The sequence below is a fragment of the Arachis hypogaea genome, chromosome 13, assembly GCF_003086295.3.
Source record: "Arachis hypogaea cultivar Tifrunner chromosome 13, arahy.Tifrunner.gnm2.J5K5, whole genome shotgun sequence".
NCBI classification, from domain to species: Eukaryota; Viridiplantae; Streptophyta; class Magnoliopsida; order Fabales; family Fabaceae; genus Arachis; species Arachis hypogaea.
In genome coordinates, this window is record NC_092048.1 from 46,804,839 (window position 1) to 46,876,927 (window position 72,089).

Here is a 72,089-nt window from a genome sequence, read left to right on the forward strand (position 1 = left end):
GCTAAATTGTTCTTAACTGCTACTTGAACTATTTGCTGTAACTGCTTCCTATTTGTGCTTTCCTTGTCTGTCTTGCCTGTGTTTGTCCTGGCGTGTTACATTTGAGAATGGACTTTCGTGCTGAATTAATAATTGTGCTGTTTGATTGCGTGGTTGGTTTCTGATTGAGATTTGCTTATGAGAAAAGAAATACTTTGGATTTCTGAAAATATTAAACATTGTTTCTTTGAAAAGGTTTTGAACGATTAGCTATTGGATTTTAAAAGGATTCATAAGGCAATGATAATCACTGAATTTGAAAACAGTTTTCTTATTTGAATATCTTCTTATGACAACTTTGAAACTCCGTGGTGAGACCGTGTGGTTAGGTTCTCACCCCCTACAGCTTTACATTTTCAGGAACCAGATGGAGAAGCATTAAGAAGAGTTATACTACGTTTGGTTTATATGTTGTTGTATTAATTAGATTATTTTCTCCCCTCGTCTTTGTTATTACAAGTTTGTAAGAGGGATAGAAATTGTATATTTTATACGTATATTATATTGAGTTATTATGTAAGGAGTCTTGTATATAAATCTATGCCTGCTTGTATTTTTCTTAAAATAAAGTATTTATTTCCGATTTTCAAAGAAATCAGCAATACAGTATCGAGTCACAGGCTCCTATTCTAGTATTTAGTATGTAAAGTAGTCGTAATACTTCTTGCTATCAGAGTAGCGCAACTGGAAGCATGACTTCTGATAGTGAGGGTGTTACATTATGGTATCAGAGCGGTCTTTCCTGTAGAGCCTTGGGAATGGACTGATTATGCTTCAATTGCATACTCTGAAAGTCTGTCATGTAGTAGGTCTTGTTTGAATAACGAGAACTAGAGCTTATGCACATTATGGTCAATTGATTAATGCCATTAATCTTGCATTGCATAATTCCTGGTATTAACTATTAAGTTTGGCCGGCTTAGCACTGGTGAATTATGTACATGGAAGCACAAATGGGTTATCATAGACAATATGCGAGTCATAGGTAATGCAAATCGCGGGTTTTGGGAACATTAGGAGTTAATTCTTGAGGTTACTCAATTAGGTGTCTTGAACTCTGCGAATATCACGTATCTTATTTCTGCTTGGTATGCTCTAAGGTTCTTGTCTGCGATACTTTTCTTGGAAGTGATCAAATTATCTTTCAATCCTACTCTCTTGTTCACGTACGCTCTTGTTTAATCCTAATTGCATATGCCTGTTTAAAACCCTTGGTGTATTTACCTTCTTTATTTAGGCACTTTCCTCTTGAATCATGTACTTTTTGATATACATTTGAATCTGTTTTGATGCAGTACACCTTTTTAAGTTCATATTTTGAGTCGTTTGTAAACAAATTGTAATTTAGTTTTCCTCTTATTTAACGATAATTACAGTCATTCTTTAAATCTTAACAAAACCACTTTTGATTTGAAATATACAACCGCTTTTAATTTGATATATACTTTTTTATATAAGCGTTGAAAGTTTCTTATACAGTTTAAAATTAATTATTTTCAATACCTGGCCTATTTCTTCACTGATTTATGGAAATGTATATATATATTTTTTAAATACAATTTGATTTTCTAACAATTTTGTTACAGTTTTTACGAATATCCTTATTTGATTATATATTTAGATATTTTTTAAAGAAAGGTTTTTATCTCTTCCCAGTTGGTTCTTGTTGGTAAACTTCACCTAATTTATTTTTAATTTGAATTTGGTTTAGCATACTACATTATTTATGCAATTGTTGTTCTTTTAGAAAAAAATGTTGTACTCATGTCTTTCTTCTTGTGAATAGACCAATTTCTTTCTTAAGCTTTTCATTTCTGAGAATGTCATATTTGATTCTATTTTTAATTACTTTCTTATTTTTTTTGAACATCATCATTAGTCTTAGTTTTCCATTTCTTGTGAATCTCATGCTCATCCGAGTCAACTTGAATTCGTTTCCATCTAATGCACCATTTGTCCTTTTGTTTGTCTTTCTTTAGTCAAAGATTCTTTCTTGAGAATTTTCTATTGATTAAGTTGTCTTTCCTGAAGCATTTTGTATTTCCTTTGGACCAATTGAAAACTCATTTGATAATCCATGCCTAGTGAGTTTTTGTTCGAATTCCCTTGATTTAAAGATTTTTTTTCCATGGGCTGATTTCCTTTTAAGCGCATCATAATTTTCTTAAATAATTTTTGCGAGGTGGTTATTCCAAGTATACTCTCAAAATTTTGTTTTGGACCATTTTGACGAAGTTTTGAGTTCTTTTGAAGAAATTTAAGTTTTGAATCAATTTTCTTTTAAGTTGCTCAGTTCCTTTTTATGCTTTTCGTTTCTATGAGTGACATGCTTTATGAATCCTAATCGAAATCCTTTGATTTAAGTTCCTTTCTTAAAATGAGTTAGTTTCTTTTTTTTTTAATATTATTGAACATCCTTATAAAGTTGTGACTTCCAGTATATTATTGGAGTTTTGTTTTAAACCTTTTAAACAAGTTTTGATTTATTCTTATGCAAAGTTGTCCCTGACTTTGAATTACTTTACTTGAGCAGTGCCTCTCTTTGATGTGATTTAAACTTGTTTTGGGATGATATAACCGTCCATTGAAAAAGACAAAAATCCTCGAAAAAATCCTCGAAAAAGACAAAAATCCTCGAAAAATAAAAGAGGTAAATACTATTCCTGTTGAAAAAGACATAGTAAAGACGCCTGTAATTGTCCAAAATTTTGATGTAATTTTAACGCTAGAAGACGTTTCGGTACCTAAAAATTGTGAAAATAACGAGATCTCGATAAATTATGTCTTTAAAGGAGAAAAATGGGACCGAAATAAGACAATTGTCAATGAAATATTTGCATATAATGTGGCATTAAATATCATGCATCAAAATAAGGATCTTGAGCCAAGAACAATCGAAGAATGTCGACAAAAGAATGATTGGCCAAAATGGGAAGAAGCTAGGGGTGTGCATGGCTCGGCCCGGCCCGGCCCCGAACACTTAGGGGCTATTTTGGTGTGATTTCACCGGGTCTAGGGCCGGGTAAGGGTCTCAAAAATAGACCTGGTCATTATTTTGGGTCGGGTCCGGGCCATGGCTCGGGTCACCCGAAGTCGGCCCGGTGGCCCGGTCATCATACACAATTAATATTTTGTGTTATTAGTGATGGATGATGGCTATTCTTATGTAGAATTAAGTATTGTAAACTTTAATATTTTGTGTTATTAGTTATTATAAGACTATAAGTTAATATTTTATGTTTAAAATGCATAAGATTTTAGACTAATGCATAATATTGTGTTATTTATATTGATTTAAATATTTGATGTTATTAGACAATATTAGTATTGATTATGGTTATGCTTTAATTTTAGAAAAGAGTTGGTTTTTCTAAGTGAATTTTACCATGTCAAATAATGGTTGGAGTTTTGAAAACTTGGATATTTTCACATGCTAGCTTATAAGAAGGTATCAAGGTAATGTAATATTAACGGCCCGGTTTTCACCTGGTTTTTACCCGGTATAATCGTGGCCCGAAAATGTATAGGTTTCATCGGGTCTAGGGCCGAGTTCGGGTCTAATAAATAGGTCCGGTATATATTTCGGGCCGGATCTGGGTCACATGCATCAAACCCGGTTTCACCTGGCCCATGCACACCCCTAGAAGAAGCTATGAAAGTTGTAGACTCACTTGCAAAACGTGAAATCTTTGGACCTGTAGTCCGTACACCAGAAGATGTAAAACCTGTTGGATACAGATGGATATTTGTAAGAAAACGAAATGAGAAAAATGAAATTGTACGCTACAAAGCTCGGCTTGTGACACAAAATTTTTCACAAAGGCCTAGTATAGATTATGAAGAAACATATTCCCCTGTAGTGGATGTAATAACATTGTGTTATTTGGTCAATTTATCTGCATACCATAAACTACATATGCATTTAATAGATGTGGTAACAACTACTTATATAGATAATTGGATCGTGATATCTATATGAAAGTCCCTGAAGGATTAAAGATATCTAAATCGTCCAATGAATATTCACAGGGGTTATACTCAGTCAAATTGCAAAGATCTTTATATGATCTAAAGCAATCTGAACGAATGTGGTATAATCGTCTTACTGAGTATCTGGCCAAAAATGGATTTAAGAATGATGATATATGTCCATGTGTTTTCATAAAGAAATTTGTATCTGGATTCGTTATAATTGTTGTGTATGTTGATGATTTAAATATCATTGGAACTCTTGAAGAGATTCCAACAATTATAAAATCTCTAAAGGAAGAGTTTGAGATGAAAGATCTTGGAAAGACTAAATTTTGTCTCGGCCTGCAGATCGAGCATACAAAAAATGGGATCTTTATTCATCAAACAACATATATAGAAAAGATCTTGAAGAGATTTTATATGAATAAGTAACATCCATTAAGTACCCCAATGATCGTAAGGTCTTTGGATGTGGAAAATGAGCAATTCTGTCCTAAAGAAGAAAATTAAGATATCCTTGGTCCTGAAGTACCATATCTTAGTGCCATTGGAGCGCTAATGTATCTTCCTAATAATATACGACCTGACATATCATTTGCGGTGAATTTACTAGCAAGGTATAGTTCCTCTCCAACCAGAAGACATCGGAATGAAATCAAACAAATTTTTCGATATCTTTATGAAACGGTTGATATGGGATTGTTTTATCCCTATAGATCCAAGTCACAACTAGTTGGCTATGCAGATGCAGGATACTTGTCTGATCCACACAAAGAGAGATCTCAAAAAAGATAATTGTTCACATATAGTGGAGCAGCTATATCATGGAGGTCCATGAAACAGATGATTGCAGTAACATCTTCTAATCATACTGAAATACTAGTGATACATGAAGCTAGTTGCGAGTGTTTTTGGCTCAAGAGTTTGATCCAATATATTCTGTCATCATGTGGACTGATCGACCATAAGATAGCTCTAACTGTCCTATTTGAAGATAATACAACATGTATAGCTCAACTTAAGGGTGGATACATCAAAGATGATAGAACAAAGCATATTTCTTCCAAATTCTTCTTCATTCATGATCTTTAAAATCAAGGAATAATTGACGTCCAACAAATTCGTTCAAGCGATAATCTGGCTGACTTATTTACAAAGTCACTTCCAAAATCCTCCTTTGAAAAATTGGCACATCAGATTGGGATGCACCGATTTCGAGATATTAAATGATGTCGACATGGGGGGAGACTGTACTCTTTTTTTCTTGGTCAGGTTTTTTCATTGAGTTTTTCTTGACAAGATTTTTAATGAGGCAGTCCCCGTCACAAAGGATTTGTACTTTTTTTCTTCACTAAAATTTTTTTTCATTAGATTTTTTTAGTAAGGTTTTAATGAGGCATATTTCTAATAAACATTCAAGGGGGAGTGTTACAATATGGATGTCTATTAAATATCTACTTAGCATGACTTTGTCCCTCCAATTAAATGTTTTTTGAGCGGTATAAACGTTGAATAGAAGACGGTGCAAATTTTTCAAAATTTAAAAAGTTAGAGTGAATACCCCACCCGACCCCTGACAATTATCTCGAAAAGACAACGAGGCCTCCAAAAAAAAAAATACCCAATCTAGCCCCTAATATTTTGTTTGGAGACTGATTAGCCCCTGTGCAAAAAAAAAAACAACATTGATTTTTTTTTGGCACAGGAGTCTCGTTGTCCTTTCGAGGTAATTGTCAGAGGCCGGTTTGAATTTTTTTTTTTTTGTCAAGGGTCTCGTTGTCTTTCGAGGTAATTGTCAGGGGTTATTTTAGCTTTTTCTCAAAAAGTTAATATTGCGCATATATAAATAGGGGTATGAATTGAGGCAATAAGAACACACTACAAAATATAAAAATACTATTTTTTCTTTATCTCTATGCACATTACAATATATATATAAATATATAAATCACTTCTATTATAATACTATAATGAGATAATAGTATTTATAAACATTAATATTAGAATCTTCTATTTATATTTTTGTATTTTATATTTATTTATTTTACAACAAAAAACACTTTACTTGTCCCTATTAGTAGCTCGAAATTTAATTATTTATTATTTATGCTACTTATTAATCGCTACGGGCCTATAAGTTTTAACTTTTAACCCTCCTGTTAAACCCAACTTGCAACAATTTAGGAGTAAACATTTAATCTGGTCCTTGTCCATTTTCACAAAGGACAAAGCGATTCCTGTTTAAAAAAAAAGATACTTCGACCCTCCACCTTTTTATTTTGGGACAATATGATTCTTCTATTAAAAAAATTATTTAAATAATAATAAAAATTGATTTTGTGGGAGTTTTATTTGTATTTTGTGGGGTTTTAAACCTCCACAAACTATTAATAAGTTTGTTTTTGAAAAATTCCTTCACCAATAGTGGTTAAGTGAAGAAAAACTATCAATAAAAATGATGCCACAAAAAAATAGTAATTGTAGTACAAATACTTTTTAAAAGAAAAAAATAACATCGAATAAGAAATGAAAAAAGAGAACTTTAATGTTGATAATATTGGTATTAGTTATGATGATGGTAGAGGAGATAATGATGATGATAAATTAATAAAAATAATAGAAGTAGGAGCCATAATAATGAGGATGAAGAAGGTAATGGTAATAGTGGTAGTAATTAGTTATATTATTGAAAATAATTTTGTGAAGGTTTAAAACCCCCACAAAATACAAATAAAATTCCTATAAAACCAATTTTTTTATTATTTAAATAATTTTTTTAACAAAAAAATCATATTGTCCCAAAATAAGAATGTTGAGGATCAAAATGTCCCTTTTTTTTTTTTTAGACAAAAATCACTTTGTCCTTTATAAAAATAGACAAGGACCAAATTGAATGTTTACACAGTCATTTAGCATGAAAACTCCCAACTAAAAATCCGAAGTTATCATCTATAAATCAATGAAAAAGATGATGGCATCTTCTCTATAATTATAGAAAGTCCCTACGCTTATTATTCTTCCTTCAAATCAAATGACTCACATTTAATTATGAGCTTCACGTATTTTTGAAAAATATTATTTATGTGGAGATGTAATAATTGATATATTAACTATTAGGTGTTATTTTGTAATTAAAATTATTTGTTAGTTATGTGATTAGTTTAAAATTTAAACTATTATTATGTAATTATTATTCATTTTATGCTTTATTTGAGATATATATATATATATATAAAAGACATATATATAAAAGACATTTACCCTTAAACATGAGAAGTATATTTTTATAATTTAAGAGCATATATAATCAGTTAAATTTTTTTTAGTTTAACTTGATACATAGGTAATGTAAAAGTTTGTATACAATCATTTCATTATATTTATTCTTTTTATAACTATTCACATAGTAAAAATAAAAAGTAAAACTTTTTTATACAATAATATATAATTAGATGTATTTGTAAAATTTTTTTATATTGATAATTTATCAAAATTAAATTTTAAATTTATAATATTTATAAATTATAAATTAAAAAATATTGTAAATATCTTTTGTTTTTTTGAGTACATGTAGATATTTTTAAATCAGTTTTTATAGAAATAAAAAAATGCCTTTAATACATAAATGTCATTTTTTAGTAATATTGAAAGACAAACAATTTATTTTAATAATTTATTCATTTTTTTAATAAAATAAATTCTAAAAAATTACAATTCTCCAAAAGTGTACTCCTACTAACAAAATAAGCCAACTATCAATTTGTCACGGTGTTAACACAGAGAAGTGATTAGCGTTTAAGCATAATCCATAAGCAAGCCCCTTCTCTGTCTTTTAGAGGGAAAGAATCTCACTTTTCAAAATAACATAATCGTGTGATATTTTTCAACTTTTATGATTAACCATTTTTCTATGCTTAACATTATTGGTGATATTTTTATTATTTTTATCATTTAAAATTATTTTTGTTGACACTTGGATTCTTAAAAATATTTTTAATAATTTATTTTTATTTTTTTTACTTTTTGGTGATATAACTTGCTTTTATTAAATAGACTAATTTATTTATAATTTTTTACAAGATATTATATACTATATTTTGATTGTCTAATTTTTTTTAAAATTGATTTAGAGACAAATTTATATATTTTCGGTTTAAAAAATAAATTTATATTTTAAATTAAATTTTTGTCCTACCTTTTGATAGACTGTTTTATTCATGGAAATGTTTTACGAAAAAAGAAGAAGAAGAATTTTAACTCAATTTCATCTCAAACAAACTCAATAATGTCCATTTTCATCGCATAAAGGCATAAAGCCATAATGAAAACTATTTTTAGAAATTTGTACAGTTCACTCTAAGTTAGCCAATTAGCCATAACTACTGCTGCAAAACTGCTCCCTGATTAAAAACAAAAGTTAAAAACTGGTGTACTTACAATACATATGTCGTTATAGCAATATTTTGAAACCGAACTGGTTATTAAACTACTCTAACTACTAATTTATGGTTCAATCGTAGTTCAATTGAAAATCTATTTTTAATAAAATAATGCATAAAATATAAATACACACAGTAAAATATAATTATAGTCTAATATAAATTTTAAAATATTATCCAAAGTAAAAATATTACATAAATCATAATGTTACGATCTCCTTCAAATACAAACTCAAAAGTCAAATTAAAAAAAAACATAAAATGCCATATGATAAACTATTCAAGATTATTGAGTAAATAGCCAAAATCGTTCCTAACCCCGATCTCCATTTTGGTATAAAGTTAATCAAAATTGTATACACGATTGGTCACGTTAGTCCTTTCGTCAATTGGATGATGACGTATCACGTTAAGTGCCACGTGTCAGATGAGTGACACGTGGCATGCCACATGGCAGTTGACATGTAAAAAAATTATTTATAATCAAAATAGTCCTTGAAAGTTTAGACGTAAGTCATTTTCATCCCTAAAGTTTTAAAAATTAATCAAATTAGTCCTTATATATTTTTTTTATTTTTTCTTAAAAATATTAAATTTAAAATATTTTTTGATACTACTAATTTTAATAAAAATGTAATTGATAATAAAAAAATTAGTAATTGTATCTTTTCTTCTTAAAAATTTTTTCAATAAAAATATCTCTCTCCTTTAATTCTTGTCAAAATCTCTCTTTTCTAGTCTAAAATCTTTTTCTTACATTATTACATTTTGCTAGAACATATATATATATATGTTCATACCCTGGCCCAATAAATAGGGCCTAAGATCTAAGCAAAGAAGCCCAACCCAAAGGGTTGGCCCTCCTCCAGTACCAGCCTTCGTCCCAGAAGTCGGTACTAAACACGACCTGCTCCAAAGAAGTCGGATACGAGGGTTAGCTGGCAGATAACACTCATTCGAATGAGTAACTGCCCCTAGAAACTCTCTAACCACTTCATAGAGCCATATCTTAACCTCCCTAAGATATGGGAACGGTTATCCGCCTAAAAAGGTGGCACTACTTCAGCGGTGGTTATTGGTTCACCACTATAAATACCCTGACTTCCCTCAAGTATCACTAAGTTCCAATACATTCTCAACTTGCTCACACTCTTGCTAACTTAGGCATTGGAGTGTCTTTGCAGGTACCACCCCCCATTCTTCCACACGCACAAGTCGGACGGAGGAACACCGAGTTTCAGGTTCACTCGATAGTCACCTCCCTCACACGTTTGGGCCAACCAACGCCATCCGGCCCACTAATCTCTGGTTACCCACCGTAACATTGGCGCCGTTGCCGGGGACCCGAGAGATTAACCAGTGATGGCGGAAAGATCCCCTGAAGAAGGTCATGTGGAGACAGATTCTGATCAAGAGAATTTGAACACTGGAAACAATGAGGCAGATCAGAACCTCCACCAGGAAGCCAATGATCAAAATAAGGAAGGCACCTCCGGAATCAAAAATCCGAAGGTGAACTCCTCGGAGGGGCGCGAATCAGAAAAAGAAGGACCCCCTCTCGCTAGTGAGCTTATGGGATTAATCCATAGCCGCCTCGAGCAGCTAGAACAGGAGCGGGAACGACAAAGGGAAGCTGAAAAGAACCTAAAAGAGGAGATGGAGCGACGAAAAGAGTTAGAAAGAAAACTCTTAAAGTTAGAATCCTCCCTCAAAAGTCGGAATTCCCACGATGACAGAGAAGATTCTCCCTTAGGAGAGAAAGATCCGTTTAGCGAGGACATAATGAGGGCAAAAGTTCCGAGAAACTTTAGAAGCCCCGATATGGACCGCTACGACGGAACCACCGATCCAAAGCATCATCTGAGCAACTTTAAAAGTCGGATGTATCTAACCGACGCCTCTGACGCCACGCGATGCAAAGCTTTCCCGACAACCTTGTCAAAAGCAGCGATGAAGTGGTTCGATAGCCTCCCTCCGAGGTCAATTACCAGTTTTGAAGACCTCTCAAGAAAATTCTTGATGAGGTTCTCTATCCAGAAGGACAAGGTAAAACACGCACCAAGTCTCCTGGGAATAAAACAGGAGGTCGGGGAATCCTTACGAGCCTATATGGAAAGATTCAACAAAGCATGCTTGGAGATTCAAGACCTGCCCACCGAAGCGGTCATCATGGGGCTAGTCAATGGTCTTAGAGAAGGTCCTTTCTCACATTCCATATCAAAAAGACACCCCGCCTCTTTAAATGATGTACAGGAAAGAGCTGAAAAGTACATCAATATGGAAGAAAACGCTAGGCTAAGAGACCTGAGTTTGCGAATCGGACACCCTCCCTCAACGAAAGAGAGGGAGAGGGAAGCGAAGAAGAAGGAAGAGCTCGGCCTTGATAGGCCAAGAAAATATCACTCTTATACTCCATTGAAAGTTCCTGTAGTGGATGTATACAGAGAAATTTGCAATACTGAAAGGCTGCCTCCCCCCAGACCCATTAAGAATAAAAAAGGGGGGAGCCGCGGTGATTACTGCGAGTACCATAAGATATATGGGCACTCCACAAATGACTGTTACGACCTTAAAAATGTGATAGAAAAGTTAGCCAGAGAAGGTCGGCTTGACAGATATCTCATAGAAAGGTCAGACGGTCATGGAAAAAGAAAGCGAGAAGATACGGATAGAAGAGACCCACCACCACAAACTCCGGAGAGACATATCCATATGATCTCAGGAGGATTTGCGGGAGGGAGACTCACAAAATCCTCTCGTAAAAGACATCTCAAGAGAGTCTACCAGGTCGAAGAGGGGTCCTCCGACCTTCCGACCATTTCATTCACAAAGGAAGACGGGCGAGGAATAATCCCCGGGCACGATGACCCAGTGGTAATTACCATGATCCTGGCAAATGCCCATTTACACAGAACACTAGTAGACCAAGGAAGCTCAGCAGACATCCTCTTTAAGCCCGCTTTCGACAAACTAGGTTTAGATAAGAAAGAGTTAAGAGCCTACCCCGACACCTTGTACGGATTAGGTGACACGCCAATAAAGCCACTAGGATTTTTACCCCTCCACACCACCTTTGGAAATGGGGAAAAATCAAAAACTCTGAGTATAGACTTCATAGTCATCGACGTGGGGTCGGCCTATAATGCTTTAATCGGCAGAGCTACCCTTAATCGACTCGGAGCGGTGGTATCGACGCCCCACCTCTGCATGAAGTTTCCGACCTCGTCGGGGATAGCAACGGTGAGGGGAGATCAGAAGCTGGCAAGGAAGTGCTACAATGAAAGCCTAAACCTGAGAGGAAAAGGCAAAGAAGTCCACACAATAGAACTCGGGGGAGCAAGGGTTAAAGAAGAGCTGCGACCACAGCCCGGGGGAAAAACTGAGGAGATTCAGGTCGGCGAAGAGGAAGGAAAAAACACTCACATAGGAGCCAACCTAGGGGAAACCCTAAGACAAGGGTTGACTAAGCTCCTAAGAGATAACTCCGATCTCTTCGCCTGGAAGGCCTCCGACATGCCTGGGATAGATCCCGAGCTCATGTCTCACAAGCTCTCGGTCTACTCAGGGTCCCGACCTGTGCAACAAAGAAGACGCAAGCTCGGCCCAGAGCGAGCCCTAGTAGTAGAAGAGCAAGTGCAGGCACTCCTAGAAGCCGGCTTCATCAGAGAAGTCAAATACCCAACATGGCTAGCCAATGTAGTGCTAGTCAAAAAACAAAATGGTAAATGGAGAATGTGCGTCGACTACACCGACTTAAATAAGGCATGTCCCAAGGACCCTTATCCACTGCCAAGCATTGACGCCCTAGTGGACTCTAGCTCGGGGTATCAATACCTGTCATTCATGGACGCCTACTCAGGGTATAACCAAATCCCGATGTATGAACCAGACCAGGAAAAAACATCATTCATCACGCCCAGAGCCAACTATTGCTACGTGGTCATGCCATTTGGATTGAAAAATGCAGGGGCCACATATCAGAGGCTGATGAATAAGGTGTTTGCCCCCCACTTAGGGAGCTTAATGGAAGCATATGTCGACGATATGTTGGTAAAAACCAAGGAGGAAGTCGACCTCCTATCCGACCTCTCACAAGTCTTTGATACCATAAGATTGCACGGGATGAGACTAAATCCTGCAAAGTGCGCCTTCGCAGTGGAGGCAGGAAAATTTCTAGGATTCATGCTAACACAAAGAGGGATCGAAGCCAATCCCGACAAGTGTAGAGCTATCCTAGAGATGAAAAGCCCGACTTGTTTGAGAGAAGTCCAACAGCTGAATGGCCGACTAGCAGCTCTCTCCAGATTTTTGGCAGGATCAGCATTAAGATCCCTTCCACTGTTCTCCCTACTGAAAAAGGGGCACCAGTTTGAGTGGACTCCCGAATGCGAGGAGGCGTTCCAGGAGTTCAAAAAGTTTTTGAGCCAACCTCCTATCTTGACCCGACCTATAGCCGGAAAAGACCTCGTCCTATACCTATCCGTGGCAGACAAGGCTATCTCAGCAGCCTTGATAAGAGAAGACGAGGTCAGTCAACACCCAATCTATTTCATCAGTAAAGTTCTACAGGGCCCTGAGCTAAGGTATCACAAATTAGAAAAGTTTGCCTACTCCTTAGTAATAGCCTCTCGAAGGCTACGGCCTTACTTTCAGGCTCACACAATAAGAGTCCGCACGAACCAACCCATGAAGCAAATCCTCCAAAAGACGGATATTGCAGGAAGAATGGTCCAATGGGCAATAGAGCTCTCCGAGTTCGACTTGAAGTACGAAACCCGGACGGCGATTAAAGCCCAGTGCCTCGCCGACTTCATTGCAGAATATGCAGGGGATCAAGAGGACAAACCAACTACCTGGGAACTCTACGTGGATGGATCCTCCAATAAAACAGGAAGCGGCGCATGCATAATACTGATAGATGAAAGGGGAACCCAGATAGACGTTTCCCTCAAGTTTGAATTCCCAGCTTCAAATAATCAGGCAGAATACGAAGCCTTGATCGCAGGATTGAAGCTGGCAGAAGAAGTCGGTGCTACGAAGGTGATGGTATACAGCGACTCCCAAGTGGTGACCTCCCAAATAAGTGGGGAATATCAGGCAAAAGACCCAACTATGAAAAGGTACTTGGAGAAAGCCTCGGAGCTCCTGGGGCGCTTTGCAGAAACTGAGGTGAAACACATAACTCGGGATCTAAACAGCAGAGCAGACGCCCTATCCAAGTTAACAAGTACCAAGCCAGGAGGAAATAACAGAAGCTTGATTCAAGAGACTCTCCAGGAACCTTCAGTGGTAAAAACGGAAGACACACTAGAAGTCTTTGAAGTGGTCGGATTAAACCTCGGATGGATGAACCCCCTAGTCGAATACCTAAAATTCGACATCCTCCCTAAGGAGGAAAAAGAAGCCCAGAAAATCCGAAGGGAAGCACAACACTATACCTTGGTGAAAAATGTTCTCTACAGAAGGGGGATATCAACACCATTGTTAAAGTGTGTACCGACCTCAAAAACCACCGAGGTGTTGGAGGAGGTACATAGCGGAATCTGCGGGAACCATCTCGGAGCCAGGTCATTGGCCAGGAAAGTGATCCGAGCTGGATTCTACTGGCCAACCTTACAGAAAGATGCCACAGAATTTGTGAAAAAGTGCCAGCCGTGTCAGATGCATGCAAATTTCCACGTGGCTCCCCCAGAAGAGCTCATTAGTATCACTTCTCCATGGCCCTTTGCAAAATGGGGAATGGACTTGTTAGGTCCTTTTCCCCAAGCGCCAGGACAAGTTAAATACCTAATAGTAGGAATAGATTATTTCACAAAGTGGATAGAAGCAGAACCACTGGCCACCATCACTGCACAAAGAAGTCGGAGGTTCCTCTACCAAAATATAATCACAAGGTATGGGATACCTTATTCCATTACCACAGATAACGGGACCCAGTTCACCGACTCCACCTTTAGAAGCCTAGTAGCCAGTATGAACATCAAACACCAGTTCACTTCAGTCGAACACCCACAAGCCAATGGGCAAGCCGAGGCAGCCAACAAAGTCATACTGGCAGGGCTGAAGAAAAGGTTACAAGATGCGAAAGGGGCTTGGGCTGAAGAGCTCCAACAAGTACTATGGGCTTACAGAACAACCCCCCAATCCGCCACTGGAGAAACACCCTCCCGACTAGTCTATGGCGTAGAAGCCATGATCCCAATAGAGGTCAGTGAGCAAAGCCCAAGAGTGATTTTCCACGACGAGATCAGGAATATACAGGGACACAAAGAAGAGCTCAACTTGCTCCCTGAAGTCCGAGAAGAAGCTCAGATAAGAGAAGCAGCATTGAAACAAAGGATGACTACAAGGTACAACAAAAAAGTCATTCGAAGGAGTTTCACCCCAGATGACTTAGTCTTAATCAGAAACGACATTGGAGTCAACAAATCTGGGGAGGGAAAGCTCGCTGCTAATTGGAAAGGACCATACAAAGTCAAGGAGGTCTTAGGAAAAGGCTATTATAAGGTGACCGACTTAGGCGGCACCGAGTTACCAAGGTCATGGCATGCTTGTAATATGAAAAGGTACTACAGTTAAAAGCGAACTCTACTCCCTGATGTACTCTTTTCCCAGCTTCATGATTTTTTCCCAGAATCAAAAGGTTTTTTTCTGAAGAAGGGTTTTTAACGAGGCATCACAGTAGGGGCTAAGGGAAATAAATTATCAAAAGCCCTTAGTAGCAATAAGGTACCTCCTCAATTAATAAAGATCTCTTTCATTTTAAATATCTCTTTCAAATTCCCTTTTTATTTTCTTTCTACGAAACGCGCCGATTTAAGCTCGACAAAACGTGAAAATCCCATGAACCGACCTAGATGGTCGTCAGGATAAAACGACGAGGTACAAGTCGGCGTAAAGAGGCTATAGAAGTCGATCATGATAAACTCGGGAGCAGTCCGACTCACAAGGCGGAATGCGAAACCGAGTAAAATTAAAATGAATCGCAAAAGTAGCCTAAGTCACGAAAAACTCAATAAAACAAAATTGAGTACTAGGAATAACAAAAGGAGATAAGGAAAAACTAAGAAAAAGGCTGCCTTGAGAATCAAGGAAATTCAGAAAAGCAGGCAAGCCCCAAAGAAAGGTTTTTTTTCTAGAAAAGATCAAAGAGTCAAAAGAACCACGAACAGAAAAAGCATGCGCACATAAGGTAATTCAAAACCCTTATCCAAAAAGGGTACTTACTTTTTAACCTACAAAACCCTTATTAAAGAGGGTATTATAAAGTGTTTTGTTTACGACCTTAAAAGGCCAAAAAATTGTTCAAACACTACCAAAAATAAATAAAGAGTTTAAAAAAAAGAGGGGCCCACAGGCCGGGCCCCAAATAGCCAAAATCACTTTTTAAGAGGATCACCACCAGCAGAGTCAGGGGGTACGCCAGGAGCAGGAGTTGAAGAGGAAGTCGGAGGAATGGTAGAGGAACTCGGAGCGTCCTTAGAGCGAGGAGGGGACTCTATGATCCTCTGCCCCCGAGTCTTTAAATCAGACTCAGACTCCACCACGGGGACAGGAGGATCCACGATGGCCCCACCAATAACAATCTTATCAGGGTCCAAAGGAGAAAGGTCCAAGTCAGGAGCAATAACTCCGACCTGTTCCTTAAAAATCCTCCAAGCCTCGTCAGCACCATCCGCAATAGAGTCCTCCAACTCGGTATAGGCCTTCCGAGCATTCAGCAAGTCATTCTTTACAGACACAAGATTAGCAAATAAACTGTTGTAGCTGGCTTGCGCTGCTTTCCTCAAATCCATCTCCATGTTACATTGGGCTTGCAACTTCTTCCCCTTCTCCCGGAGGCTGTCTCTCTCCTCCTTCAGCTTGGTAACTTCCCCCTCCAACTCCCTCTCATGATCCTGATATATACGAAGCCTACTTTCCAGCTCCTCGACCCTCGAGGTCGTCCCTAAAGAGCTGATAGGAGTCTTCTCAAATATATCTAAGAGTTTGCCACAAACCCCCGCCGTCTTAAGACTCTCCTCAACCACAGTGGTGAGGTAGTGCCGAACAGAAACATCATCCATACTCATGCGAGCATGAGGATAAATGTTCTTCCGGACGAACGCAAGAGCGTCTGCCTCACCAGAAACGCCAGACTCTAGGATCTTGCGCTTCTTTGGCTCCGGTTCGGGAGTAGGTCGGACGGGAGGGGGTGGCAGAAAGGGAGCAGAGGAAGAAATTACAATAGGTTGAGAGGGAGTCCCAACATTCCGAGGAGGAGGAGGAGAGACAACTGCCCTAACACCACCAGATCTGGCTCGAGACTTTGCCTTGGCCTCCTGAACCCTCTGGTAAGACTCTTGAGCGTTTTTCTTTGCCATCTCTGCAAAAACAAATTGGTAGCTAAAAATCAAACAAGTCGGTAAAAGAAATCGCAAGTCGGAAATAAGCGAGAAACGCAAAAAGCTACCTAATTGTGACTGGATAAAGGTCGGCGACCCCTGGAGAAATTTTTTAGTATCCAAGTATGGGGCCCTCCCCCACACTTCTCGAAGGAACCCCACAATGGCTGCTTCTACCTCATTTAAGTCATCCAGACCATATTTCTCGCAAGGGGAGGCCTCCAGCCAATATAAAGGAAATCGAGGAGAAGAATGATCATCCAGGAAAAAGGGGTGGTGACCCTCTACAGCTTGCACTTTGAAAAAGTAGTTCTTGAAGTCGTGAAAGGACTCGTCAAAAACGGTAAAAAGTCTCCGACCTTGTATGGCTCGGAAGGACACCCACTGTTGCTTATTATTTAGCCCACTAAAGGGCTTGGTCATATGGAAGAGGTAAAAGAAAATCCTCAGAGAAGTCGGAAACTCTAAGGCCTGGCTGATGAATTGGTAAATTTTCAAAAAAGTGAAGCTGGGTGGGGGCAACCCGGCAATGACGCAACACAGACATTTCAAACTCTGAAAAAGGGAGAAAAACGCCCAAACGAGTGACCATACTCTCATACATAAAAAAGAAATGAGGGGCCGTCTTGTCGGCCCTCCCGAAGCAAACCCGGTCTTCTGGACCCGGGACTACCAACTCGTACTTCGGCTCATCTTCTTCAGAAGTGCAAATTCTATAGTGAGTACGAAGGTGGGTAATAAATTCAGTATCAACCGAGGGCTCCTCCCCTAGGACCGTAACATCAACCCACTGGGAAAGAGCATCTACGGAAGCCATTTTCTTTTTCTTAAAAAGGGTGACAAGAAACCTACAAAAGAAAAGGAAAATCAACACACGGTCTCTAAGGGAAGGGGTACGGAACTAAAGCCTACAAACCAACCTACCTACAAAATAAAGGCACGCAAATAGAAAGCATGTCACAGAAAGGAAAAAAAAAAAGCTAACCTTTAAGTCTGAAACCAAGACTGGAGGAAGTAAAAGCCTTCGAAACGCAAGAAAGCAGCACGAACGAATGCAAGGGAAATTTGAAAGATCGCAGAAACGAAACAACGAAAGAGAGGGAAAGTATTTATAAGAACGTTAGGGGCATAATGGTAAAATGGGGGCAGTCATTAATGAAGATGCACCGTTACCAAGGCCATTAAATCTCTACGCACACCCCTAACGGACACGACGCTTGATTAGATGTAACTGTCAGAACCGAAAGGTCAAGAAAGATCACGTCGGTTCCTAAACCATCACGTCGGTCCTCCTGCAAATCGGCCAAAACCCCGAGTTGAATACTCGAACCCAACTCTTAAAAAGAAATTGGGCTCGACTTGGGGCACTGTTCATACCCTGGCCCAATAAATAGGGCCCAAGATCTAAGCAAAGAAGCCCAACCCAAAGGGTTGGCCCTTCTCCAGTACCAGCCTTCGTCCCAGAAGTCGGTACTAAACACGACCTGCTCCAAAGAAGTCGGATACGAGGGTTAGCTGGCAGATAACACTCATTCGAATGAGTAACTGCCCCTAGAAACTCTCTAACCACTTCATAGAGCCATATCTTAACCTCCCTAAGATATGGGAACGGTTATCCGCCTAAAAAGGTGGCACTACTTCAGCGGTGGTTATTGGTTCACCACTATAAATACCCTGACTTCCCTCAGGTATCACTAAGTTCCAATACATTCTCAACTTGCTCAAAATTGAAAGGTATGTATTTGTTAACCTAAACAAAGTTATATGCTCAAAATCAAAATTTATGTATGTTACTAAATGAAAATAATACCGTAATGAAAAAAAAAAGTATAAATTTTTATTAACTTTGTTTAGACTAACATACATAAATTTTGATTTTAAGCATATAACTTTGTTTAGATTAAGAGATACATACATTTTAATTTTGAGTATATATATATTCCAGCAAAATGTAATAATGTAAGAAAAAAGTTTTAAAATATAAAAGAATAAGAGAAATTTTGACAAGAATTAAAGGAGAGAGATATTAGTAATATTATTAAAAATGTATTATTAGTTTTTTTCAAAATAATATTTTTTTTTTTTGATTTATCAAAGAATATGGCAATAAAAAAAATATACATAACTGAGTCTAGTAAATAAATACTATATTCATTTATTTCTGTATTACATGTAAAATGAAAAAAAAAAAAAACAAAGATATTTAAAGACATTACATCAGTGATAACAGACTAATGGAGGAGTTTTATTAAATTCTCTTGAGTACTTTTTGGTGTAAATGTAGTTCATGGAATTAGTTTTTTTGTTTATGTCAATTTGTTTGTTTAGTTCATAATAAAAAAAAATATAATAACAATAATAACTAAATTTAATTTACTTAATAACTTTTGATAGTAAATTAATTTTTAAAGAGGGTTACACTCTTTATTTTATTTGTAATACACTAACTTTCACCAAAAATACATTAATAAAATTCTTATAAAATAATATTTTATACTTAATGATAAAATATAATTATTAATAAATAAAAATATTACTACACTTATTTTTCATAATGTCACTTTATACATAATTTATTGATATGATATATTAGTATAAATTTATAAAAATAAATGATATTATTAAAATATGAGTGATAATATATATTTCTATATATAAAATGTTATTATTAAGTTGATGAAATTTTTATTAAAATGATCAGTTTTCCGTTATTGAAATTATAATATCAAATAATAATGGTTTATTTAGTTTGTATTTTTATTTTTAATATTTTTTATTTTTAAAATTTTATAAAAAAATAAAAATAAAAGATGAAAATAAAAAATACAAGTAAACCTTGGATTATTCTGTTTCGAGGTGGGCGTTTAACCCATTACTACTGCAACGACTCGATTCTGATAAGGGTAGCTTTTGTTCGAAACTTTCAGCCAATCACATGACACCACGTGTCAGTTTTGGATGACTGTTATACTAGTCAGCAATATCCTTTCTTTCTCTCCTTCCCTCCCTCCCCGCGGATCCTCCTATCACCTGAAACAGGAAACCGCTCACACTCACAGAGAGACCACTTATTGTCCTAAACACATCGTCGTTTTTAAGTCTCACCATGGTCTGAGTTTCACCGAGTAACTTGCAGAACCCTGTCGTAAACCTCCTAAACGACAAAGAAAACGAAAAAGCAAAAAAAAAAAAAAAGGAAGAAAGAGAATCACAACGATGGAGTGCCTTGGAGCGAGAAACTTCGCGGCAATGTCGGTTTGTTTAAGCTCTTCTTCGAGGTCGCGTTTGAGGAGGAAGAAGCTAGCCAGAATCCGAACCTCAATCTGCATTCGTGGAATTAGTTTGCACCGTCATCACCACCATGATGATGATCATTATCGTGAAGCTTCACGCTCGCAATGTCTCAGCGTGGAGGCCAAAGCTGGTGCCGGAAGCGAGAGCTGCGTGGCGACGAAGGAGGACTTCGCCGACGAAGAAGATTATATCAAGGCCGGTGGATCGGAACTCGTGTTCGTCCAAATGCAGCAGAACAAGTCCATGGAAATGCAATCCAAGCTTGCTGATAAGGTTTTAATGATTTGCAGATTTAGCCTCAGTTTCCATGGAATTCGGTTGTTGTTGTGTTCTATCTTGAATTTAGCTATGGTTAGGCGTGAAAGTTTGAGCTCTGTTTTCTGCCTTAAAAATTCAAAGGATAAGGCTTTAGCCTTTAAGCTTTATTTACCATTTTTACCCTTTTCCTTTTTTCTGGTTAATATACTAGCTCTATGTCGTTTGAATTGTTGTCATCTTGAGAAGATGCTGATGGGAAAAGTCTAAGAATTTCTCAAGATGAATTTGCCATGAACTGCACTGTGCTGTTTACATCTCTTTCGATATTTCAGTGGGATTGAGTGTTTTTTGGGTTAAATGGATGGAGTTAAGGTCCTTTCTTTGTATAAAAACGATGATGTTAAGTGAGGTTTGTTGTGTTCTCTTATTCTCTATTGTGTTTTCTGTAAAAATGCAGTTCTAGAAGCATTTTCAACTTTCAAGTGCTAGTTTTGAAGGTTCGGTTGACTTTGGAAAAGTGAATTGATGAAATGACAAATGTGTTACCTTAGCTGCTGACTTGTTTATATTTTATATACGAATAGATTAGTGGCGATCTGGGATGACTTAACGAGCTTTGCCTAACAAACTTATTTGGCCACAATTGAAATGACTTTCATGATTCTATCAAATGCTTAATAGGAGATACTTCAACAAAATTGATCATTCAGAATTGCTGTTTTCTTTCTGATAGTTGTGCTTCACTCTTGCAGTTGCCACCCATATCTGTAGGAGATGTATTGGATCTAGTGGTGATTGGTTGTGGTCCGGCTGGTCTTGCTCTTGCTGCAGAATCTGCCAAGTTAGGATTGAAAGTGGGGCTCATTGGTCCGGATCTTCCTTTTACAAATAATTATGGTGTGTGGGAAGATGAATTTAAAGGTTAGAGTCTTTTCTGTATTGTTATCAATATCTTTATATAGTTGCTATTAGTCACCAAAAAAATATAGTTGCTATTAGGTTAGTACTTTAGACCTTAGGAGTTTTCGATTAAAGAATTATAGAATCAACTCAGACAATTCTGCCAATGATCACTTGTTTTTGTATTCTTTTTTATCCTGGTGGCCTTACCAGTAAATCAACTTTTGTGTTTTGGCATATTGATGGCCCTACTTCATTATTATTTCAGATCTTGGACTTGGAGGTTGTATTGAGCATGTTTGGAAGGATACCATTGTATATCTTGATAATAAGGATCCCATTTTTATTGGACGTTCTTATGGACGTGTCAGTCGACATTTGCTTCATGAGGAATTGTTAAGAAGGTAAAACCATTTATGATAATTGTAGTACCGTTATCATTTCTATTGATTATAATTTATATTGTCTTAGTTGTTCATATACTTTTGTAGATTTAAAATTCATATTAATTTTCCCTAGGTGTGTCGAGTCAGGTGTATCATATCTTAGCTCAAGAGTTGAAAGGATTGTTGAGGGTAGCAATGGCCACAGTAATGTCATCTGTGAATATGATATTGTGGTGCGCTGCAGGTGCTGTATCTCTTGCTTTTGACATTTTAACCAGCATTTTATTATATTGAAATTTCTGACATATTATTATAGGCTTGCTACTGTTGCATCAGGAGCAGCTTCAGGGAAACTATTGCAGTATGAAGTTGGGGGTCCAAAGGTGTCTGTCCAGACAGCTTATGGTGTGGAAGTTGAGGTAGGAGGCTGGCTATACAGTTTTCTCGTTTTCTCGTTTTCTGTTGTATATTGTTGTGCCCCTGCCCGCTAGTATCCTTAAATGTTACTTCACTAAAGCTCGATGTTTCCCATCTTGCATCTTTTAAAATGAGCGGCTTCCCTTGTCCAGTGTGGTAAATATGGTTGATTTTTTTTTCTATAATTTTTAATAGAAATCCAGGAATAGTAGTTGACAGGTTAATGTTATCATCATCTTTGATTATTGTCGTTTATACATCTAAAAGAAAATAATAATAGTAATAATAATACCAACATTGGCTCTACTTTCTGTCTTAACATTTTTTTAACAACCACCCAGTTTGTTGTATATGTATACGTATATATGTCTATTCAAACTTTAAAGCAAATCAATCATCAGTCCTTATCTGAAGTGGTAATATCCAAAGTAACACGACATCGTATCTCAACAAGTCTGATATGTGTTCCTTGTTCATGTATTGTAACTATTTGTATGTTTTCCAGCTTTTCTTTAACTATATAATATTTTTATTTTCTCAATAAAAAATTTTATATAAAATGAGAAAGCCAGTGATGATACCATTTTTTGTTACCATGTTAGGTGGAAAACAGTCCTTATGATCCCAACCTGATGGTTTTCATGGATTACAGAGACTACATGAAGCAAAATGTTCAAACTCTAGAAGCAAATTACCCAACATTTCTTTATGCAATGCCCATGTCTGGCACAAGAGTGTTCTTTGAGGTTCACTCAACGTTTTCGAGCATAATGTCTTACATAGTTTGTTATACTTTTACTTGGATTCATGTAAAAGTGTCAATTGCAGGAAACCTGTTTGGCGTCGAAAGATGCCATGCCTTTTGAGTTATTAAAGAAAAAGCTTTTTTCGAGATTAAATACAATGGGGATCCGAATTACAAAGACTTATGAAGAGGTGAGGCATTGAAAATGGCATCTAGGCTTGTGTATATTAGTGGATCTAGGTTTATCTTGATTTAAATCTGCATTTGAGCACCCAAAAAAAAAAAATCGTTTCATTTATTAATTTCTCTGTAGGAATGGTCTTATATCCCCGTTGGTGGGTCCCTACCCAACACAGAGCAGAAGAACCTTGCATTTGGTGCAGCTGCTAGTATGGTGCATCCAGCTACAGGCATGGTCAAATCTTCATTTTTCTGGATATGTTAAATTTATTACCCTTACAATATATTTCTTTTTTATTCAATAGGCTACTCAGTTGTGAGATCTTTGTCGGAAGCTCCAAAATATGCTTCAGTAATTGCCTCTATTTTGAAAGAGGGTCATACAAGTAGCATTATTACTCATGAACGAAGTAAAGAGAATCTATCTATGCAAGGTAATCGAGTCTACCTGTTAGCTTAGAGTTTGGACATAAAAGATACTCTGTTCCTTTAAAGCTGTTCTTAACAGTTCTACTATCTGGCAAGACTATAGTTTTGATATACAGTTTGTGTATATTACAAAATTTTTGAGATAAGCTTTTTGAACAGATTTAATGTGAATGCGAGGGTTTTGACTTGTATAGTTGTACATGCACCTAATTTTTTATTTTTATTTTTTTCCAGCTTGGAATACCCTTTGGCCACAAGAAAGGAAACGACAGAGAGCATTCTTTCTTTTTGGATTAGCATTAATTCTGCAGCTTGACATTGAGGGCATCAGAACCTTCTTTCATACTTTCTTTCGCTTACCTAATTGGTATGATGTCTCTTTTAAATCATAATTTGCGGTAGAAAGTTAGCCATTAGTTATACAAAAATACCGTGTTAGCTTGAGTGGCCGAAAGCCAAAGAAATATCTTACTAGAATACCATAGAGGCTCCTGCTTTCTTGGCAAATTAAACTCGTGGCAGTATCCTATCTGTTGATAAATCTTGTCTAAACTTCAGATGGATGCGGAAATGAATTTTGACATAACTGAAAGAGTGCTCGTTATCAAAACGTTCAATTGCTGTAGCTCAATTTTGTAATTTAGTTATCATAGGAAAACATGAACCCATGACCCTGCTATCGGAGGATGCATAATTGCATAGTGGCATAGCCTTATGACGTAAATGAAAGAATGTTCCTCATCAAAACCTTCAATGTTCCTCATCCTTTTGATAATCTAGCTACTGTTAGATGCTGAGGATCAATTCCTTTCAGGCTAATCATGTTTTACGAACCAAATAAAAATCTCTAACTTATGGATTAGTGCAACATACCACCTCACACTATCATGCAGTGCCCTTGCTGGAGTTAAGATTTCATTTCCATAGCCAGATTTTATTGCTAGGATTATGGTTCATTTGTTACAGAACTTTAGCTACAAAATGAAATCATAATTTTTCCTTGAGAGCAATACGTTACTGGTGAGTATATCCATTGTCCATCAATCGACAATAGAAAGAAAGCCACATCATTGGTTCATTTAGTTAATAGTGATAGGATTAACTAGGGTGACATCTTGTGATAATAAGATGGATTATCCTATTTCTACTCCTAGGAAATAGCATGTATTAAACTGCTGTACTAAAAGCTTCAATAGACAAATAAGTATGGAATTTTTTGATACTTTAATTGCCACGATTGCCTTATCTGAAAATATATGTGAATGTTAACCATTGTCAATGAACTGATACTAGAAAGGACATCATGATGTTTAGTTAAACCTTAATACGATTAACTTTTCTAACTTCTATTCATAAGATGGATTATCCCATTAGTTATATAAGTGTCTTACAGCTTATATTCATAAGATGGATTATCCCATTGCTCTCTTAGTTTGAATACCAAATGTGCCTGAAACATATGCTAAGATGCCTGTTTCTTAAAATATAAATATTATTCATAGTTCTCTTCCTAGTTTGCATACCAAACCGTGATTCCCTTTTCTCAATATATGAATAGCATTCCCATGAATAGTATCCATAAGAATGAAATAGCAAACCATGTATTACATGCCCTTCGATAGTGAATTTAAATCTGGATTTTTTTTTTACCCTTTGATTAAACTAGTTTGCTATTTTAATTTCTGATCAAACTCCTCTAAATTGAGGAGATTGGTAAAATGGTTAAGTGAGGAATTAATTACTCTTAAATTAAGATAGTAGAGTTCACATGATGAAAATTACAAATTCAATAGTGATTAGTTCCTCACTTCATCACTTTACCAATCTCCTGACTTCAGAGGAGTTTTTTCCCTTTAATATCATATGGACCTGACCCCTCCCCCCTCTTTTTTTTATTCTGAATTATGAAATGATGGTTTAGTGTTTATTTTCTCTTCATCATAGGATGTGGCAAGGATTTCTTGGCTCCTCTCTCTCCTCTACAGACCTAGTACTATTTGCATTCTACATGTTCATAGTAGCACCAAATAACTTGAGAATGTGCCTAGTCAGACATCTGCTTTCGGATCCTACAGGGACAACAATGGTAAGGACCTACTTAACGATATAGTTAATTTCATCACTTTGTTAGGATCATTATATATGGAGGAAGCTTTAGATTACATTAGTTACTGTAATAGAAGTTAGAATGTTCTTGTATGTACATATATAACAAAACAAAAGATATGTTCTTACTACATTTATGTGTATCCCTTCTGCTACAACTTTTGCCTTGTTAACACCTTGTTCATGGCTATTTTCATGGAAAAAACTAGTGCCCGCATTTAGAGGGGTTAACTAGTGCTGAATAATTACTTGTTTCCGTTTTATCCATATTAAATAGCTATCATTGACCTTGTAAGAGCACTTTCATTACTAAGGATTTGCTTTCACCAGAACATGTTAATTATCTCATCCATCTGAGGATTTATTACCAAGTCTGTCCTAATTTTCATCTAAGTTCGAGCAGTCAACGCAAGGAACAAGGTTGATGATAATTAAGCAATGGCCCATGAGCATTTGTTAGCAAAAACCTTTTTTTTTTTTTCTAATTTTGTACTTATATTATTACAATTAAGGAGTTATTTGAGTGAGTTTTTATAAAAAAAATATTTTTTAAGTTATTTTTTTTTTAAAAATAAAAGTAGTTTTATATTTAAAAATCTCATATAAAAATATCTTTTTATATAACGATTATAATTGGATATAACAACATAAAAAAATTTTTATTTATTTATTATGCTAAAAATATCACTTTTTAAGTTAAAAAGGTTTTTTAAAAAAAATATAAATTATAACTTTAAAAAAAATATTTTTTATTTTTTTAATATTTTTACTTTTATTACTAAAATTTTGTCAAATACACTAAATAAAAAAATTAATAATTTAACGCAACTAAACAAACACTTAAGAGTAAGTAATTATAATTATTCTAAAGCACATATTAAACTTTTTGTAAAGTTGAATTCCAACTTAGGTTGAGTACAAACATGATTATAAGTTCCAAATATATATTATCCTGAATAATCTTATCAACAACAAAGTCTTGACCTCACATTTGATTTCAGCTTTAAAAGACTTATCCATGTTTCATGAACAATCATAATCACTGATTTTTAACTCTTAAACTTTTAATCACTTTTAACTATTATAAATAAAATTTAATATGTAGATTATTCATGTAACAGTATAATACACATTAAATATGCTCCATAAACATGTAATAATTTTTCACTTTACAAATAGAGTAAATAATAAAAAAATGGTCCATCAAATTTCACTTGTAGCCAAATGAGTCATCTAATTGTCGCTCAATCAAATTAGTGGCACAAAATTTTCAATGTGAAATATGTGTGCCCCCACTTTTCTGGGTCATAACAATTTAAAATTTCTAATACACATTTTTTACTAAATTTCTGTTTTGGTCACCCGATTATCTATTTTGGTTTTCGAAATTTAAAATTATTTATACTCGTCTTCTATACTGGTCCTTTGACTTTTTCCAGCAATGACTAGGCAAACGGAATGCCGAGTTTGTTACGTTGGATGATGAGTAAACGACGTTGTTTACCCTTGGCGCTAAAATAAGTCAGAAATAAAGAATAGTGGAGGTAGAGAAGAATAATAATACTTTATTTTGAATTTTCATCGTTTCTTCTCCCTTCATATACAAAACGACGACATTTCTGACTTGTTTGGATGCCAAGAGTAAACGACGTCGTTTACTCATCATCCAGTGTAGCAGGGAGGTGCCATCTCAGCACTCCATTTGCCTAATCATCGCCGGAAAGAGTGGAGGGACCACCTTTGTGCCCCGGACTTGAATCTGAAGGATCAGTATAGGTAATTTTGAGTTTTGAAGACCAAAATAGATAATCGTATAAATCTCAAAGACCAAAATAAAAATTTAGTCAATTCTTTTTTACTCATAAACATTTAAAAAATTGTTATAAAAATTTTTTGTTAAAAAAAAATATAATATAACCCTCCAAGTTAGTTTCTGTGCCAGAGCATAATTATATTTTATATTAATTTTTTCTTTAATATCACCAGTGCTGATAATAATTTTTTAGATACTAATAAATCAAAAAAAAATTTTAATGAATTTTAAAAAATTATTAATTGTTCTATTTTAAAGTTATAAATTTGTAAAAACATATTTTTCATAATTTAAAGTAAAACATAAAATTTAAATTTTTATTCTTATTAATTTTGATTATTTTTATATTTTATTTAAATAAAAATATTTTTTATTCACATTAAACGTGAATGAGCTGATTTGTTTATTGCTGTCATTATTTTACTGGCAGTGGCAACTAAATTGCAATAATTTTTTTTCTCTCAATTTCGCTGGCAATGACTGTAGAATTAGAAAATAATAGACTAGTTGTGAAAAAATAGATAAAAGGTAAAATGATAAATATAATTGTGTTTATTTATAGGTACATGACATTAAAATAGAAAAACAGAAATAAAAAATTATATTTGACAGATAAAATATGGATAGGGATAATGTGTTCAACGACGTTGAAATAATGTATTTTATATTCTTTTTGATAAGAAGGATACAGAGACACTAATAAAGAATATAATTTATTTTTTTATTATTTTTATAATTATATTTTTTCTTCTTAAATTTTTTGTATGAAAAAAAATTTTGTATTTTCATAATTTATTTTAATTTATCACCAAACAAAATACAAAAATACTAAATTTTATGTTGGTATTTTTTGTGTCTTATTCTCAATGTCTTATTTTATCTTTTTTTTAGAATCAAACGCAGTTTATATGATTTTTTATTTTTAAAAAAGCCAAAAGTCTAAAAGTAAAGACAATCTTAGTATAATATTCTGTTCGATTGCTCTTGGACCAAACGGGACGGGTGCGGAGTTCACCGGAGTAAAGAGGTTGCGTGGGAGTGGTCCTAGATGGATCGTCGTATGGAGACTCCTCTAGGTCGCCGTTTTGAGGAAGTGGGGAGGGGGGCACTTGCAAGGACTCTAACGCTCAAGTCAGTGTCCGTACGAAGGTGGCTATTAGGGTTAGAGTAGGTGACGTACCTCTGGGGAGGGGTAGGGCCCTCCCCTTATATACTCTGTACCCGAGTGGGCTCCGCAAGGGCAGGCCCCTTTTCTGGAAGCTTCCTTCCAGCTGTGTAGACGTCTTGGCGAAGGAAGAGGGAAAAGGAAACTCGCTGGTCGAAGGACCCACCGGATCGGTGCCTTGGTACCCGGACCCACCTTGCTAGTAGGCTGGGCTGAAACAGTGCCCCCAACGTGCTAATTACGAAGCTAGACGGTGATTGGCGCATTCGTGCTACTCGCCTTTTCCTTGGTCGACCTCTCCTCGGGTCGAGAATCCGTCGATGGAAGCCGTGACCCCGTGCGCGTGCATTGCCCCCATTCGTAGCTTGGTGCGTCGCTTTGAACTTTGCGCTGAGCATTTAATGCTCAATATGATTGATTTGAAAACTTCAAGGGAAAGGACCATTATGTCCCTATCCTTTCGTGCTCCCTCTTTGGCAGTTACCATTCTGCTTCTCTCCAAAACCTCCTTTACTACCTATTTCCCATTCCTTGCCTCACCACATTTGCCTCTGTTGTTGCCTTTTCTCTGAAGAACTCTTTGTGGGATTTTACGCGTTCTTCTTCATTTGCTTCTTTTCTGCTTCTTGCATACTTTTCTGGTAAGTGCTTCATTCTCCCTTTACTACTTCACTGTTCTGTGATTGTTGCTTTCGCTATTTTTGTCGATCAACGCATGCCATTCTTTCACTTTGGTTCATGTTTGCTTGAATCGACGTAGTCCACGTTAGATAGTTGCTAGGGGGTACCATTTAGGTGTCTATTTCTTGAATCTAAGCTTTAGATTAGTGTAAGTATCATGGACTAGCAGTGTAGTTAGTTGTAGTTCCATTTTTGTTTATCCTCCAAGTTTATGATCTCCCGGGTTGACTTGAGTGGTGCCCCCACTGTAGGTATGGCTCCACCACCGGCGCTGAACGTCATTGATTTTTATGCTTAGGTTACCTCGAATGTGAAGGATACACCGTCTAGGATAACCAAAGAGGAGCTCCAAACACTTCGGGATTTTGGTTCCTTATGTGGGGGAGGTTTGGAGGATGCGAACTACCAGGCCTACATCCCTAGCGATCGGGAGCGTATTTGTCATAAGAACATGGCAACCCCCCGGGTAGTTGATTGGTTGTGGGTCTATAAACCAATGTTTACTACCCTGTGCATCCGACTTCCCTTTTCTCCCTTTGTGATGTCTTTGTTGAATTGCTGCGATGTTGCTCTTTCGCAACTCCACCCTAACAGCTGGGCCGCAATCCGCTGCTTTGAGCTTGTGCAAATATCTGGAGCTCCTAGTTTCTATCAACGTTTTTCTCTACCTCTTCTTATTAACAAACCCTTCCCGGGAGGGTAGAACGAAGAAAGCGTCTATGTCCTTCCGAGCCGTGCAAGGCCAAAGGATCTTTGGACTTTTCGAGGACTCCTTCCACGGCTTAAAAAACACCTTCTTTAAGGTTAGGCCGGTTCAAGGTTACCATCCGTTCTGGCTGACCCTGGAAGGAGAGAGGCGGATCCCGACCTATTGGAGCTTTGGAGTTGGCTCTGACTACTTAATAAAGGTGACTTATGATGGATTACATGAGGAGGACCGCCGGATAGCCGACATCTTGTTGGCAATCTTTGGTCCTCGAAACCTTAATGCTCATTTGTTACTGGGTGATCGGGAAATCGGCCGGGCCCACATTGGTAGGTTATTCCCCCTTCTTTCGATTAATCTTTCCTTTTCGTTTCCTTTGGAGCTTCTCATTGATAACTTGGTTCCTGGTTTCTTTACTTCCGTTTTCCTTGTAGTTTCTATGGCTGACGAGAAGAATACCATGGTGGAGCTGATGGCCCACTTCCTTAGTGCAAGCGACGACGACGACTCTTCGGCGACTCATTCAGATATCCCGGGTCTCGACGTCGTCGGTGAAGGGAGTGGTCGGGCTGTTGCAGAGGATCAAGGTGATTCCTAGCCTTTTGGTAACACCCAAGACGAGCACCCTCCGGAGCATGTGGCCGTGGAGGAGCCGATTCAAGAGCAGGAGATTGGTCCTGAGGCTGACCCCGACCTGATCATTGTGCCTAACCCCAAGAAACGAAAGGGTCCTGCTGGGAAGACTTTGACAGTGATGGAGAAGAACTTTGATGTTGGTCATTTTATTGATTCTCAGCTTCTCCTGGGGACTGAGGGATTCTTTCAAGAGGAGGACCTTGCCGTTCAGGCGAGGTGGACTTATCGTAGTCTCCTCCGAGCCGCAGCTATTGCTCGGAAGGTGGAGCCCGTTCTGCCTCAGTGTCAGGCTCTGGAGGGAAAACTTTGTACCTCTCAGAAAGACATCGCTGAGTTGAAAACCCGGGAGGAGTCCCGTAAGACCCAGCTTAACGAGAGAGAGAAGAAAGCGGAGGAGAATGCCTCCGAGATCAATAGGTTGGTGGAGTGTGACCTTTTTCTCTCTAAGGAACTGAACACTGCCCAGGATCGGGCCATTTAGCAATTACAATTACAAATTATAAATTACCAATTATCAACCAAACTAAGAACACAACAACAATTAGAACAGGAAAAAATAAAAAATATAGAGATTCATTACTTCATTTTTGTTGGAAGAAAGTGAATATAGAGTAAAATGCTAGTGGTTCGTGGATGCTTACCTGATGAAAGATGCGGCAACGGCTATAGAAGAGAACCACGCTGTGGAGGGCAGAGTGCCAGTGGTGACGAGATTTACACCGTGATTATACCTCCTTCAATAGAGGACCATAAGAAATTTAGTGGTAGAAGGGACATAAATTAGTGAAATATTGGGCTCATTCAAAATCATCACTGAACTTACCTCTTACTGCAGAAACACGACTTCCATTATTTCTTTCGAAAAATCATTACAAGAAATTCCAACAAAATTTTTATCCTGTCCTTCTGAAATTCTTAACCCTTGATAGCTCAAAGAAGGGAGTGAGGGAGGGTGGGATTGAGGATTTTGAAACTTGATGACTCAAAAGAAGGAGAACGGGATTAAGGGATTTGGAAATGGCTCGATCAGAGAGAAGGCGGCAATGAGATATATCAGCTCATAATTAATAAAAATAATTAAAATTAAATTTAATTGTTGTCATAAACGGACTTATTTTTATATCGGTTCAACCTGATTCATTTAACTATCAAATCAAAATAGAAAAATTATGATGCACCAACTTTAATTTCTAGTCCACCAAAAAAGACACATATCCATAAAATCTTAAATTCCAAAACATTATCCAGTAGTCCAGTTTCAAATTCAGCAGAAATTATTTTTGATGACTTCATTAGAGTAGTCGCCATATTTTTAAACTAACATAATCTTTTATTTTATACACTCATCACATTTATTTGTAAGTTTTTTCATTTTCTTAATATACACTCTTTTTATAGTTAATTTTATATTTTTTTATTTCTACCAACACAAAATATTATTACCGTTTTCACAAAACGTCATTAATTTTTTCAATTTTTTTACAATACCTCAATGGTATTTCGATAATTATATTTTAAAAATATGTCGAGTGCTAAAACGTCATCGACATTTCAGATTTTTTAAATTAAAAAAATTAACATATCAGAATAGCTGTGCCATTATATGCATGAAAATTTTTAAACAAAAAATTTTAATCAAGAGGTGGGTACCGTTTTGCATTTAAGGAATTAAAAAAATATTGGTCACACATAAAATGTAAGTGTTGGGCCTTCCAAAAAGTAAATTTTAATAAAGACACTTAAAATATTTTTTTTTAACATTTACATATCATCTAATTATTAGACGTATTATTGAAATAGTTATTTTTTAATTTTTTAATAAATTAAAATAAAATCGATTTTTTTATACCAATAATAAATTCAATAACTCCGGTCGACTCAGTCAATTTATATGACTCGGACCGGGTCATTTTTTTTTTGTCAATTTAAAAAATCCACGTCGTTTGCAACCCCTAAACTCTCACCTCCCTCCGTCAACGTCATTAGACTGAAGCTCGAGCTCTCTCATCTTTGTCATTGTTGCTCAATGCTCACTGCTGTCGCACCGAAGCTCCCTCCCTCTCTCGGCTCCGGTCTCTTGCTGTCTCCGATGTTGCACTCAAGCTCGTCGTCGTTCTCTCGGATCGGGTCTTTCCCACGGTCTCCGGTCTCGCACTCAGTCGCGCTCGCTCTCCTGTCCTGCCCTTGTTGTCGCCGGTGGCAGAAGCATCATGGAGGTCCTGGGGTTCCTCCTCGCCGTCAGTAACTCTGGCCGTCAGCTTCCTCCCCGCCGTCAGCTTCCTTCGCGCAACCAGAAGCTGGTCCCGATTTGGTGAGTTCCAACAAATTCCGCTTTTCTTCCCTTTTTCTATTTTGGTGCTGTCTTTGACTTTATTGCTGAAAATATCAATGAATTAGTCTCCTTGTTTCTGAAAATAATCACCGACATGAATTTGTTACTGATTATCACTGAACCTTGAATAATTTGTTGATGAAAATTCACTGAGCTAGTTTTTTATGTTGCTGAAAATCATAATTGAGATGAATTTGTTACTGATTATCAATACTGAATTTTGAATTTGTTGCTGTTCTTTTCAAATAATTACTTAGCTAAATCTTTTTATTGCTAAATATCATCAGTGAGTTGAATTTGTTACTTCGATGCCCCCTTAGGCTACAATTCCTCTTGGTATGTTGCATTTTCTCTCCATAACTTTGGTTTTAATTTATCAATTTCTGCTTTAAGGTTTGAGTTGCAATACAGAGCTCTCGTTAACTTCCATTTTAGTCTATTCTTTAGTTTAGGTTAAGATGTCTTATGAAGCTGTCTCCTACTTCTACCTGATCTTATTTCTGGGATAAATATAATTACAAAAAGTATCACTTCATTCACTCTAGACTCTATATGTTTTATTACTTTAGTTTTTCTGGTTCTCGTCTCATGTGACACATTTCTCCACGATGACTATGTACTTTCAGGAAAGAGATATCACAACTGCAGAAAAAAGAAATTGAAATGAAGAAGGCAGAAGCTAGAGGTAGCAAGGCTGAACAGAAAGCTAAGAAGAAGCAACTGGAGGACGAGGTTACTCGACTTTCTGCTAATCTTAAAGAGGAACATGCAAAAGCACTGGCTGATGGGAGCAGAGAATCCAAGCAGAGCCGAGTGACACTACAAGTTGATGCCTCTCGGTTTAACTGTTTGTGAAATAAAGCCTGATGGGCACTGCCTCTATAGAGCCGTTGAGGATCAGCTGGCCCTCCTCTCTGGTGGTGGATCACCTCATAGAAATTTGAAAACTAAAGAGGTGGAGTCCACGGCTTTATGGGGAGGACAATTAGAGGTTGGTGCCTTGACTCCCTGGTTGAAGAAGAATATTATGATATTTTCAGGCTCCTTCCCGGATGTGGAGATGGGGAAGGAGTATAAATCCGCGGATGGCACTGCCTCATCGAGTTTGAGTGTTATGCTCTCCTACCACAAGTATGCTTTTGGACTTGGTGAGCATTATAATTCTATGGTCCCAGCATGATCTGAATGTGTACATCACAAAAAGTATTTTTATGACGATGTTGCCTTATAGCATTTTTCTTTGAAACCAAACATTTGATGGAAGATCTCTTGGAACCGAAGTTGTTATAACAGTTCTTGAATGAGTGATTTGCTTTAATATAATGCACACTTCAGTTCTTGAATGTGTCATTGACATGCTCATTGAACCGTTGTGATCCACGTATCAACATAATTTCAAATTGTGAGCAACTCAAATTTTATGTTGTTGAACATTCAGCAAAGGGAATACTTTGCTTTGCATCTATAAAAGGGTTAATGTTGAAGCATACACAGCTTGGAACAAGAGAGAAATTGTGTCTAAGTTCCTTAATTTACAATCTTGTATGCTGAAAACCGTGTTCAATTTCCTTGATCATCATACCGATTCTACTTTACCATGAAGTTAATTACTTTTGCCATCTAATACTAAAAATAATTTAGCACCTCACCAATCACAATCCAAAAGAGCAGACACGAATTTCGCACAAAATGAACAATATTATCAGCATTCCTTTATTGGACAAGTTCGTCTCTTTTCATTTCAAAAATCATATATATTACAGGTTTTTTACTATAAGACTAATTTATCACCGTCATTTTCTGAATGGTAATAGAAATTGCCTTTTCAGGACCTAAGGAACTATGCTGTCTGCCAATTTTTTTTTATTATTAACAAGATTAGAGGTTTACTGAAAAACAAAAAAACACAGTAAACAAAACCCCATAAATTCTAGAGTTCCACATTGTTTACTCCCAATGGTCTTTCCTGTTTCCACCATTCCTTTCATTTCTGTCCCTGGATGAATGACACCCAAAGAAGGGGGCTGGGACAATATGTTTGAGATACAAGTTACAACTAGTGTGCTAAAACAAAATATTGAATTCAATTGTTTTTTCCATTCATTTGATCTACAATAATATTATATTAGTTGCTAAAAAAACAATTATAAATTGTACTTTGTCATATATATTGGGCTTAAAATTTCCAACAAATCATATCAAAAGAAACTTGCAGATTGCAGAAGCACGAATTGATCTCGATATGTTTGATCCATTAATTTTACTAAGAAACCAGAAGTTGAGATAAAAATTAATTCAATGCTTTTCATTTGGACCATGTCTTTATGAACTGATAGATACATCATGCGAGAAAATCAGACACACAAAATTTCTTGACTACTATAATGGTTCTGTTCTGTCCATTCCTCTAATACACCAAAAAGATCAGAAAAAATAAAACAATATTTCACAAATAAAACACATCTTGATCATACCACAAAACCTTAATACAAAAGGCCATGTCAATCATCAGCTTTAGCTTCATTCAATAACTCCGATTCGCTTTGCCGATTGAATGACTTCTCTCTGATAGTGTCCAAGATTGGTTTCCACCTACAAGGACTCCTCCCTCCATATGTCATGGCCATAGCAACTTGCTCAGCCACACCAATTCTTGCAGGGCTCCGACAAGGCGAAGACATACTCCAAACACTACTAAATTCACCAACGCCGCTCGAAAATTCACTAGTACTATTAGTAGTACTAATTTTTCCATTGAGAGTGTTATTTTTCATCTTCTTGTTCTTCTTATTATAATTCTTCTTCTCTTCACGCCTTGTTTTTGCTATTGGATTGAGCCTCTTTGCAAGAGTAGCCAAGTCAACAGGGGAAGACAATCTTACTGCAAATACAAATTCTGCATAAACGCGAGTAATTAGTCATGCAAGTAGTTAATCACACTGATAGTATAAATTCATACATCCAGAGAAGACAAATTCTGTAGTTAGAAATCCATACAACGGCAAACAAGTTCACGTAAAACTGCAACAAAAAGATAAACACCCAGAGAAGACGAGCTACCAAAGGGAACCCATGTACTAGAGGAGAAGAGAACCCATTAACAACAACACAAAAGCGAACAGAGAAGAGAATAGAAGAGAAGCTAAGAGAGGATTGAAGAGGAGACCACGAACTGAAGAACGACACGAACACAATGGCTATGAAGACGAAGGTTCGACGGCGACTGACCTTGTTCGCGGTGGGTTTGACGACAACGAGGTTGTGGTGGTCCTGGCAGCGGCGACAAGGCATGGGCTTCCGCTAGGGCTCTTCAATGGTGGCCACAAGCTGCTCCTAGGTGCATTATAATTTATCATCAGGTTCCATGTATTGAGCAAGTCGATCCATTTCAAAAGGGTAATCATTTTCTCTGCCTAATCTTCTTAGTTTTATACACTGTTGCAAGCTGATTCTCTAGTCTTCTGATTCTTTCTTCAACCTGTACCATTATGTGCAAATCAGATGAATAACCATGACCTTCACCTTCATTACCGGAATGGTTTACCTTCTCCGAAGACATCTCTTGTTCTCTGGTCCCATTTTCACCTGAGAAATCCTCCTCCATAGCCACCATTGAAGGTTCACTCTCACTGTCATCATCCACAATAATCACAACTTTCTGCTTCTGTTGCAATGGCTCTCCTGCAGCTCCATAGTCTGCAGTAGAGGCTGCAGAGCTCGACAAATTCTTACCTTCTTCGTCACTTGTTACTTTCCCCGGATGGCGAGTAGTAGCACCACAATCCTCAGAGGAATTGGCAGCATTCAGAACCTTATGTGCTGCTTCTTTTCTGTCATCTTTAGGAGCAAAACCTGGAGGAACATCAGGAATTTCAGCATCAATGGTTTTTCTTTTTGCTTTATTTAGCAGAGCCGCGATATTCGAAAATCCTGCTCGTTTTTTGTGCTGTGCATTATGAATAGCAGGATCGACATTGCACAACACTGAATTCTTCCACCACTCTGCATACCCTGAAGTAACATCTGCCTCAAACAACCGAGAAGGAAAGTACATTTTTCTTTCAGATATAGGCCTGCAATAATTTTCCCATGCCATAGCTTCACTCTCATCTAATCTTTGCACACAAGCCGGTATATCCTGATCCAATCCAAACTGCAAAGCGACGCGATTCGGGAGGTACTGCTTTACTATGCTATCAGAACCAAACCCAACTAGCTCCGAGACTCTCAAACAACTAGCATAAGATTCAAGCTCTTTAACCGAATCTGAATCTTTGCCTAATTGTATCCATTTCTCATGCTCAGGATAGAAAACTTTGTACTTACCACTAGCAAGCCTTGCATATGGCCTCCAAAGAAAATGATCCACGGATGAGTTCAATGCCGCTCTCACATTCTCCAATTTCGCAGGCTTAACCTCATGCCACCTTGTGACTATAGGTTCTCCACTTTTGATCACCTTCGATTCGGCGGCTGCAAGTTCTTGAACCTCTCCCACACCCAAACCTGAACCAAATGAAACGGTGATCGGAGGGTAACTTGTAATTTTACATCCTTCTCGACAACCTTGTTTTCTTTCACTCCAACAATTGCTTTCTTCAACAAGTCCAAGTCCCTGTAAATATTCGCCAGAACCGCCGGCGCCAACGCAATCGAAACCCCTCTAGCTAGTTGAATAGCTATAGGGTACACGCTCTTTGATATCAACTCTCCATTAGGAAAAATAAAAGTTGATAACCAAGCAACAAGAAACGCTTCATGTTCAATCTCCTTCCCACTATCCATGAAAACATCCATCCAAGCAGACATGGAAGCTTTCTTCTGTTTGCTCCTTCCAGCTTCTCTTCTTCCGGAAATCAATTTCTCTTCAAAATGCTTCATTTCCTCGTCCTTAAGAACAGTAAAAACAGGGCCACCAATAACAGGGTAACCCCCCAAAACCATGAGGTCCTCCAAGGTGATTGTAGCTTCACCCCATGGAAACACAAAAGTGTTGGTCTCAGGACACCATTTCTCAGCAACCCCAACACAAAGCTCCATTGATGAGTTTGTTTTGAGTATGTTACACTTTGTGCTCATTAGAGCATCAAGGATGCCAACTTTCTTCCACATTGAAGCATATTTTGGAGAAAGGGTATCCAACCAATGAACCCATTTTTTCGGTGGGGAACGCCACCATAGGGTTTCAATTTTCATAGGCCAGTTATTGGGTTCGAAAACTGGTGGAACAGCGGAGAAAGAAGATGAAAGAGCCTTAGAATTAGAATCCGAAACATGATGATGAGTGGATTTTGCATCCGAAGAAATGACGGGATTCAAAAAACGGGCATTTCTCAGAGTTGGTTTGCTATCTCCAGCTGGTGAAACCATGAAGGCTTCTCTTACCACCATGATCCTCTGCAATGCTGCTTCTTCATCCATCATAGATATGACTCTGACTCTGACTCAAGACTCAACTCAAATTAAGTGCTTTGTTTCATCAGGTGTGTGAAAATGTGTATAATTTTGCCACTGATCTTGTGTTTCTGAAAATGGTGCTTGTTTTAACTTCTTCAGCACGCGGTGTGTGTGTAAGCAGTGTTGCAAAGAGAGTCGCTCTAGTGAGAGGGAGAAATAACAAGAATTGAATTTACCTTTTATTTTTTTTAATTTTTTAATGAAAAATGCAGTGTCCATTGGTATTCTTCGCCTCTTCGGTCCCTTGGTATTCTTTTCTTTTCTTTTTTTTTTTTCTGTTTTTTCTTAGTTTCTTTTTTATACTTTAATTAATTTGTTATAAAAATCCATCTCACGAAAATAAACAAAAACTCGGCGTTGGTAATGGTGGTAATTACCATTACCAGTTGGTAACCGTTCAAGAAAGATGGATTAATATCACATGGCTATGTTATTTTAAAAGATATCATTTGCTCATGAGAGCAAATTAGAGTTTAGACCTTAGTTTTATCATTGTTAAATTTAGCTGTAGATTGTAGATTTTATTTATTAGTCATGTATTTATTCTTTCTCTTCTTAATTCGATGTGTTTAAATGGATACGTATTTAAATGTACACTAGTACTAGCATTTTAGTATTCAATGAATTGAGAGGCTTCCTTCTCAAAGAAGCTTTCCTTAAAATATCTCTCAATTTTGTCTCTTTCCAAGACTTTTTCCCAATTCAAACATGCAGGAGGAAATCGGAGGTCCATTTATAATTTTTTCATTTAAAATATATTTTTTGAATTATTGCTTTTATCTTTTTTAAGAGAATATTTTTTTTGGAAGGATAATTTTGTCATTTTTTAATTTTAGTATTAAAAATTAGATAATATTTTCTACCATTATTGATAGTGTGTTATTCATAGATGTAGACGGTTGTTGATGACCACAGAAGACAAATCTAGTGCCACAAATTAGAGAATCAGTTTTTCACCAATTCAGACCCTTAGATTTGAGATTTGAGGAGACCATCAAATAACCAGCTTGAATGAAAGAAGGGAGTCATTGGATGAAAATTTAATTAAATCAGTTAAATTATCTAACGACTCTCAACTATCAACTTCACGTAAAATCAATTACATCTGAATTTCTACCTTAAAAAAGATTGAACGGTAATTAAAGTGGTGCCAAATCTGAGTTGAACCCCTTTCAATCCAACGAACAGAGATGAAGCAATGAAAATCGAACAGCGAGGGAGTAGTCCACACTCCACAGTATGCTTCTCTTTTTTTTCTCTCTTTATTCGTTCCTCTGAACATCACTTTTTTTCCCTCTGCAGTCCTACTTCCAAAACACATACTTTACTAATCCAAAAAATCAATCATAATGACTAAAAAAAATATTAAAGAAGTTGATCATTTTAAATTTTATATTGTTAATTATTTTAGTTAAATTAATTATATAAGTATTTTTTTTATTTTTTTAATCTAAATATAAAAATAATAATATAACATTATGTAGATGAAAACGGTTATCTCTCACTATTCACATGAGAAATAACCGTTTCAATTTTCTCCCCAATATTTTATCAATGTCTCTTGTTAATTGGTAAACGGTTATTTTTATTTTTTAAATTTAAATCAATCCAATTGAATCATAATTTAATTTGGATAGTGGAAGATAACATAATCGTTTCAATTCTCTTCCTACTATTCCTATCAATCTCTCCTGACAATTGGCAAACGGTTATTTTTATTTTTCAAATTTAAATCAATCTAATTAGATCATAATTTTATGTACTCTTTTTGAGTACTAATTGATCAAACATATCCATTTTAAAAAACTTTAAATTAAATTATGATCTAATTAGATTTATTTAAATTTGAAAAATAAAAATAACCGTTTTTACCAATTGTCAGGAGATTAGTGGAGAAAGAATTGAAACGGTTATCTCTCACGTGGATAGTGGGAGATAACCGTTTCCATTTTAATCCCACTGTCCCATCAACCTTTTTTAATACCAATTGATCAAACATATCTATTTTAATCTCTTCTACCAATTTTTTTATGTATTAATTGCATGCTAAAAATTTTGATTATTGATAATATTAATATTTTTAATTTTTTTAAAAAAAAATACATATATCTCGTGTAAACGAGATAAAGATATATGTATATCTCGTTTACAAGATATACACGTTTCGCATCTAATCTTTATCTTTATAGTATATAAATGGGAAGCTCATTTGCTGACGTGGCGCTCATACGTTGAGTATGAGAGTTTATTTGCTTACGTGTCGTCACTAGAAATTTTTAGATTTATATTTATAAATTATAAATTATTATTTACTTAGGTTGTTATTTTCAAATTTTAAGTTTGGTTGTTTTACTTAGGTTGTTATTTTTTAAATTTTAAATTGTTTTATTTGTTTGGGTTGTTTTACTTAAGCTGTTATTTTTTAGATTTCAAATTATTTTATTTAAGTTGTTATTTTTTAAATTTTATTTAGATTTTACTTAGATTGTTCTTTTTTATATTTTAACACTATTTTTTAAAAATTTGTTAATTCTTTTTAGCATTATTTTTAAAAATTTTATTGATTTTTTTTTAAATTGCAGCTACATAAATTCTTTTAAAGAAATTTAGAGTTTTAAAAAAAATTACGTTAATTATTCTTCGGTTGTTACATACTAATATTACTATTACTATAAATAAAGATTTACGTTAGTTTAGAATTTTTAAATTATTATTTGTTTAGGTTGTTATTTTCAAATTTTAAGTTTGGGTTGTTTTACTTAGTTTGTTATTTTTTAAATTTTAAATTAAAGTCAGCCAAATTTAAAAAATTTTAGTTATGATGCAACTATAAAAGGATAAGTTATGAGAGATGTAAAGCACCACAATTTAAAGTACATCAATCCCTTTCTTTACATATATCCAAAATCTCCCTACTTGTTCCAATTCACAAAATTGCTGACATCAATCCTACCATCGACAATTTGTGTGTACGTATACGAGTGATACGGTTATGAACACTATCAAGTTACAAAAATTCTCCATTGCCATACTCAATTGAGATGGTTTGACTCGATGAAGACACGAGTTTTCTACTAATATCCTTTTATCCATGACTTCAAGGTTATTTATTTATTTTTTTAAATTAAAGTCTATGTATATTGGATTAGATATTGAATAAGTCTATATTTAACTTTTTTTTTATGTTATTTTCTTTTTTAAGCAGGTATCGAATAAAGTTTGGTGTCATTGATGATTCTGACTGTGCATGTAATGTAGTCTTTGACAAAGAGGCAAAACAAGTTTTGAGAAAGAGTTGTGTAGAGATACTTGATCCACTCCTATTGGTAAGATCTAACCAATATTTATTTCTAAAAACATTAGTGAAGATATTTTTATTGGTACTTTTTATATTATTTATTATTAATATATTATGTAATACCCTACAGAAAGGAAATCTATTGGATACACCTACACTTTTGCTCAACCTAATTGATAAGATCTTTCTCTTCATCGTTGAAGTTCACATATATGATAATCCACATTTTTCACCTTCTTATAAAGTTAAGAAGATGACTGATAATGTGGTGTTTTTGTACAGAATTTGTTGCTTGAATTCCAACGAAGTTGCGGCCAATGATGAATCCGAATTGTTGGAAAATGCTATTATACCAACTAAGCGACTATCCTCGGACTCGGAAGATTCGAAGGTGGAAGGAAATACCTCAACTTGCAAGAAGATCAAGATTGAGAAAGAAACTTGAGAATTTGGATGCACATGTTTTGGAATCCCTTTTAGAGTCTATCTAATAGAATAATGCCAAGCATATGTTTGTTTTGGTGAAAACATTGTCTTTTCTTGAGTTATTTTTCTTTTTGTTCTTTTCGATTTTTATGTTTGGAATTTAAAATTTTTTTAAATATAAATTGAAGTTATTTGGTTATTACTTGTGGTTTTATTTTTAATTTGATTCTCACCGTTGATATTATGATGATTTTTAATTTAATATTTAATGTCATAAAGTTATAAATTTTTTCTTTGAATTATTGTTGATATAATTAAGTTAGTTATTAATTTTTAATGTGTACTTATTTAAAAAAAAATCTAATTATAATTTTTAATTAAAGTATTATGTTTAGAATTTTAAATTTAAATTCAAATATTTTTTTTTTGAATTTTTAAGTAAGCAATTGGGTTTGAGAATATTTTTAAAAAATTTATATAATTTATAAGCTACTATGCTAATTACAAAGAATTATAATAAAGTAAATAGAATTATCAGTCTTATTAAGATGTGAAGTTATTTATACTATTTAAAAAAATATATAATACTGTTTAAATTTTAGAAAAAGTATAATAAAGTTAATACTGTTTATGATGAAACTAAAAAAAATTATTTTTAAATTAACAAATTTCTATATTCCTAATGGGCAATGGACGTTTGATTAGAAAATTTTATTTAAAAATTTAAAATTTATACTAGCTAATTAGGAAATTCTATTTAAAAATTTTAAATTTGAATTTCTAATACTAATTTCTAATTAAGTTTTTAACCATTTCGATTTTTAAATTTAAATTTTTTTACTTGACACATTTATAAATTTTTATTATTATCTTTTAGATTGTAGAAGTACTTTCATCTTTTTCTCTCTTTTTAAGTATTTTTTTCTAAATTTACGTAATTTATAAGGTTATTAATTTTTAGATTGTATTTAATTTTATTTATTTTTATCGATAAATAATAGGATTGATACTATTTATGACGAAACTAATAAAAATTATTTTTAAATTAACAAATTCCTATATTCTTAAAAAAGTTTATTTAAAAATTTTAAATTTGCACTAGCTAATTTGGAAATTCTATTTAAAAATTTGAAATTTAAAATTCTAATACTAATTCCTAATTAAGTAGCTTCTTAACCGTTTTGATTTTTAAATTTAAATTTTTTTATTTGTCACATTTATAATTTTTTTCTTTTTACTTCGTTTACATTGTTATTTTTTAGATTATCTCAACACAACAATAGAGGTACTTTCATCTTTTTCTCTCTTAGTTATTTATTTTCAATCTCTTTATTTAAGGAAATGAAAAAAAAATTTTTAACTATAAGTTGAATTTTTTGATAGTAAGATTAAACTTATATTTATTTGAAAAAAGATACTTTTGTAAAAAAATATATATTATTTTTCGTAAAATATAGTTTATGTAACTAAATAAATGAGAATAAAAAAGAAATTAAAGCAGCCATTGAAAATAAAATCTGTGCGATTTTACATAGACATAAGAAGACACTAATTTCATATTCTATTTGGTAAGTTAGACATGAGAAAAATTGTAAAAAATTAGTGTCTCAAGTTAAAAATTAGTGTTTTAGCATTTTAGAGAGACACAAAATACATGTTTTTAACGGGTGTTTATGTATGACTATGTCTTTCATCATTTTTGTTTCAGTAAACAAACACCATACATGTACTCCTGTGTCTATATTTTGATGGAAATGTATACCAAAAATAAATGCTGTCATATGTGTACTACTTTATTTTTTTTAATAATATAAAAAATTTGATAATAAAAATGTATTATGTATAATGTATATATATTTTTAATTGGTTAAAAAAATTATTTATTTAATATTTTTAGGTATATATTGAAAGATGCAAGAAGTCTAAAGAGAAGCAAGATTATATTGAAGAAAAAATTGATATTAAAAGACAAAGAAAATACAAAGCGAAGCACAATTTAAGGTAGACTTCATATAAAAAAATAAATTAATTATTTTATCATTTTTGTTTTTAGGTTAGAATAATATATTTTTTTATTTGGTATTTTTAAGTATGTCAGTTCTATATATTTAATTTTTATTGGGTATACAAAATAACTAACATGTCATGAGTATTTTGGCCGAATGAAAACCCATAAAATACAATATTTTCTATATATTATTTAGCTATTGACAAGTAATAAATTATTAATTTACATTGTCTTCGTAATATATTATTAAATTTGTTTATGAAAAAATTATAGAAAATTCGAGTGATAGTTCCAATGGTGTGCATTTTCAATCGGTGTTGTCGAACATTACAAATAGCATTAATACAGATTTATTTTTGGATGATTTTTTTGGAACTTGCTTATGTAAATGTACATGCACTTTATGTATTTTGATTTTCCTACTATTTATTCAATTATAAACTTTAACAGAAAATATGTTCAAAACTAATATCTCGAGTTATCTTATTAGGTAATAACCCAACACCATATCGATCAAGGACTCCAACTACTAATCTACACTCTGTAGATGAAAAAGAACGATGTTCCAATATTAGTGATATTAGTAATTCGGGTATCACACGTGAAGCATATGATAGCCCATGTCATCAGACAAGTCAACAACATCTTCAACAAACATCAAACAATATCGACCAGTTACAAAGCCAGCGTATGTTAATATGCTTTTATTACTTAAAGACCAAATATTTAACTTTTCAATTGATCTATTAAAAACAATCTTTGGTATATGCTAAATAATTATTATAGATTTATTGGAGTACACAAATCGAATTAGATTGCAAAGGGATGCAAGACTGAATAGAAAGACTATGCTACTTCAAAAGAGACATGGTAAGATAAGCATGATAGATTGTAATTATCACAAAGCTAAAATTTTACTTCTTTTATCTTTAATACTATCTTCATAATATATATTCATAATTTATCTTATTCAAACATTTAACATATATTCATTTTTCTTTTTTTATAATATAAAGTACTTGATGTATTATCTCTAATGATTACAGGAGCAAGTACATCTAATTCAAATTTAGATACTAAAGAATTAGAAGAAGTGTGCATAGATGAAAAAGAAAGACACCTGATACAAAGAAAAACATTCTTGAAGGAATTGACTATAAATCTTTCAAAAATTTTTGAAGAAGTTGAGGATATTACTGAAAATACGACTATATTAGATGATTCTGTGCAAATTGAATACCCAGCCATATTCGATGTTGCTGAGAATACAGGTAATTTAAGAAGTAGCAATATCAGCACTTTATTATTTACTATTGTTATGCTTTTTATAAACAAAAAATTATCGTTTAGTGTTCAAGTTTTAAAATTCAAACTAAGATATGGTTATATATTATAATTTTTGTATTTGAACATTGATTTATTGTAATTCTTATTGTTTGATTAACGTGAATGTAAAACTTAAATATTGAGGTTGGCACAATGTAAAACTTCTATTTATATTTTACTTTGAATAAAGATAAAACAACATATTTAACACGTTTATTATATAACGACGATGATAGTGTTATACTAAATTTAAAAAATATATGGTTATAAAATATTATTTTTAATTTAACTTATCAAATTTAAATATAAGCCCGTGCATCGCACGGGTTTAACACTAGTTGTATTATACATGCAAAATTATCTCATTTAAACGAGATAAGAGAGGGATATTTATTTCGGTAAATATTTTTTAAATTATTTATTTCGATAATTATTATAATTAATTTATTTATTTAAATAAAAAATCCATGTAGATGATTGTTAGTTTTACATGCATATATATGTTTGGAAACATTTCAAGTGTACCGGAAGTACCGATGCACCAGTTATTTTAATCGTTGATCTGAATTATAAAAAATATATATAATATATATTAATTAAAATCAACCGTTAAAACAACAACAACAACAACAACAACAACAACAACAACAACAACAACAACAACAACAATAATAATAATTTGGTTGTGAACAATAATTAGTATTATATTTGTTATGACATAATTAGATTTATTTTATCGATTTATTAATTGTATTTATTAGTAGAATGCGTAATTTAAATTTAGTTTGTTGGTTAAAATTCTTGATAACACCTTTTTTTTAATTTGTTGGTAGTTTTTATTTAGTGTTAGCATCATAATGAATTAATTAAGCAATGTTAATAAATAAATTAATAGAACTTAGTTTGTGAATAATTTGATTAATTATTTTAAATTATATGCAAATATAAATTAAAATTTTTGGTTTAATGTATAGATTATACTTGTAATAAAATATATAGTAATTTAAACTAATTATTGTCATAATCTAAATAATTAAGTTATTGGAGATAATTATTAATTAAGTTCTGTGTTAAAATATAATTAATTATGGCCATTTTATTTATGTATGTGTATGTGTGTAGGATAAAGACTCATTTGTTAATTATATTTGTAAGTGGGTATTGTTATAAATAAGATGAATATGTTCGTCAGGATATTGTTGATAAGAAACTTAGTTATAAGGATAATTAAGTAGAAATTAGTTTAGTGGATAATTTTATTACTTATGAATGCAAGTTTAATAGAAAGGTTAAATTATTTTTTGTTAACGTTCGAGCAAATTTAATGTTAATTATAAGTGTTTTAACTTATATATAATTAAGGTTTAATTATTCTGTTGGTTCCTATAGTTTCGTAAAATTTTTAATTAGGTTTCTATACTTTTGTTCCGTTTAATTGGGTCTTTGCATCAAATTTTTTTTTTAATTAGGTCCCTCTTGGTAGTAATTGGCTTAATTGTATAGGGACCCAACTAAAAAAAAAATTGGTGTAGAAACCCAAATAAAAAAAAAAAAGTGTAGGGACCCAATTAATAAAATAAATTGGTGCAAGGACTCAATTAAAAAAAAGTATAAGACCTAATTAAAAATTTTACAAAACTATAGAGACCAACAAAGTAATTAAACCTATAATTAATTAAGACAACATGAGTTATTATTTGTCTATATTTTGTAAGGTATAAGAAATTTGAGGTGTATCCATATGAATCCACTGGATTCATATAATCTGATTGTCGAGCCTTTTGTGCTGGCAACTGGATTTTATCATGTATCCTATGTTGGAGTGATCCAAGATCAGTCGACTTTAGTAACAGCTCTAATAGAGAGATAGCACCCAGATACACAAACATTCCATCTTTCAGTGGGCGAGTGCGCCGTTACATTGGAAGATATGGCTCTGATCCTAGATATTTCGTTAAATGATCTTCCCGTGACAGGAACAACCATGACTAGTCAAGAGGCCATATAAGCTGAATGCTTACATCAATTTGGAGTTGCACCTAGGACTAGTGATTGCAAAGAAAATTTCATCAAGATGACCTGGATTTAAAATGTGAAAGACGGATTAATTTTGAATGATTTAGTTGCCATGGAGAAGTATGTGAAATGTCATATATTGTTGTTCTTTGGGTCAATCTTGTTCGCTGATAAGTCTGGGTCAGTAGTTCACTGAAAATTTCTACCATTGCTTCGTGACTTCTCTTGGATTCACGAAATCAGCTGGAGATCGGCATCCTTAGCACACTTGTACAAAGTATTGTATAGAGCAACTCGCTTTGACTGTAAAAAGATTGACGGTCTACTAACATTGTTGCATATTTAGGATTGGATTCGTATGTCATTTCTTGCCCCGATTCCTGGTACCCCACGTCACTTCCCACTAGCAAACCGGTAATATGAATTGTTATACACCTTTGAGTAATGTTTTACTTTGTATTTCAATATCTGGATAGAAAGTTTAGTAATAAAAAAATGTGTAAACAGATGGCATAATTGGGAGCATGTTAATCAGCCGTATAGATATCATACTGTTGCTTATTTTAGGAGATTGTTAGACGAGGTTTGGGAAGGTCGGGTGTGTTCTCATCCATTGATATAGAAACATCTCGGTATACATGTATGTTGATGCCTTCGTATTATGTAGTGTTTAATTCTTTCTTTTTTGTTTCTATTCAGTTTTTTTGGGAAGCTTACGGTATTGATCGGATAGAGGCAGATATCATTTCAGAAGATATTCGTAGTCATTCAAAAATTTAGAGTGCAACAGTACCATTGATATCATTTGAGACTCTTGAGTGGTATACAATGGATAGGTGCATGAGACAATTTGAGTTTGTACAGAGTATCCCACATCAGGAGAGGTCTCTAGATAGCCAACATGGTGATATTTTAACCAGACCTAAAAAATTTGATTGGTTTGTCACACACAAGTTTTGGATAATGCAATGAACCACCTGATATAGTCATGTCCTAAATCAGGAGGTTGTGCCTTTGCATCATCCATGAGATCTTTACATGTATTGGTATCGAGAAAAATATGGGACTCATTTGCACTTTTCTAATATGGTCTTACAAGAAAATCAAGAGGGAGATGCTGTCTCGAATCAGCCACACCAGCCAGAGTCGCAGTAGTCATTACAACTGCTTTGACCCACACAGTCAACACCACTACAGGAGCAACCTCAGCAGTCTTCAAATCCATATATTCCTTAGACTTATTTTTCATTGCCTTTTACACCACCATTCTAACCACATCAATAGGATTGAGGTTTATCGCACTTTGAAACTAGAGCCCAAGCATCATTCAGCCAGCTGCTTTGATTCATTGTGACAAAAGCGGGTCAATTACAGTCGTGTAACCTAAGCCATATGCCCCTACCCAAGTTGGCTGACCATGAAGTGCTAACCTAAGGACAAAGGTCATTGGATGTGAGAATCGATTTCGTGCACCTTCAGGAAATTCTGGAGGCAGACTATTTGTTGACTCAAGGAAGAGTAAAAGGGGTTGATGTGTTGTTAATAGCAGAAACTCCCGTTGCATCCAGATGGGTTTCATCAAGGAAAGCATGAGGGATAATGACGAGGATGAGGGTGATGATGAGGATGAGAACAATGATGACGATGTTGGAGGTGATGGAGAAGATGAAGATCATGGTGACGACCTTGGGCCTAGTGCAGGTAACGTAACACGTAGTAGGTTGATATCGTTACAGTATATATTATTGTGTCAAATATTGTTTGTAGGTTGATATGAATGTTATATTTAATTTTTCTTTAGGTAGGGTGGGTATAGCAACATGTGGGACATCACCTTCATCTTCTGGAGGCAAAGGATACAATCTTAGAACTCATCTCCATGCTGTACTGCAAACAGAGTTCATACTATTCACATTTACGAATGTCGCGAAGAAGTACAAAAAATTTTCCAAGGATGTAAAATAGAAAATGCGAAAGTAGAATGTTAACTATAATTAATCTTCGAACTTTGTGTAAGAAATATTTGGACTTCGTATAACATATATTTGGACTTTGTGTAATACATATTTGGACTTTTATAAGTGGCAACACAAGGAATGTTTTAGAGGACATAATGTATTGTAATATAATATAAAGGACATACTATTTTAAATGACATAATTAAAGGAGATAATGTTCTTGAATAACATAAATGCTATAAATTTTACAAATAAGAATGACAAACATCATAACCGTCAGGTATTCTGAGTAGCACCGCCTGCATTAGAACCACCACCTTGTCGGCATCTACTACGATTGTGGTCCTTGGCCCCATATTGCTTATAGTTTCTTGGATCACGTATTATCCGTGTGTCCATCTCATTCAATAACTGGGTTATCTTTGGCCGATCCTTAGTCACTCGCTTGAGAAAAGGATTGGGTACGAATCGAGGTCCGTGATACACAGGCCATGTAGTTGGATTGCCAAGGGGCCTAGACCTAGCTCTATAAACCATTCAGACCTGATCCATCCTGTAAACATCATGCACATAAACATGCCAATCCAATCGCTGATTTGCACAGCAAGCAAATATATGGCGACATGTCATTCGATCAACTTGGAATTCACTACAATCACAACGACGCAGACATAAATCAGCTACAAACTCCAAGCCACTGTGCATCTCACGCACCTCAAAGACTTTATTCTTTCTGTTGAAACAATTAACCTGAATGTTTCCAACTGCACGTTGATTTACATGCAATTTAGATGTCACAATGATGAGCGGATAATTTATACGTTTTTTGGCATTGTTTTTACATAGTTTTTAGTATGATTTAGTTAGTTTTTAGTATATTTTTATTAGTTTTTAATTAAAAATCACATTTCTGGACTTTACTAGGAGTTTGTGTGTTTTTCTGTGATTTCATGTATTTTCTGACTGAAATTGAAGGACTTGAGCAAAAATCTGATTCAGAGGCTGAAGAAGGACTGTAGATGCTGTTGGATTCTGACCTCCCTGCACTCAAAGTAGATTTTTGGGAGCTATAGAAACCCAAATGGCGTGCTCTCAATTGCGTTAGAAAGTAGACATCCAGGGCTTTCCAGCAATATATAATAGTACATACTTTTCTCAAGTTTAGACGACGTAAACTGGTGTTTAACGCCAGCTTTCTGCCCTATTCTGGCGTTAAACGCCAGAAACAAGTTGCAAAGCAGAGTTAAACGCCAGAAACAAGTTACAAACTGGTGTTCAACTCCAAGGAAGATCTCTACACGTGAAAGCTTCAATGCTCAGCCCAAGCACACACCAAGTGGGCCCAGAAGTGGATTTCTGCATCATTTACTCATTCTGTAAACCCTAGTAACTAGTTTAGTATAAATAGGACTTTTTACTATTGTATTCAGAGTCTTTTGACCACCTTTAGGGTCTTGGTTATTCTGGTTCCCCTCTGGGGCCGAAGCCAATAAACACTATTATCACTTATGTATTTTCAACGATGGAGTTTCTACACAATATAGATTAAGGTGTGGAGCTCTGCTGTTCCTCATGAATTAATGCAAAGTACTATTGTTTTCTTATTCAATTCAAGCTTATTCCTATTCTAAGATATCCACTTGCACTTCAACATGATGAATATGATGATCCGTGACACTCATCACTATTCTCAACCTATGAACGCGTGCCTGACAACCACTTCCGTTCTACCTTAGATTGAGTGTTTATCTCTAGCCTCCATTCTGAAAGATCAGAGTCTTCGTGGTATAAGCTAGAATTATTGGCAGCCATTCCTGAGATCCGGAAAGTCTAAACCTTGTCTGTGGTATTCCGAGTAGGATCTGGGAAGGGATGACTGTGACGAGCTTCAAACTCGCGAGTGTTGGGCGTAGTGATAGACGCAAAAGGATCAATGGATCCTATTCCAACATGATCGAGAACCGACAAATGATTAGCCGTGTGGTGACAGCGCATTTGGACCATTTTCACTGAGAGGACGGGAAGTAGCCATTGACAACGGTGATGCCCAACATACAGCTTGTCATGGAAAGGAGTATGACTGATTGGATGAAAGCAGTAGGAAAGCAGAGGTTCAGAAGGAACAAAAGCAACTACATACGCTTATCTGAAATTCTCACCAATGAATTACATAAGTATCTGTATCCTATTTTATATTTTAATTATATTTTAATTATCAAATCTTCATAACCATTTGAATCCGCCTGACTGAGATTTACAAGGTGACCATAGCTTGCTTCAAGCCGACAATCTCCGTGGGATCGACCCTTACTCACATAAGGTTTATTACTTGGACGACCCAGTGCACTTTGTGGTTAGTTGTATCGGAATTGTGAAAAATAATTAAGAGTCAGAACGTGCGTACTGAATTTTTGCCGCCGTTGCTGGTAATGAACAATCACGATTTCGTGCACCACACAACCTCAGAAAACACATGACCAACACTAATTCGAGCCTCATCTTCAGCCCTTTTCCTTGTGAACAACTCATTAGGCCTATAAATATTGCCTTTAAAAGTGCAGTGATTGAGAGATTACGCACTCCCTTCAAAACTGAATTGATGCACTCAACTAAATTTGTGGTCATGTGACCCCATTGGTATCCACCATCAAATAGCAAAGCATACTATTCACGTAGAGTTCTGTCCAGCCACCTGGTGTACACCTCACCTCGCTCGCGTAAATGCTGGTGATGCAGCTGGTGTTTGCACACTGTCCTAGAATATCCTGCGATACAAAAAAATTAGAATACAACCATTACGAGGATGGTAACTATCACAATAAAACTCTTGAGTGTTTTTAGTTACCTATGTTGACGATAAGCTTCTGGAGATGTGGTGCTTTAAATTTTCTCAGGAAGTTAGACTCTATATACCTGACGTAAAACATGTGGAAAGCTCTCGAAGGCGACCAAACACCATTATTGCAAGCTATAACTGAGCTAATAGAATCGTGTCGATCAGAGATAAGGCCCACACCATCTCATGTTACCACATGTTGTCACATCTGTCTCCATAGTATCATCAATTTCATCAGTGTCTTCATTTGGACCAACAACCTCATATATAGTTACTTTCGAACTCATCCTCGTTGTCACTATTGTAATATCTCCATTCGATATTTCGATCAATTTTAGATTGTTGAAACTCAACGTACAGCTCGATAAACGACACTTTAAATTTTGGTTGGGTGTAAAAATATGAAATGGGTTAGTTTGTAGTAAAATTGTTGAGTGAAAGTGATTTTGCCTTGTGAATAATTGGAAGGATTGGTATATGTGTGTTTTAAGTTAAAACTAATTTTTGACCAACTTCAGCGGGGCATACCTCAGTCCTCGGAGTTGGAAAACTTTCAAAATTAAATTTTTATGAAAATTTATTTATTGATCTTTTCAACGGTTCAAGAATAGTTAAAAAATAAATTTTGTACAAAAAGATATTATTTGAAAACTCGGTTCAAAAACTGAATTTTTCACTTATCAGCTTTTTGCAATTCTGCAATATCATGCATACACGGAAGTGCCATAATTGCAAACTTGCGTACGCAAAAGTCGTACGCGACGTGAGGGAAGGCTGCTGTTTTCAACCCATGCATACGCGAACATATGCATGCATACGCGACTTTGTCAAATTTACACCCATGAGTACGTGAACATGTGTATGCGTACACGATTTTGTCCATTTTTCTGAAAAGTGAATTTTTGAGTTTTTAACCATTCTTTTAACCTTCTAAACCTTTATAAATCTCGATAAGAGTCTAGAGTCGATGTAATTAAGGATAGAAGAGTTAGAAGTCAGAATTAATGAATGAGTTAGTGAATTGAATGAGAGGAACAAATTATGAGATGATGTACGATGCGGATGAATGTGATGATTGAATATGATAATGAATGGATGATGATGATTGATGAATGAATTTAATTAAAATTGAATATGAATTGAGATGAGATTGATAATGAGAATAATGATGATTATAAGATTGATGATGAGAATGATAATGATTATGAATTGATATTGAACTTGATTCTGATTGTGATACATCTGTCTGAGTAGATGCAGTGGCATTGATCCACATGCTCCAGGTTTGGTTTGAATCTCCTGGGATAGATGCAGCGGTTCACCCCCACTTGCTCCCAGTCGAGAATGATTTGAGATTTGAGAAATTATCTGAGTTTCGGATTTTCTTGGGTAGATGTAGTGGGTCGGCCCCCTTTGTTCCAGGTTGAGATCTAAGATTCTATTGACCCTGCGTTGTAAGTATGGCCGGACACTTATACCTTTCCAGATGAGCTCTCTCCATAGATATATATATTGAATGATTATGATTTTTGAGCTTGGGGATGTGCGCACACAGGGACTGTCCAATGGTTAGCTATATAAATTATAAATTATAAATTAAATTTCATTAAATATTTATTATTATTTTTATTATAGTGTTAGAAAAATATTGGATCAGACCTAATCTAATTTAATATATGACAACTCATTTATTATGTGTTGCCCTAGTTTCTTCTTCTTTCTCCTTCTTTCTTCTCTAGCGCCGTTTATTTTTCATTTCTTGTTCAAGATGCATCTTTTTCCTCTTTAAATTAAGATTCATGTTATACATTGTTTCGAGGGTTACCTAAAGCTGGAGGTCGATCTCGGATGAGATCTTCTGCATTGGTCGGAGATGGTGTGTCCGGTTGGCTGGTGGCGGCCGGAGCTGTTGTGTCCGACTTGTTGGATTTGCTGCACTGCTGATCCTTGGTCACCGGAGGGTGGGGGGTACCTGCAAGAGACTCCGATGCTTAAGTTAGCACGGGTATTAAACAGGTTTATTGTAGAATCAGAGTATGAGTTATACCTGGGTGCTCCAGTGTATTTATAGTAGTGAGATGTGACCTTCTTTGGATAAGATAAGTTAGTTATCTTATCTTATCTTATCTTTTGTTGAGGTCAGCTTATCTTCCGTGGAACCGCCCTTGTCTCTATCGGTTTGGGCTGCCTTTGGATTTGGGTCGTATTCCTTGAGTTGGGCCCTTCTTTGGGCTTTTCATGTCGCTTTGACCGACTTCTTCGTAAAGAAGTTGGTCCGCTTGACCTAAAGAGGTCGGTCACTTTGCTACTGAACATCCCGGCTCGGTCGCTTTTACCAGGGTATGAACATACATGTTTGTCATAAAAAGAAAAAATTAATCTCATTTGTTCTAGTCTTCTTTTTTTATTTTTATTTGTTTTTACTCTACCCCTTTCTCATACTCTTGGTCTCTATTCATTATGCTCTCTTGCTTCACCCATTTTGCAGGTAATGAAACAGAAATGGCATCCTCCATTTTGTGGACAACAAAGCAAAAATATGGCCCTCTTATTTCGTGGACAACGAATCAGAAATAGCTCTGACACGTCTGGATCCATTTTGCGGGCGCTACGTACGAAAAGGTAGCAAAATCAATTTTGCAAATGCTTTACGTGAATTGACTATGCGTACTTTGACAATATTTTTTATGGTGCGAATTTAGAAAATTAAAATATTTTTAATATGTATATAAATAAAAAAGCCATAAACTAAGTATAATAATGGAAAAATGGACATCCACATCAGGTATTCTTATCACAACGCTAATTAAAATTTTAATTCCCAATTTTGATCACTAAATACAATATTTAATGCGAGTCTTTCAGTCATAGTTCCAGAAAACAAATATACCCTTTAAGGTTTACTCTTTCACTCATATAACTCAACCCCTCACCTTCACGGCTTCACCTCTCTCGTTCCTCCTCACTCACCTGAATAACCTCCTTCATCCTCCCTCATTCGCCATTCTTGTCTGGCTTAACGTCACTCACTCACTTACTCAATCACAATAGCAAGCTCATCTTCCAGTAACACTGTCTTCGGTCACCTCCAGCTCCTCAGATCGTCGTCTCATCATAACCACTGGGTTCCTGCTACACTGTCAGCCTTCTTGTCGCTATATCTACTCTTTTAAGTTGCCAGATCTACTCCTTCTCACTGTCAGCTTCGTTGCCGCCAGAAAGAGGAGGAGCGCCACCCCAATTTTGAGCACGAATCCAATTTGTGAATTTTTTTTGAATTTGAATCTAAATTTTGTGGAGGTATTAGGGGTATTCAAAACCAATCCAGACCGAACAAAACCGATGAACCGAACCAAACAAACCGAAAACCGAATAAACCGAAAACTGAATAAACCAAAAAAAATATATTTTGCTGTTTTTTCTGCGGTTTAGTTCGGTTTTCAGTTCTGACACTGAAAACCTTAACCAAACTGAACCGAACCGGTCACTTAAAAAACCCATTATCCCATTACCCCATTATCCCATTAGCCCAATTCCGTTACCCCACCGGCCAACCCCCAAATCAAATTTCCTTAACCCTAACAGTCTAACCTAACGCGTTCAAACTCAAAGGAACCCCTCCTAGCACATAGCCGAACCCAGCCCTCCCATCCCCTCACAGCTGAGCGCCGAACCCACCTCTCCCAACCTCTCCTAGTTGAGTGCCGAACCCACCCCTCCCAGCCTCTCCCAGCAGCGGCGATCCGGACTGCACCACGGCGCAATCCTCTCTCCCTCCTTTCCTCCTTTTGCAGTTCACGGTCGTTGTTTCCCTCCCTGCAGTCGCAGCTTCTCCCTTTCCCTCCCTCGAAGTCGCAACCTCTCCCTTTCCTTCTATCGTAGGTGAAACCGCCATCGTCTGTCGCTCGTTGCCCATCAGTCATACTTCGAAGACGACGTCCATCGTCCACCGCGCTGCAGTCGGTGCAGTAGCATTCCTCTGTATCTAGAATGGGGATGCCTCTCAAGTAAATTATTTGTTCTATTTTTTTATCTGATTATTTGTTCTTAGTTCTGTTCTAATATTTGGTTGTATTTTTATTTTGCTATTATGATTTTTAGATTAGGATTTTTAGTTCTGTTCTTTCTAATTTGTTCTTGCAGCTTTGATAATATGTAGTTCTCTAATTTGAAAATTTGTGGCTGTTAGATAATTTCTTTTTGAAAAAATTGTTCTGAGTATTCTTGTTTTAATTATCTAATTTGAATTTGTGATTTGGTGTTCTAATTTATGTTGTTCTAATTTTGACCTGTTTCTAATCATTTATTCAAATTTTCTTGGCTATTATTATCTGATCATAGTTCTCTACTCTTTGCTGAATTCAGTTAGTAGAGATAATAATGATTGAGCTGTAAAACATAATTCACATATACTCCAGAGTCCATATAATCAACCATGTTACTGTAGTATTTATATTTTTTATAATATTTTTTTGAAAGACAATTTTAAATCACCCGATTCATGTACAACATATAGAAGTATTTACAATTCTATTTTTCTAATAATTCTGTATTTACAATTCTGTATTTACAATTTTGTTTTTCAATGATTCTGATTTTTCAAATATTATTATTATTATTATTATTATGTAACTACGTTGATTTGCTTAAAGAAGTTTCGCTGTTTTGTTAGAAAAAATACCAAAACGTGGCTATCTTTTGCCAGAAATGTATTTGTATCTTTTGTTGTGTTGATTATTGAACTTTTAATTACTTTAATTATGGTATTGTAATTATTTTTGTTGTTCAACTTCATTAGATCAAGATTTTTGTTAGTTATTATGTATGTGTTCTATGATTTCAATATTATGACCTTGTGAAATAGTACGGTAGATTTTTGTTTGAATAGATTAAAAAAACCAAACAAACAAAACCAAATTAAACTAATTTTAGTTGATTTAATTTGGTTTGAATGGTCTCGATAAAAAAATCGAACCAAACTGAACCACAATTTAATTAAATAATTGGATCGGATGACTTTTTTTTACAAAACCAAATCAAACCGCACTGCAAATATCCTATAAGATATGGAGCTTGAAGCGAGGGTATATATTGAGTATATATTATCATCGAACCGCAATTTAATTATATTTTAGTATGTTGAAACTGTTTTTTCTTTTTTTGCTTGATGAAGTGGCATGATCTATTGATCTTATTGGATTATTTTTTAAAGTTCTCATCTCGCTCATACAACATTAAAAAAAAAAAAATTCCTGTTGAAAAATAGATTTGAACAAAGACTAAAAATTTTTACTTGATTTAAAAAGAACATATGCACATGGTAATCCTGCAACTAAAGTTCTTCTCAGTTCTGAACTCTGTCTTTTTTTTTTTTTTGGTTAGCGTTTAGTTTTGATAATAGAATAAGATAAGCATTAAGGATAAGATTAAAAAATTAAAAATATAAAAATTAATATTTTTATATTTTATTTACTAATAAATTAAATATAAAATAAAATAAATAATTAATAATTTATTTTATTTTATTTTTTTATACAAAATTTAAAATAAAAATAAAATACTAAAAATATAATTATAAAATTTGATAATAATAATAAAAAATAAAAAATAAATTATACCTTCGTTTTAATATTTTTGTATCCTTTTCAATTTAGTATCTTTATATTTATATTTTATTTATTGAATAATGTCTCAAAATACAATATTTTTATCATACCGTATTTACTAAATATAATTTTATATAGAAAAGTCTAAAAGTCAACAATTTTATTAAATTCTATCTAATATGTAATCAGTAAAAGAAAATGAGCTATTAGATGAAATCTCACATCAATCTCACACCATTAAAATTATTATTGATAACTATTTAATGGCTACAAATCGCAAGCTAATGAGTAATAGCTCAAATGGCATAGTTTTTCCATATTCAATTGAGAGGTTGCGGGTTCGAGTCTCCTATCTTTGGTAAAAAAAAAAAAAAAGAAAAATCGTAAAAGTTATTGACTCCTAAGTATTCCTCATTTTATATTTATATATTCATGTATTCTGTTCTTATAAAAAATTGTAATATTTGTTTTTGAAATTAAGAGTGTTCAATATTTAACTATTAAAATAACTTAAAAATATATTCTCTCAATATTTTTTTTAATTAAAGAAGTAAAATGTAGTTTTTAAGCTTTTAATATTTTTTTATATTTTTTAATCTTATTCATAAAATTAATAGTAAAAAAAATCATATTTTTCTGTTGAATCTAAGTAAGTATAATTGAAAATGCCGTGTTACGGTGCCCCACCGAAACAAGCGGTCACGGTGGCTCTTTGACCAAGAATTCAAGATGGACTAATAGTTATCTTCCATATAATGTTTTTTTTAACAACGCTAGGTGATACGTATATAATAACATCAGATATTAAAATTAGTTAATAAAATAAAATATATATATTAAAATATAAAATATATATTAAAAATAAATTAAATGATATATATATATATATATATTAATTTTGATGATTAATTTTGATATGTAAATAGTGTTTTTATTTTTATTTTTAAATAATAAGTTAAAAAACAAATAATAATAGTGAGAGCCTAAGTATAGGTTAAATAAATTTTGATGGAATAGTTTTTTGACTTTTTTCTTTTATACTTATATGTCTATTTTCTCAATTCTCGAGATGTGATATGAGGATAATTCATTAGATGCAAAATTAAATAGTTACATGGGAATAATTTGATGGTATTAATTCAAGTTTATGAGTCTTTCTTAATTTTTATTTAATTGAATTGTAATAAATATTTAGTGATTGTATCCAATGTAGTATAGTAATAAATTTTTATTTAATTATTTAGCAAGTTTGCCAATCACTCAATATTATTTAGTTGTTCTAAGTGAGTTTTAAATATTAGATTTAGTTAATATAAATGGACGGATAAATTTTTAAGAAATTTTTTTTAATTATATTTTTTTAAAAGATTTTTTAAAAAAAATAATTTTATATTTAAAGATTTTATATTATAAAATATTTTTAATTATTAATTATATTTGGATATAATAATATAAAAGTTTTTATTTATTTATTATATAAAAATATTTTTTAACATAAAAAATTTTTTTTAAAAATATTATTATAGCTTCTAATTTTTTTTATTTTTTATTATTTTTAATTTTATTATTAAAAATTTGTCAAACATGCTAAAAACTGAAAAATATTGTTTTTCAATAACTTAATTAATGGCACCCAAACAAGTTTTATGTCCTAAAGTTACATAATAAAATTACTATTAGTAAAAGTTTTAATTTTTTTAATAAATACAAAATAAATATAGTAAAAATTTAAAATTTTTATGTTTTTAATAAAAAAATTTTAATCTGTAATCTTAAATGTATTTTTAGGATAAATATTAGTTAAATTGTTAAAGAGTTAATAATTGTTTTCAATGTAGTATAATAATAAAGATTTAATGAATTGTTTAGTAAGTTTGTCATTTATTTAATACTATAAAAATAGAGACTCCATAAATTATAAGATGATAAGATTATTATATTTATCAAATACAATTTTTTTTTTTTTTTAGTTTTCTGGTATTGGGAGAGCTTTCATTCTTTTTTATCGTGCAGAGAACGAATTCTATTCTTATCGAGGCAACTTATATTATAACTATAAGGCCTATTACTAATTGCACAATCTTATGAAATCAAAGTTCATTCTCAGCCTATTTGATGGTAGATGTCCTAATTTAAACATGTTGTGATTGTTCATTGAAGAGTATATGCATCTCTTATTTAGATTGAATAAACCATATATCCCTAATGCTAGCCACATCAATCATCCTCAGAGTGTGCAAATCGTGTATCAGAGTGAACATCTTTTTTGTTTTTTTTAGTGAATTTTTATTCAATTTGTTGAGTTTAATCAAGAATTATCTTTTAGCCACTATAAATACTACTTTGAGTCGTGTGCAATTCTATTTATTTTAGGTAGCATTCGGCTGGATTTGATGGAGTTTCCGCAAAAAAAGAAAAGAAGACGAATGATACTGTCAACCCTGACCTCTCTGCACTCAAACCTGAATAATTCGATCTACAAAGGTCCAATGAATGTGATTCTAGTGGCGTTGGAAAGCTAACTTCCAGAGCTTTTCAACGATGTATAACAGTTCATACTTCTTCTCCACCAAGTCAGCAAAGGTGGCGCCTAACTTGAGGTTTCTCAAGTTAGGCGCCAAGATCACTTATACTCATTCATCCAAGGCTGCGCCTAACTTGAGAGTTTTCAAATTAGGCGCAAGGCATTACAATAACGCGCAAGTAATGCTCCTTCACTCAAGTTAGGCGCATGATCCATTCAAGTTAGGCGCCATACATCAATAAACATGCGCAAGTAATACACCACACTTCAAATAAGGCGCACTCCATCATCAAGTTAGGCGCAAGACAAGCTTTGCACGCCAATTCTCACTGTGCCATTCAAGTTAGACGTAGCTTCTAAGCAAGTTAGGCATAGCTATGCTTCTGAGTCTAATGAATCAAGTGGTCCCCACGCCAATGCACAAACCACGTGAGATCTTTTATTTATTCTGATTAAAACTTTAATTTTTATTTTAAATTAGGAAAAGATATTATTTAGTTTTAAAAATTATAATTTACATTAATTAGGATTAGATATAAAAGGGAAAAGAATTAGTCCTTCGGACTCCTCTCTTCTCTTCTACCTCATTCCACAATTTACATTTTTTCCGAATCCTAGTTTTTCTCTCTGAACCATGAGCAACTAAACCTCCACTGTTAAGGTTAGGAGCTCTATCTATTGTATGGATTGATACTATTATTTTTCTATTTTAATTCATGTACTGATTTATGATTCAAGAATTATTTTCGTTATTTATTTTATGAATCTGGGTGGAACGGAAGTATGCCTTAGTTCTAATTGAGTTCTTGTATAACTTGGAAAAGCTCTTTACTTCAACAGCTTGAAAACAATTTCTCTTAAACTTCTAATTATCTGGACTTAACGGGATATGTGACATATAATCCTCTTATATTTAGGTAATTAGGGTTTTTGTGGCATATAAATTAGAATTGAACTTCACCCTCTAATTGGAATTAAGTGACCAAGGAATCGGTGGTTGGTGAATTTTAGAGGAGACTAAAAACGTCTAAGGAATTAGGGTTTAGTCACATATAGTTTGCCATGAATTGAATCTTGCATGATTAAAATAGTTAGTAAGAAAAGTCAATCCGGAAGATAGATATCTCTGAAGCCTTAACTGTTTTTCCATATACTATTCACAACTTGTTTACTGCTTACTTTCTGATATTCTGAATTTACTGTTAATGCTTTTGAACCTTCAAACATCATTTTCTGTTTGTCTGACTAAATCAATCATTTAATCATTGTTGCTTGATCCATCAATCCCCGTGAGATCGACCCTCACTCACCTGGGGTATTACTTGGTGCGACCCGGTACACTTGCCAGTTAGTTTGTGGATTGTAAATTTCGCACCACTCACATCTTGTATCAATAAAACTCATTTTCAAGATAATAATGAATTCATTTTTGAATTGAAAGATGGAATGTACAATGCACAATAAGCTTGTTAAATTAGGAAAAAAATTTAGAAATTAAAATAATTCAGCCATAACTAGTAAAAAAAATTCTTAATTTGATTTTATTTATATAATTTTTTTATATTTTAATTTTTTATTTCACCCTCTTGTCACTCAACTTATCACATTATATTTCTAACTATTAAAATGTAACATATTATATTATATATTAATGAGACCTTTTATAATTTAATTTTCATATATACTATTACATTTAAGATTAATCAGAATAATATACTTTAAATATCATTAATGTTAATTAATTTTTCTTTCTAACCACTAATTGATTTTTTTATTATTATTTCAGTGCACCTACCTAATATTGTAGAGGTTAAAGTAATCTAAATTTTAATTTTCATTAATTTTAATTAATTTTTTTCTTATAATCACTCATTTATTGTCTCACTTATGTAATATTTGTTTCATATTTTTCAAAATGAAATAATAATTTATTCTGATTTTTAACACATGTTTTTAAATATGATCATAATTGGATTTAAAAACTATCAAATAATAGTTAAATTAATTTATTCAATTGACAAATTTACTCATAATATCGATAAGTTCATACACATGACATCCAAATTTTATATTAATAACATCCATAATTTCATACTCATAACGTTTATAATTTTATATATATGATGTCCATAAACCATAATTTATAACTAATATTACCAAATTTTAAGCTATGTATCTTATTGTATTTTTTAAATTATTATCATATATACACTAATAGATCATAATTTTAATTATTTTAATATTTTTATTTTATATTTATATGTATGTTTATTTATTGATTTTAATATAATAAGTTAATAATTACTTTTTAAAAATTTATTTCTTAATTTTTGTTTATATTTTATATTTTATATTTTATTTTGTAATAGTCTATATATAAAATATGACTTGTATATTAGAATTGAAGTTGTTAAAATTTTTTAATTTAATATCTATAATTTTATATGTATAATATTTATATTATTTTAAACACATAATATCTATAATTAATGAATTAGTATTAATTTATTATTTTATTTTGTAGGTTAAAAACTAATAATTATAGGCATTTTTAATAAATAGAGACTAATCAAATATAAAATATTTTTATTTTTTATAAAATTTATTAAAATAATTTGAGAATTTTTTAGAATTAAAAATATCAAAATTTAAAATTTTTATTTGAAAAAAAATATAAAATTATAAATATAATAATAATAAAAGAGTACTTTTTAAAATTTAATTCATATTAAATTTAAAATTAATTTTAAATATAATTAAATAAAAAATTAATTATAAAAAAATTAATTATAAAAAAATTAATTGTGCTAATTAAATTTAAAAAATAATTCATATTCTCTTATAAATATAAATATTATTAATCATGTATTTTTATTTTTTATTTATAATATTTTGACTATTTAACATTACTCTTAAATTATACCCAAGATGTGAAAAAGACGGTAAGTGATAAATTTACCATCCTACCAAATTAGTTTTAGAAAAGAGTATTAACCGCACCCATGAGCGTAGCTCTAATGATGTCCACAAATTTGATGGATGATTAATTAAATGAGTAAATAAACAAGAGTGAGATATTAAAAAAAAAACATTGAAATGAAAAAAAAGTACTTTTTAAAATAAGCACAACAATTTTATGTTTATTAAATATATTATACTTTTATAAATTATTGAATTTTATTAAATATAAATTAAAAATTATTATAAAAAAATATTGATAAATTATAATAAATAATTAAATATATAATATACTAGACGTTATTAATATGTAAATAAATAAGTAATATCTTCTAATATATAATATTTTAAATAAGAAACATAATCTTTTATTTTTAAATAATAAATATAAATACAAAAAATATTTTATTTATTAGGATTAATTATCATACAATAAAATTTATAATATTAAAATAATATTTTAAACTACAACATAAAATATAAATAATTAAATTTTGTTTTAATATTATGACAAATAATTAAATTATTATATTAAAATTTTATTAACTGATTATTTTGTTAAAAATATTACTATATAATACAAATTATTATTAAAATAAATACTCAACAAATTTTTATTTTAATAAAATTAAAATACAAATTATTATTTTCAATTTAAAATAACAAAAATCTCACGACGATTTATATTTTATGTTTTAAAATGAAGACTCAACACATTTTTATTTTAATTTAAAAAATAAATATCTCAAACAACACTTTTTATTTTAATTTTATTTAAAATAAAAACAAAAATCTCACCCATTGATTCTTGTTTTATAATTTGTCCTTTATATTTGATAAAACTTTAAAAAATTTAATATTTTTGTATTTTACAAAAAAATCTCTCATATATAAAAAAAATTGTCACATAAAGTATGTACAAATATTATTTCTTAAGTTATTAAAAAAATAAAACACAAATACTACTGGGTTCCTCCAACATATATTGTAGAAAAAAATAATAAAACACTAAAACAATAGATTAAAAAACAAATGAATAATATTAGCAATATATTAGATAGTAGCGGAGTATATTGTATTCCATTTTGTTGGGAAATTAATTTTATTCTTAATCAATAATCAGCCAATAAAATAGTAAATCAATAAAAAAATTTAAAACTAATATTAATTTATTAATTGAAAAGTATTAATTCTCGATTTTCATTTTTTATATTTATTAATTGTGATGTTTTTGTATCCGTTGATGAAATTAAAGATTAACAAATTTTTATACTATAATAAATTAATTAAAAAATTTTAGTTATAAAAATGTAATAAAAAATTCAACACGGAGAATTATTAATCATAAGAAAAATTAAAAAGTCAATTTATAAATATCTTTATTTTGTAGTTTAAAATATTATTTTAATATAATTTTTTAATGTTATAGAATTTTATTGCATGATAATTGATCCTAATAAATAAAATATTTTTATATTTATATTTTTATATTTATTATTTAAAAATAAAAGATTATATTTTTCATTTAAAATATTATATATTAAAAATATTTAATTATTTATTTATTTATATACCAGTGACGTTTGGTGTATTTTATATTTATTACGGTCAATTAATATTATTCTTTTGATTTATATTTAATGAAATCAAATAATTTATAAAAATACTGCACATCCAATAAATACAAAATTATTATGCTTATTTTAAACTTATCCAAAAAAAATTACTAGAGAACACCTATCATCATCCTTTTTCTTAATTAGTAGTTTAGTACATTTAGAATTTAAGTTGTCTTTGACAAATTAACCAGCAAGACGTGAAAGGTTTTTTGAAATTTATTATCTCAATTATTAATATATACCGTCATAATAGATTAATATCAAGAAACATGAAATGCTAGCTACAGTTAATATTAATCCAAATAATTCATATTAAAATTTCAAATTTATCATATATAAAAAACAAGAATTCAAATTGCTATCCTAAGTTAATGGCCTGTCAAATTAGAACAAGAAGTTACTCAAACATAACAAACATAAACATCATCAATAAAATAAAAGGTGCAAAGAAAATATTATTAAAAAATATGAAAGTGCAGTAGATGAAACAAATAAAAGATGAAAAAAAATATTTCATAGATTATCAAGAGTTATCTCAATCTCGATTGTAGTAATAATGAAAAAGAAAAAAGAAAAATAAAGTAATAATAAAAATACAGTTTGAACTGATGATATGATTCTCAGTTAACAATGTCCAAAAATAAAAAGTATAGAAAATTTAATATATAATGGAAGAAATTGCAGAGTGAAAGAAGTTTTCAAAAAAAAAAAAAAAATCCTAGGAGAAATCATACATTCGTACTCCTCTCATTGAAAATTTCACCTAGATTTTTTTTTTTTTTTTATAAATTTTACATAGAATTCTTAAAAATGGTAGAATATGAGAAATAAAGAAAGTTGCATTATGCTAAATATAATAACACTTGATTTGTAACTCTTATTTTAAGGGTCTCTATTAATTAATATGGTGATATTTATACATATAATTTTTTAACTGTCATTAATGATGATATAGTAAATGTTACGATGGGTAACCGGAGATTAATGAGCTGGATTCGTTGGGTTGGCCCAATCGCCTAATGGAGGAAGCCTTCGAGCAGATTCGCGCTTGAGAGCCTTCGTCCGACTTGTGCGTGAGAGAGAATAGGGGGTGGTACCTGCAAAGACACTCCGATACTTAAGTCAGCAGGGGTCTGAGCAAGTTTAGAGAGTATTGGAGCTTAGAAATACTTGAGGGGTGTCAGTGTATTTATACTGGTGAACTAATAACCACCGTTAGAGTAGTTCCACCTTTAAAGGAGGATAACCTTCCCTTTATCTTGGGAAAGTTGAGATATGACTCTTGGAAGTGAGTTGAGAGATTTTAGGGGCAGTTACTTATTTGAATAAGTGTTATCTGCCAGCTAATCTTCATCTCCGACCTCCTTAGAACAAGTCGTGGTTAGATCCGACTTCTTAAGAGAAGGTCGGTGTCATATGAGGGCCAATCTTTGGATTGGGCCTTTCATTTGGTCCTGGGCCATAGTGTTAGACCAGGGTATGAACAGTGCCCCTACTCGAGTACAATCTCTTTTCTTTAAGAGTTGGGTTCGAGTATTTTGACTCGGGCTTGTAGTTGACATGGTGAAGAACCGACGTGATAATTCCAAAATCGACGTGATTCAAAAGTTCTCAACAGTCGTGTCTAATCAAACGTCGCGTCTGTTTGGGTTTTCGTATTTACACGCAGGGAGCAGTTACATTGGTAACGACGCATTTCTTTAATGGTCGTTTGGATTTTACCATTATGCCCCTAGCGTGTTTATAAATACTTTCCCTCTCTTTCTTTGTTTCGTTTCTGAAAACGTTTTTGCTTATACTCTTCGTTCGAAAGAAAGCTTATCCCTTCTTCGAGTGCTTGCTGTCGCGCCTGCTCCTCTCCGGAAGTAAAGGTCAGTTCTTTTCCTTCTCCTCTTTTATGAAATGCTTTTATTTTGCATGTTTTGTTTTAGGGGAGTGTTTACGATGTGTCTGACTGTAGGCCTAGTGACTCTGTTCATTGTAGCACTTGCTTTAGGCTTTTTAGAGACCCTGTTTTTGATCCTTTCCCTTTTTCTTTGTAGGTTTCGTCACCTTTTTACTAGAAAAAGATGTCTTCTCTAGAGTCTCTTTTCCAGTGGGTGGATGTTACAGTTCTTGGGGAGGAACCCTTTGTAGACACTGATTATATCACTGATCTTCATACCCACCATAGAATCTGTGTTCTTGATGAGGAAGAGCCAAAATATGAATTGACTGTCTCGGGTCCAGAAGACCGGGTTTGTTTTGGGAGGGCTTCTGATGTGAACCCTCATTTATTTTTTATGTATGAAAGCCTTTTTACCCGTCTGAGAGTTCTTCTACCTTTTTCTGATTTTGAGATAGCTGTTTTGTCTCACTGTCGTATTGCTCCCACCCAGCTTCACCCCAATTCTTGGGGTTTCATGAAAATTTACCAACTTGTCAGTCAGGCACTGGATTTTCCGACCTCTTTAAAAATCTTCTTTTACCTTTTTCACATGACCAAGCTCTTCAGTGGGCAAAACAATAAGTAGCAATGGGTGTCTTTCTGAGCTATTCAAGGCCGGAGAATTTTCAATCTTTTTGATGAGTCCTTCCATGATTTTAAAAACTTCTTTTTGAAAGTTCAAGTTGTAGAGGGTCACCACCCCTTTTTCTTGGATCAAAATTCTTCTCCCCGTTTTTCCCTTTACTGGTCCGAGGCCTCTCCTGTAGAGAAATATGGCCTGGATGATTTGGACGAGGTGGAGGAGGCTGTTGTGGGGTTCTTCCGAGAAGTTTGGGGAAGAGCCCCTTATCTTGATACAAAAAAGTTTCTTCAGGGGTCTCCAACTTTTGTACAGACTCAACTAGGTAGACTTTGTTGTTGTTTTATTTTCTCCAACTTGATTTTGCTGCTTGCCGACTGATTCTTTTGTTTTTCTTTTTATAGAAATGGTGAAGAAGAATTCGAGTTCCTCCTACCAGAAAGTACAAGATGCCAAAAAGAGATCTCGAACCCGAGTAGATGCTGCCAGGGCTGCTGGCACGCTTTCTCCTCCTCCACCTCCCCCTCATCCTCTTCATAACCTGGGGACCTCCTCTCGTCCCATTATGGTATCTTCTTCTTCTGCCTCTTCTCTTCCTTCTCCTCCACCCCGATCTTCTCCTGAGCCCGAGAAGAAGAAGCGTAAGACTTCTGAGTCTGGCTCTTCTTTTGCTGGGGAAGCTAATTTTGATGGTCCCAAATTCATTCGGAACTACATCTATCCTTATACTCGAATGAATATGGATGATGTTTCCGTTCGAAACCATCTTAATGTCTTAGTTCAGGGGAGTGTTCGGGCAGCTGGAGTGTGTACAAGGCTTTTTGATATCTTGGAGAAGACTCCCCTTAGCTCTTTGGGTTCTACCCAAAAGGTTGAGGAGTTAAAGGGGAGGATCCTTCTCTATCAAGAGGAAGAGAAGAGGCTGACGGAGGAGGTCGCCGAGTTGAAGGAGGAGAGGACTCAGCTCCAGGAGAAGGAGAAGAAATTAATGGGCCAATATGCCATGTCAGAGGGCCTTAGGGAAAAGGTGGAGCAGAATTATGTAAGACTTTATGGGAAAAATCTTGACTTGAAAAGGGAGCTGGCGGGATGTCGGGAGGCTTATCAGGATCTGGAGGACTCCGTGGCGGAAGGTTTGGAGATGGCCTGGAGGATCTTCAGGGAACAGGTCGGGGTCATCGCTCCTGGCCTGGACCTTTCTCCTCTTGATCCTGATATGATAGTGGTGGATGGTGCCATTGTTTCCCCTCCCCGTCTCGAGACTGATTTCGACCTGAAAACTCGGGGGCAGAGGATAATAGAGTCTCCTCCTCGCGGGGAGCGTCAAGACGGAGATCTTTCGAGTTCTTCTGGGGTCCATTCTCAAGGTCAAGAACAGCCTGCTCCGTCCTCTCCTGCTGGGGATCCTTCCTCTCTCCCTGCCGCTGATCCGACTCCTAGTGACTCTTAATTTTTCTGTTTGAATCGAGCTATGTGTGGGCCCGGCTTGTGGGTTCCTTTGTTGAATACTTTTATTTGTTTCTTGTGGTTGGTTGCTCTAAATATTTTTTGGCCTTTTATGGCCGTTAATAAAATATTTAAAAATACCCTTTTTTGGATAAGGGTTTTAGGATATCTTTGTTGCGCGCATGCTTTCTGTTTAGGTTTTGAAAAACTTTTTTTGATCTTTTTGCTTTGAAAATCTTTTATCTTGGCTGGCTGTCATTCGTCTAAGTTATTTTGAATTTTCTCAAAGACTTGGGACAACCTATACCTCTGATTTCTTGATGGATTTTCTTATCTCTTTTTTGGTATTCCTCGTACTCAATTTTGAGTTTCTGTAACTTAAGTTATTTTCGCGATGCATTTCCATTCTTTTCGGTTTTACCGACTTGTAAGTCGATAAATTTCGAGTTTATCATGATATACTTTTATAACCTCTTTACACCGACTTGTGCCTCGTCATTTTATCCTGACGACCTTCTAGGCGGTTCATGAGATTTTCACGTTTTGTCGAGTTTAAGTCGGCGCGTTTCGTAGAAAGGATAGTAATAACGTAAAAGGAATTTATAAAGAGATATGAAGAGAAAAGGTCTTTATTTACTCACAAAGGTACCTTTTGCTACTAAGGGTTTTGACAATTTGTTGCCCCTCAGTCTCCACTTTGATGCCTCATTAAAACCCCCTTTAGAAAAACCATTTTTTTGGGAAAAAACCATGAAGTTGGGAAAAGAGTACATCAGGGAATGGAGTTCGCTTTTAACTATAGTACATTTTCATATTACAAGCTTGCCACGACCTAGGTAGCTCAGTGCCGTTTAAGTCGGTCGCCTTATAGTAGCCTTTTCCTAAGACTTCACTAATTTTGTATGGTCCCTTCCAGTTGGCAGCGAGCTTTCCATCCCCAGATTTATTGACTCCAATGTCATTTCTAATCAAAACCAAGTCGTTTGGGGTGAAACTTCTTCGAATAACTTTCTTGTTATATCTGGTAGTCATCCTTTGTTTCAATGCTGCTTCTCTTATCTGGGCTTGTTCTCGGACTTCAGGGAGTAGTTCAAGTTCTTCTTTGTGCCCCTGTATGTTTCCGACTTCGTCGTAGAAGCTCACCCTTGGACTTTGCTCGTTGATTTCAACTGGTATCATGGCTTTTATGCCATAAGCAAGTCGGATGGGTGTTTCCCCTGTGGCAGATTGATGCGTAGTCCGATAAGCCCATAGCACTTGAGGAAGCTCTTTAGCCCAAGCTCCCTTTGCATCTTGCAACCTTTTCTTCAACCTTGCCAGTATAACTTTGTTGGCTGCCTCGACTTGTCCATTCGCTTGTGGATGTTCTACCGAGGTGAACTGATGCTTGATCTTCATGCTGGCTACCAGGTTTTTAAAGGTATAGTCGGTGAATTGAATACCATTATCAGTGGTGATGGAGTGGGGCACTCCATACCTTGTGATAATGTTCTTGTAGAGAAATTTTTGACTTTTCTGGGCGATGATGGTGGCCAATGGTTCTGCTTCGATCCACTTTGTGAAGTAGTCCACTCCCACTATTAAGTATTTTACTTGTCCAGGTGCTTGGGGAAAAGGGTCCCAATAGGTTCAATCCCCATTTAGCAAAAGGCCATGGAGAAGTTATACTTATGAGCTCCTCGGGGGGAGTGACATGGAAGTTTGCATGTATTTGGCATGACTGACACTTATTCACGAACTCAGTGGCATCTTTCTGCAAAGTCGGCCAGTAGAACCCAGCTCGGATGACTTTTCTGGCCAGGGATCTTGCTCCAAGATGGTTTCCGCAGATACCATTGTGGACCTCTTCTAAGACTTCTGTCGTCCTTGAGGTTGGAACGCACTTCAATAATGGTGTTGATATCCCCCTTTTGTAGAGGATATTTTTCACCAACGTGTAGTTTTGTGCTTCCCTCCGGATTTTCTTGGCCTCTTTTTCCTCTTTGGGTAGGATGTCGAATTTTAGGTATTCGGTTAAAGGGTTCATCCATCCGAGGTCTAATCCGGAGACTTCAAGGACGTCTTGCTTGGCCTCTGTTTTTGCCACAGAGGGTTCTTGGAGAGTTTCTTGGATCAGGCTTCTATTATTCCCCCTGGTTTGGTACTTGCTAGCTTGGAGAGGGCGTCTGCTCTGCTGTTGAGATCCCGAGTTATATGCTTGACCTCGGTTTTTGCAAAGCGCCTAAGATACTCCAAGGTTTTGTCCAAATACCTCTTCATGTTGGGGTCTTTAGCCTGATACTTTCCATTTATTTGGGAGGTCACCACCTGAGAGTCGCTGAATATCACTACTTTCGTTGCATCGACTTCTGCCACTTAATCCAATGAGGCTTCTAGCGTTCTCTTACCTTTTTTTTGTTGACCAATATTATGCCTGCACCACGTCCTGTTTTGTTTGAGGATCCATCTATATATAACTCCCATGTAGTGGATTCTTTTTCTTGGTCTCCTGCATATTCTGCTACGAAGTCGGTGAGGCATTGGGCTTTTATTGCTGTCCGAGTTTCGTACTTTAAGTCGAACTCGGATAGATCTATTGCCCATTGAACCATTCTACCCATAATATCCATATTCTGGAGGATTTCTTAATGGGTTGGTTCGTTCGAACTCTTATTGTGTGAGCTTGAAAGTAAGGCCGTAACCTTCGAAAGGCTACTATTAAGGCATACGCAAACTTCTCGAGTTTTTGATACCTTAATTCAAGGCCTTGTAGAACTTTGCTAGTGAAGTATACAGGATGCTGCTCGACCTCGTCTTCCCGTATTAGAGCTGATGCCACAACTTTGTCTGCTACGGACAAATACAGGACGAGTTCTTCCCCAACTTTAGGTCGGGTCAGAATGGGAGGTTGGCTTAAAAACCTTTTGAACTCCTGGAATGCTTCTTCGCACTCAGGAGTCTATTCGAACTGGCATCCTTTTCTTAGTAGAGAGAAGAGTGGTAGGAATCTTAATGCTGATCCCGCCAAGAACCTAGAGAGGGCGGCAAGTCAGCCGTTCAGCTGCTGGACCTCTTTTAAGCAAGTCGGGCTTTTCATTTCTAGGACTGCTTTACACTTGTCGGGATTAGCTTCGATTCCCCTTTGTGTAAGCAAGAACCCTAGAAACTTTCCTGCCTCTACCGCGAAGGTGCATTTTGCGGGATTTAGCCTCATCCCATGCATTCTTATGGTGCTGAAAACTT

At 34.2% G+C, this 72,089-nt stretch overlaps 4 protein-coding genes across 4 annotated transcripts; 2 read left to right on the forward strand and 2 right to left on the reverse strand.

Moving 5' to 3' along the window:
- Positions 1–19,728: 19,728 nt before the first annotated feature.
- Positions 19,729–25,707, forward strand: LOC112738293 (lycopene epsilon cyclase, chloroplastic). The gene is made up of 11 exons (XM_025788665.3): positions 19,729–20,401; positions 21,139–21,307; positions 21,555–21,690; positions 21,806–21,916; positions 21,989–22,091; positions 22,692–22,835; positions 22,918–23,025; positions 23,148–23,244; positions 23,320–23,448; positions 23,678–23,810; positions 25,388–25,707. The coding sequence occupies exons 1-11, from the start codon at positions 20,051–20,053 to the stop codon at positions 25,551–25,553; spliced, it is 1,647 nt and encodes a 548-aa protein (XP_025644450.1). The 5' UTR covers positions 19,729–20,050; the 3' UTR covers positions 25,554–25,707.
- Positions 25,708–32,542: 6,835 nt separating this feature from the next.
- On the forward strand, positions 32,543–34,275 carry LOC112738294 (uncharacterized). The gene is made up of 2 exons (XM_025788666.3): positions 32,543–32,861; positions 33,509–34,275. Exons 1-2 carry the CDS (start codon positions 32,761–32,763, stop codon positions 33,735–33,737), a joined length of 330 nt encoding a protein of 109 aa, XP_025644451.1. The 5' UTR covers positions 32,543–32,760; the 3' UTR covers positions 33,738–34,275.
- An 885-nt stretch (positions 34,276–35,160) lies between these two features.
- Positions 35,161–36,978, reverse strand: LOC140172941 (uncharacterized). The gene is made up of 2 exons (XM_072211869.1): positions 36,427–36,978; positions 35,161–36,360 (listed from the first exon to the last, which is right to left on the reverse strand). Exons 1-2 carry the CDS (start codon positions 36,976–36,978, stop codon positions 36,283–36,285), a joined length of 630 nt encoding a protein of 209 aa, XP_072067970.1. The 3' UTR covers positions 35,161–36,282.
- LOC112734022 (serine/threonine-protein phosphatase 7 long form homolog) lies at positions 35,161–38,395 on the reverse strand. Its single transcript, XM_029291598.2, has 2 exons — positions 36,111–38,395; positions 35,161–35,778 (listed from the first exon to the last, which is right to left on the reverse strand). The coding sequence occupies exon 1, from the start codon at positions 38,304–38,306 to the stop codon at positions 37,338–37,340; it is 969 nt and encodes a 322-aa protein (XP_029147431.2). The 5' UTR covers positions 38,307–38,395; the 3' UTR covers positions 35,161–35,778; positions 36,111–37,337.
- Between the last annotated feature and the right edge of the window lie 33,694 nt (positions 38,396–72,089).

Excerpts from the sequence above, each read along its gene's own strand:
- LOC112738293 (XM_025788665.3), top strand. The coding sequence starts at position 20,051 with ATGGAGTGCCTTGGAGCGAGAAACTTCGCGGCAATGTCGGTTTGTTTA. Across the intron at positions 21,308-21,554 it reads GTGGGAAGATGAATTTAAAG|ATCTTGGACTTGGAGGTTGT; the intron begins GTTAGAGTCTTT and ends TTATTATTTCAG. Across the intron at positions 23,026-23,147 it reads TTACAAAGACTTATGAAGAG|GAATGGTCTTATATCCCCGT; the intron begins GTGAGGCATTGA and ends ATTTCTCTGTAG.
- LOC112738294 (XM_025788666.3), top strand. The coding sequence starts at position 32,761 with ATGGAGGTCCTGGGGTTCCTCCTCGCCGTCAGTAACTCTGGCCGTCAG. Across the intron at positions 32,862-33,508 it reads CAGAAGCTGGTCCCGATTTG|GAAAGAGATATCACAACTGC; the intron begins GTGAGTTCCAAC and ends ATGTACTTTCAG.
- LOC140172941 (XM_072211869.1), bottom strand. The coding sequence starts at position 36,978 with ATGGCATGGGAAAATTATTGCAGGCCTATATCTGAAAGAAAAATGTAC. Across the intron at positions 36,361-36,426 it reads AAGAGATGTCTTCGGAGAAG|GTTGAAGAAAGAATCAGAAG; the intron begins GTAAACCATTCC and ends ATAATGGTACAG.
- LOC112734022 (XM_029291598.2), bottom strand. The coding sequence starts at position 38,306 with ATGATGGATGAAGAAGCAGCATTGCAGAGGATCATGGTGGTAAGAGAA.